The following is a 60,948-nucleotide window of genomic DNA, read 5'->3' as shown; positions in this document are numbered from 1 at the left end:
AAGAGGGTATGTTATGGAGTGCTACCTACGTGTCTATATATACATATATATATATATATATATATATATATATATATATATATATATATATATATATATAATTTCAAGCATGTACGACAACATTGTATACACAATCCATAGGAAACTGAACAATTCTAAATTGTCTACGATGTCTACCTGCAGTAGGTTTTATGAGGGTGGTGTTGTTTTCTTTGATCCTGAGAACAAGAAGCACAAGGTAGCCAGCTGAGTTGTCTTTCACATGTTTTAATTGTGTTTTGGACTAGCTAGTAAACTGCACACAAAACTTTTTATTTATTATCATGTTAGGTACTATACAATAACCGAGAAATAGAAATCCTTAATCTTAAAAACGAGAGATGGAAATTATTTGTCAAAGATGGAACAAAGGAAAGTTAGCCTCAAAGAGCAAAAGCAAAACACGGCGAGGTGAAAGCAAAAGTGATGGCAAGGGGACAAAGAGATCTTGAGGCTTTGATGTATTGTAGTATTTGTGTAGCCAGCCATTAATGTATTTGGTTTGGCAAGGCCATTTGCTGTTACTCATATATAATCAGAACTTAATTGGCATTGTTAGTGTAGTAGTTTACATGAATGATATTAGTTATGAGTAGATCAAGCAGAGTCACCGGAGATTTATAGGGCTATTTGATTCCATGAAGATGCAACTTATGCAGATCAGATTTTTATTCATGATTGAATTCTTTGTGTATTTAAGATAAATAGAAGCAGAACAATAATTATTTTTTAGATAAAAAAACAGATTCATCTGAATTTTTTTTAAAACAGATTCACCTCTTCAGAAATTGGACCATAATATTTTCATATACAAAGATAAAAAGTAGCTTTTTACCATTAACAAACAAAAGGTATACTAATATTTTTCATGTATTTTGTTTTTCCCACCTTGTAGTTAGTTTTATTTAGTACTTTTATTTCGTTGAACTGGTATAGTTTCCTGAAAATTAGTGAAGTGTGAAATTTTAACGTATATCAAGATTCACCAAGTAACTAGGAGTCCATGTTGAAAAGATCAATATATGGCTTCATATACGTAACAACACTTAATACATATTTAGACGCAGCGAGAGAGATGAACCTCGCTCTATAGGGTTACATGCATCCAGATCGAGCTGCTTATTGTAAGAAATACAATGTTTACAACACTACAGTAATTAACCACCGGACAACGAAAGCTGTGGCTGGCATTACATTTTATGGTTACAAATATTGAAACAGACGCGCACAAACAATATGGTCATGGCCATGACTGACATCAGAGTGTAAAATCAGTTGTGACCGCCGGGCAACTTATCCTTGATTTTTTCCATAATCCCTTTCTTCTCGTAAGGCTGCTCTCCGGGAGCAGTAGTTCCATATTCTCCAGTAGCACCATAGGATCCTCCGCTAACTGGAGTACTAGTAGTATGAGTCTGATATTGCTCCTGATCATTGTGACCACCAGGCAGCTTGTCCTTGATCTTTTCCATGATTCCTTTCTTCTCATGAGGCTGCTCTCCAGTACCAGTTGTTCCATACTCTCCAGGAGTACCATATGATTCTCCAGTGACTACTGCTTGTGTCTGATGCTCCTGCTTGTGGCCTCCAGGAAACGTGTCCTTAATCTTTTCCTTGATGCCCTTTTTCCTTCTCCCTCCCTCTCCATCATCCTCAGACTACAATCCCCAATACCAACTTCTCAAAATTAGTCCATTTGATGTACTTATATATATTTTCTTTTTTGACACTTCTTGTTCAAGGCTCTTAGTAGAGGAGATAGAGACTAGCGAGGCATTAGACTAGGGGCGGATCTAGGAAGAGTCATGGGCCGGGGACACGTGTCCCCCCTAAATCTTTTCCTACAATTTTATTTTACCATTCTAAATTTTGCAAAATTACAAAAGTGTTCCGACAAAATTTAAAATTATATAGGTGTTTCCGAAAATTTGTTTGGTGTCCCCACAATTTGGATCTTAGATCCGCCCCTGATTAGACCCACTAGAACTACAAAGAAAAACTGTGCAGAAAATAAATGTGAAAGCTTGGTACTTACAGAGCTGGAACTGGAGCTACCAGAGCGCTGGAGCTGGTGTGCACCTGTTGCAGCACCGGTGCCAGTGGACAAGCCGACGCCGTGTGCAGAGCCGCCAGTAGTGTGCTGAGTAGGGTTTTGGTAGTCGTCTGTCTGACCAACTGGATTGCCGTATGCATCATCACTTCCATGGTGGTTCTGTCCCTCATATCCTCCTTCTCCATAGCTTGCCATTTTCAAATCTTTAAACAACTGAGTTTCTAGTATTATATGTAAGTGATTGTTTGATATTTGCAGTTGAGTTGCAATGGTTTATAAAGGCTTGGGAATGTGGTATAGGCCAACAAGGTTGTGACACGTGCCGGCTTGGCTGGGATATTGTGCGGTCACTAGAGCAAGACACGTATGGACTAGTCCATGTCGGTATACTATGTCGGCCTGGATGAGATTTGCAATATTTTGTGGTAGATAAGATATTGATTGTCCTGACAGATGTATCTCCATAGCTATCATACTGAATAATACAGTGTTGAGCAAGCAGATATTACGTAAAATATCAACTTCTCCACTCACTAAGTTGTCGACATCTAAAAAGCAAAGGAACGCGTATGTGGCATTTCCATATCGTCATTCTAGATGATTTCTGTGAAGTCTATCTACAGATGATCTCTCTTCAATATGCGTGGCCTCTTTCAAAATTAGTAGGCCTCATCTATGTTACTTAAAGCACAACTTTCAGCTAGTTATCTTGTCATCATGAGTTTGGACTTTCTTCAGTTTAGTCTTGGCTGGTGGGCTAAACGTCGAGTTAGCTTAATTAGATAAAATAAAGGATCTGGTCCTTTGGGTTTTCTCCTTATTGTGTCATATCTATTGAATTCACTTACACTTATCATATCACAAGTTAGTCAAGAAATGTGGGGAAATCAGAAAAATTTTACTAGAAAGCATGCAGATGCAGACGCTTAAATAATGTAACCAATCAAATCATGTGCACAAGTAAAATTGGAGTAGGAGATAAACTTCAATAAAAAAAGAGAATCCATAATTACACAATATGTATCGTGGAACGTGAGTAAGATGAGCTTAATTTTGTTGGGTGTTTGAATAAGGAAGAGAAGGAGGCTAGCATGGAGGAGAAGAGTGTGTGAGATTAGCCAAGCTGACCGGCCTGGAAACTCATGCTAAATTAAGGGTCTCAGGCTGGCCTGGACATAAAAAGCCTTGTGCATGCATGAGAGCAGGCAAGTCATCCTTGGCTACCAAACACTACTAGCTCACTCTTCTCTTCATGTAAGCCCTATCTTCCTCTTCTTACTCTACTCAACTAGCTACACTTTTAGTTGGTAATTATGCATATTTTCTTCTGAAACTTGGCTATTTATAGCCACTTCCACTAGATTACTAGTGTAGAATAATTTCTACAAGTGTCATGAGATGCCATGGCATATTGTTTTAGCATAATATCAATTCTGTACACTTCCATTCAATTTCATTGTGTAATCAACATAAAGGGTATCAGTGTTTTGATCCTACATCATACGTGATGTTTATTTCCAGATATGTGGTGCTTGACGAAAATAATTTTCCATGCAAGAAGGATGCAAATTCACCATCTTCACCAAGTTACTTTTCAGATTTTTTAGATCTTCCAATGCCCACTACTACAAGCTCCGGTTCTGTTCCAGACTTGGATGTACACTCACATGTTCCATTGTCTAGTGATAGCTCGATCACAACTAAAAATCATGGCCAAATTGACGAAGTGGTTCCAGTGATTCGTCAAACAGAACCCAAGACTTTGCTTAACAAGAACATGAACAATTGCTGGAGACAGTATCTTCAAAAGTAGTGTAATTGATTTCTAAATATAATATGAAATATAAAACTCCTAACAACTTATTGTTGTACCATGTCCAAGGACTAGACACTCGGAACTTAGGATACAAAAGAAAAGTTTGAAGAAATAAAAGGTCAGCTGCCTCAGTATTGATACAAGATATGTATTGGTGACGGAAATTCAATATTAAAGTTGTGAAGTGCCTAGTAGTTGTATATGTGATTTGGAATTTAGAACCGGAGACGTGAGATGTACATGAAACTTTTATAAGCTGATGTTATACCAGATTGAATCACCTTGATCTACAGCGGTTTAGATATTATGTCTTTCATATCACACCCTGCTGCAGCTGATTTAATTTTTACAAAATTACTATGATCCACATACCAAATGAATGTTGTAATTGTGGTAGTATCTCCAAGTTCTGTCACACAGGCCAGGAGTAAGTATATGAATCTTCGCAAAGCCTGGTCGATCAATCATTAATACTCCATCAAAATATTTACAATTGCGTATATTGTGTGGTGGATGCTGCAGATATGTATCTACTAGGAACAACGGTGCTAATATCCGGGACAGGATTGCATGTAACGTTGGTAGAAACACCAAATTTAAAAGGAAAAGGAGCATCTGTTCTTCCAAGATGGAGCCTGTTTCGCAGGAGCTCTTTTCATTTCCTCTGCTTTGATCTTTCTTCTTCTGTTATTGCTTCTGCTGCTGCATCAAATCAACAAGTAGCCCAGAGATCTATTTTACTATAGGATGGACCAATCACCCAAATATAGTAACTAAGAACAAATTTATATGTAATTTATTGTTACCACATTCTTTCAATATATTTTTTGTCATACACTATCAGCATGTTTATAGCATTAGAGAAGAGTCTTTGTAAAGTACTTGAGCCCCTTTCTTTTGTAAGGAAGGCAATTTGGCCGTCGAGACCTCTCTCATCCAATGTCTTTGAATAAACATTGTAACATATGGCGAAAATGGCGCTTGAGTAAGTACAAAACGCAACTCCTTGTATGCTTTGCTTCTGGATAATACCTACAGCCCATGGCATTGGCATGGGTGCATCATATATCAAGTCCGATAAATGCAAATCCAGTACCAGAACACTCAGTCCTCGTTAAGCAGGCATGTGGTACTGCATCCTTTAGGGAGAGGCACTTAAGTTTGCTGATAAACGCTAATGACCACGCTTGTAGTCCAGTCAAATGTACTATCTGTTATGTGCCAACTCATCAAAGAAATACACATCATTGTCCAGCACAGCACTTCCGTGAAAAGATTAACAGAAAGTTAACGAACTGGTATATATTATTATTTTAGTATTTTAAACGAGTAGTCATGGAGATCGGGTAGGTACTTGATACATTTTAACGAGTCAAAAAAATCTTGCTCCCGAATTATCTCCCAAATTGTGAAAATAAAGGACAGAATCTCCATTCTTTCAAAATATTTGCGTACACAGAGAAACGGATGGCATAGAGCAGCGGACGCACAGATGTTCTTAATTTTTGTTCCTGAAGTGGTAATATTTTTGTACAATTGTAATAATCCTTGTAGTACTTCATACAGGCATTCATAGAAGTAACCATCTCAATTAAAAGGAGTTCGCAATTTTTAAAGGCCAGTGACCAAGAATTCAAGAAAGTACCATAAATAAGCTCATCCAGTTTGAAGATCATACTTGCCTCAACTGGTTTATTTCTGCGCGCTTCTAAATCTTCAAAACTTGAACAGCCTTACAATCGACGTATTATAGCATAATGTGTTTTCATCTGCTACATTGAGTAATAGATAAAGGAAGGCACCTTCTGAATTATTATAAGTGCATGGCCAATGAAGGTGTATAAACAGCTTCAGGATGATAGTGAAGCATTTCCTTCAACATCATTTCCCTAATCATCTGTTCTCCCATATTCTCATTGATGTCGAGGTCCATCGGGATTTGTGCAGGAGGATTACGACTTGAATCATAAAGGCTTGACATAAAAGGATGTCGAAGAGCTTCTGTGACTGTTATTCTCTTGGATGGATCGAATACTAGCATCCGCTGCAATAAGTCCAATGCTAATGGATCAGCCTGGGGATATAGAGAAGGAAACCGAATTCCTCTGGTGTAGGGTAGTGATCTGATGAACCTCCTAGCCTTAGGATTATCAATGAATTCAAGATCAGCATCAACCTGGCTTCCAAGAATGCTGATGATTAGTTTAAGCTGGTTGAGGGCTTCGGTCCCAGGAAAGAGGGGTTTTCGCCCAAGGATTTCTGCAAAGATGCATCCTACAGACCAGACGTCAATTGAGGTCCCATAGTTGTCACAGCAGAGGAGGAGCTCAGGTGCACGGTACCAACGAGTGACAACATACTCAGTCATAAACTGTCCGTTGTCCCTACCTTTACGTGCCAATCCGAAATCACATATCTTTAATTCACAATTGGCATTGACGAGGAGATTACCAGGCTTTAAATCACGGTGAAGAACATTTGCTGAGTGAAGATACTTTAAACCACAAAGTAACTGGAAGCACAAATGTCATCAGTCAAGCGAAACATATATGCAATGAAAATATATAGTATAATTCAGGGAGTTCCTATACCATATAGTATAGAGATACCATTCCACTCATTGCATTTGCTTATACTACTAGTTTATCCCAAGCAGTTGTCACTAGCAAACCCATCGAATTTTAAGGAGATCAATTTAAACCAGGTTTTCAACTTCATATAATTGAAAGTCCATGAAGATAGAAAATTGTATTGGAAGAGACGAGGTTGTACCTGATATAAGAAATACTTGCAGTGATCAGTTGATAGCGGTTGAGGGGACTTTATAATATGATGAAGATCAGTATCCATCAATTCATAAACCAAGTAGACATCCTGAAAACTCGTTTTGTAAACAGGCATCATCACATCTTTGAGAGCAATCACATTCTCGTGCCTGATATGGCGGAGTAGCTTCAACTCCCTCAGAGTTCTCAACGCGTCAATCCTATTCCCAAACACGTTATTAATCTTCTTGATCGCCACTTTCTCATTAGTCTCTTTGTTAACCGAAGAACACACTACACCATACGCTCCCCTGCCTATGGACTTGATCGGAACATACTTAGTATCGATCTCAAACACAGTGTGGGATATAGTGTAGTAATGTTTCCGTCCTATCACATTACTGTACGGTGCCTCCACACGTCTCGCCATCTCGCTGCAAATCAATCTAGAGATTAAGCACTAATGACACGAATAATGAAGAAATTTCGCGGAATCAGGTGAAACATCAAACAATTCACTTACGGGCTGCAGCAGGATGATCTCCTGGAGATTTTATTAGTTGATGAACGATAACGTATTACTAAGAAACACGGAGAGTTTTTCTTCGAGTTGAATTCGCCGCAACTAGTTAGCAACTTTAATTAGACATAAAGCATGATAAATGAAACTCAAAAGCAAGGAAATTCAGTAAACAAAAGATTTAGTGCAAAAATGGATATGATGAGGGTGGTAAGGGAATTCAAAGAAAAGAAGGGAATTGTAAAGCAAGCAAAAGGGCGGTGGCAGAGAAGGCCCCGTGACTCACAAGTCTTTGTTTGCACTCTACAAACACTACTGCTGCTATGTTTATGGCTGCTACCCAATTCTCCTCTGCTCCACATTATATTTCTTCTTCTGCTCAATTATTATTTTACTTGCTACTTTTCTTTATTCTTTCTTGCTCTCTTGAACACTTCAACTTTGATTTATTTATGCATGCAGTGCAGAGTTTTCTGCCAACTTGGACCGCTGATGGCTTTTCACTCTGTTGGTTCATTTCGTCTTTTTCTCATCCACCTGTTTCTAAATATTTTAATCTAAATTCTTAACTTAACATAGGGGTGGCAATATCAGACACGACCCGAAACCCGACACGAACCCGACCCAACCCGAAACCCGATTTACTGAGACAGAAACCCGAAAGTGACCCGAAAATCACCCGATTGACCCGAAATGGACCCGAAATGACCCGAAATTAGAATTTCATTTCTAATAACTTCAATTTTAAGTTTTATTCGATTTCAAGTGATTTTAGCTTGACCCGAAATCGACCCGATTGCTGACACGAACACGACCCGTTACCCGAAATTGCCACCCCTAACTTAACATGACATGAATTTTGTGCTTGGTTCTGTGGATACAATTGCAGCACCATGGAATAAAATTACTTATTTCCAGGAAATGATTGTTTCTAAATGGTTCTATTATTATTATTATTATCATCATTATTATTATTATTGTTGGTGTTATTATGTAATAAGACTCTATTACGTAAATTCGAAAACATTTATTGCGTAAATTTTTTAAAATATATATATAAAAAAATTCAGACAAAAACAAATAAGATAGTTGAGGGTATTAATTTGTGCGGCCGGAGGATGTGACAACCGGGTTTAGGCAGAAAAGTTGGATTAAAGTCGAAGGCCACAATAAATTTACGACAAGTGTAGTATAGCTGTAGTGGCTTGCGTCCAGTCAAAGTGCGAAACATTCCAAATACATTCCGGTGCAAATAAGTAATCGAGCAACGGAATTATTGCATTTTCGTGAAATATAAGCACCACCACGTGGAAAGTACAAGCAAAGCTAAAGCCGCCGGCTCTCTTTCTCTTTGGTATCCTCAACAGTTTTCATCCTGTTATTTCCTGCATTGTGCACATACATTATACATCCATACTTGCCTGTATTATCATTCAGGAAGGCCACCTAACTTGAGATATCTTCTAGTTGGCCTAACTTGTCAATCTCCACAACATGATTTCATGACATATCTGAAATCCATTCTACAGATGGGATCTTAAGCAAATATCACAAACTATTCAACAAGAACCACATATTCACTACCAAACTATTAGGGTGCCCCTAACGCAATATTCGACATGATCATGCTTGATATCTCAATGCGCTTCATGGCCACGGTTGTTGTTGACATCTGCAAGATAAGAATATCAGTGACTTCACTCAACACCAGTTTTCGACAGATATGTGAATAGCAAATAAGCACGTGAATATCGCGCTAAGCATGAACTTAAATGTTTCTGTTACCTGGTCATTTTTGCTCTAGAAATTAATGTAAGATTAGGAAAACACTTGCTAAATTGTTCTAGTTCCTCTTTCAGATAATCTTGTGTGGTTCTTGGAGATTAAGCACATGTTAAGTCTATTAATCAAGCGCCTTTGTGATTGTGACCATAATATAAAGCAGACTGAAAATCAAGTGGTCAACAAACGACATAATCATTCAGGTTTAAAACACAACAGTAACTAGCATATGGCAAAACATAAAGAATTAGGTGCCCACTGCTATGACAATAACAACTTTGGTCGCTCCGGAAACGAAACTCATTTAATTAAAACATATACATCCCAGATCACAAACCAACTAGCACTGATCCATGCAATAGACACACAAATTTCAAAAAAAAAAATAAAAAAATATCTCAGTTGAGGCCCAAACAAGTTCCTTATTAAGTTAAAATTGCTGTGCATATCTAAATGGAGCATGCTCACAAGTAACACGAGTATCTGTTATATCATATTGCATCCTTTGGTTTACAAGCCCAATTATTGGCTGAGGTTGCATAAAAGAGTTTGCTTAATGGTTCATTAACCATTGGTAAAAACGATCATCATCTCCCTGAAGAGACGACCTCGTTTGTTTCATGATATTTGCAGGTACTTAAAATCTAAAAGTATTTCAACTTTCATGCAGTCGAGTTACAACTCACAATTCCAAGGAAATACAAAATCACTGCTTGGTTCATCACTAGTTAAGTAGTAGTTACATAGTTTTGGTACATTGAATATAATGATTACATAAATATGTAACATGGATTGACCATGGGTTAGCTAAGTCCCATGTTCTGATGCAACTACAAGTACCTTGAAACTAGAAGTTCCTTTGTCTGACTTCAAAAAAACTAAAATAAAACAACTTAATTAAGTTCCAAGGAACTTGCTCTTACACAACTGTGTTACATCCAAACAAACAAGGCTGGAAGTTAACAAGTTTTTATTTGTGTTTTCCTGAACATTGTGAATTTCTTTTTCTTCTCATACAAGACTGTTGGAATTTCGATATGAAATTGAAACTGAATACTAATTAATTAGCTTGATTGTGTTTTTATATTGTTTGATTGTGTTTTAATATTACATGATTGTGAAAAGAATTATAATTCAAGGCTACAGGGTGGCACTAATCATGCAAATTTGTTTGAGACCGAACTCTATATAAAGAGTACTATGACGAATAAATTTATAAGCTTCCACAAATATTCTATCTCTTGCATCCCTGTATAAAAAAGCCAACAAACACAAAGAAAGAAAGATTAATATGAGAAGTGATGATGAACATACATATGGCAATCTTCTCAGAGAATATGTTTGGAAAAATTCAATTCATGGAAATTGCTTTGTATCTCTGAACAGTGGTTTTTATAGCTTGTTCAACTGGTAGCCTCTCCAAACTTGATGCACCATAAAACCCATGAACTCCAGTGGTTCTTTTCAGTATGAATTCTGCTTCTTCAGGACCAGATATAGGACCTGTAAACCACACACCAGTTTCTTTTAAGCTAAGCTACATGAACCAACAAAAATATAGAATACATATGCTCTTAATAATAATGCTCGTACACTTCTCATGTACCAATGCACCAATGGAATCTGACATAAATTTAACCCAAATATACACATAAAACGCTTATACATTGATCATGGCTGATATATATGATTAATAAAATACAGTTTATTATGACCTTACTGGTTCCGATGGCTGATATATGTAATTAATAAAACACAGTTCATAGATGTAACCGGTTCCAAGGACAAACCTCCATGACAGAGCACGATAGTGCCAGGATTGATTCTATGAGCAGCATCAGCAATCGCTTGTACACGAGATACACTTTCCTCTAGCGAGACTGACGTTTTTGCACCAATTGACCCAGATGTTGTTAAACCCATATGAGCAACTATGATAGAAGCCCCAGCTTTAGCCATTGCATCAGATTCTTCTTTGTTAAAAGCATAAGGGGTCGTCAAGAATCCCATTTTATGAGCTTTTCCAATCATCTCAACCTCCAGGCTGAACGAATCAAGGGGAAAAGTGAAAACGATAGTGTTACGTACACATAAAAGTACTATATGCCAAACTTGATACAAATCTCTGGTAAACTGTAAACACATTTTTACAAGTTACCTATAACCCATTCCAGTTTCTTCCAGATTCTGTCTAAAGTTACCATCAAAAAGACCAACAGTTGGAAAATTCTGCACTCCAGAAAACCCAATGGACTCTAGCTGCTTCAGGAAGTAATCCATCCTACGGAAAGGATCAGTTCCACATACTCCAGCCAGCACTGGTACTTCTTTTACCACCTGGACATGAATTTTATCAAGGGGTCATGTTCTCAAACAAATCATGTCCGACTTCTAACTACACAAAGCAGATTTTCATATGAGAATTACTAGCCATACCATCATGAAATAACAGATAAACTATGCATAAAACATATTACGACAGTCATGATAGTTATGATTATGTTGCCTTAAAATTTTGATAGTTTTATTTTCCAGACATTTCAAATTTTAAGTTAAAAAAGTAGTCAAACATCAGTCAAACCCATCCTACAGAAGTTATCTGACTGGAGTTTGACTCTTTAAGTCTGTATATATGTTCACTCAAATTCCAGATAATTTCACAAAAAGCTTTATAAGCAGTTTGCATAAAGAACCCGACACAATCCTGCAAATAGTACATACAGGTAAAACTTCATTAGCCATGTCAAGCACTATAGCGTTTGCATCAGCGAAAGGTAATAATCCAGCTAGAGAACCCCTTCCTGCCATACGAAAGCGCCCAGAGTTGTACAAGACTATCAGATCCACGCCACCAGCTTCCTCAAACTTTGCAGATATGCCAGTCCCAGCACCGGCCCCTATGATAGGTTTCCCTGCCTTTATTTGATTTTTAAGTTGCTGAAGTATTGTCTGTGTTCTTTGCAAGGTTTCTACAACATAAATCAGAAGATGATTAAATAACAACTTCATAAGTTTGAGTCTTGATTACCTTCTTAAGATAATATAAAAGTGATATATGATAATAATGTAAAGTTACAGACAAATATATGTGAGTATGAGACATGACCAATAGTCAGATGTTTAATAGTTATATATTCATGTATTTATTTTCTGCATGAGAAACTGCAAAATTATTAACTACACAATTTGGACCACAAAACTGCAGGCACCATGTATCCTGCAGATATCTTCAAGAGAGGGGTAGCTTCCGTAACAAGTGCTCCACTGGGACAGGGTGGGCTTTTTTTATAATTTTCCCCACTTAATCTGGGCAACTGACCAACGATGCTCTTTTAAATTGAAACTCAGACATCATAAAAAGAACAGATCCAGTTATATTAATGGGATGCAGAAAAGGTGCTCAATTTTGTGCATATTGGGACAAAGTTGATACTTTAAGGGGCCTTGTGACTTTAGGTTTAAAAAATTTAATAATAATTATGAGTAGCATACTCATACAAGAAAGGAAAACATAGCAACCTGGTTTTGCATTAGGAAAGTCACTCAAGCTGTAAGAAATAACTCCACTGTCCTGGGGCTTCGTTCCGGAACCAGAGTTACCTATCTTAAGGTCTTCATCAGGTTTGGAAACAGCTTGATGATGATTATGGCCTTTGACACACTTAAAAATCTTCAAGAACGAGTCCACTAATTCATTTGCAAATTCGGGATCATTTATATGGTAAGGTAGAATCTTGATCTGTCATTAGTTTCAAATTGAGCAAACATATAGATAGACATAATACATAAAATCACAAGTACAATTCGCGAGAAAAGTATATTTGATAACTGCAAATATGCCACATGATTAATAATGCAGTACCTGCCTATCTTCATTCACTTTGATTAGACTCTTTAGTTCATTGATGAGGATGTGTGTCGTATCAGGATCAAAAAAAGGCTTTCCTGCTGCATCTAAAGCAGATATACCTTTCTCTGGTAAGCAAACACAAATCTTGGATGATGAATTATTCAATCTGTCTGCTATAAAACTAGCAATTTTTTTGTTTTCCTCATCGGTCGTTCTCATCAATGTGACCTGGAAAAAACAGCAGCTAGCCCTGTTAGCTATTAGTACTTATCATATTAAACTTCTAAATATGAAGGCATATCTTACTATCAACTGCAATATACAGTACCGTCATTAACTCTACCTAGAAATAGTTTCTGAACTAAGCAACTCACTTCGAGAAACCAAAGGGTACTATCCTACCATATTCAAATCACGTTATCTGTTTGTTTCGGTCACTCTTTGTATGTCAAATATTGTCAATCACCTCCATTAACCGACCATAGTCATGATATTACGTAATCTAGGAGATTTAAAGTTTAGACTCAACATCAATTGAAAACAAAAAATACATTATGAAAAATAACATGACGTTTGAAATGGGGGGAAAACACTTCACCGGCAGATATCCACACATATGCAATACGGAGTTTAGACTGACATTTTTTGACCTGATTGAACCATAAAATTATTAAAAAAGCAACAAAGAAATATTTTACCTGTTCATTATGTTCATAAGTCTTTCTTTGCTGAAACTCACTAGGAACAGTACCTTTAGCTCCAAAATTCACCATATCCAAGGCTCCCACACTTAAAACAAGCGGTACCTTATTCTCTAAAGTGGCAACAAAGCGAGAACTATCACAAGCCATAACACCTCCAACCACATAGTCTGCGACCTCTGTTGTTGTGATGTCCAAAACACCCTTAAAAAAGAAAACAATGATTAATAGATACATGAAGCATATGTTTCAAAAAATCATTAATCTCTTTCTAAGTTCTAGCTAGTTTCCCCTGACAGAGAGGAGAGTCATTATCATCAGCCTTCAGCTCCCATAACGATTCTAAATTTTTCGGATATTTGACATTTTTTTAAGTGAATTAAATCTGGACCATTTATAGCACTAGATGCAGCTTTGCCACTGGGCCATCGCTGATTCTTCATAATTGGACTTTTTTAAGGACAAGCGCAGACAGAATACCTAAATACTACCTCTGTTCCACTTCATATTTCACACAAGTTACAACAATCATTTTAAAGAGCAGAGAATTTCACAAGGAAGATACTCTTAGTTTATATGTATCGCCATCAAGCCTTTAGGAACAAAATGTTTTACACAAGGCATTCATTATAATAGTCGGCCCCGAGTATAACTACTTGAGCTTGAGGCCGCTTACAAGGTGACGCAGAACAGAAACAAAAAAATTATAAAGATCAAACTCTTGAGAGAGTAAAATTAAGTAAATGAGTATCTATTCATTCTTCAATATTTTTGTTTGCTTGCTCTTGTGTCTTCTATATACCCTCCACCATTTTATTAGCAGAATTGTTAGGCTTCTCTGGTCAGTCACCCAGATCTACCACATGCTTTGGAATGTAGGTATATACATTGGAGAAAGGAGAGGTGCCAGTTGAGATGTGAACAGCACTATTGTACGAAACTCTGCCTGTGCCAAGGCTATATCCCACTGTTTGTGTTTTTCTTGCAAATGCAACGAATCAGATTTCGTAATGTTTTATTTACCACCTCAGTTTGCCCATCCATCTGAGGATGAGCTGTGCTAAGCTTTGACCCAAAAAGCTTCCATAAAATTACCCAAAATTGAGCAAAAAGTTTACTATCACGATCAGATGTCATTGTTTTTTTTTTGTCGCAAGATACTTTCTCGTATGATGAATGGTATCAGAATACAATAGCCGCTGCCAGGAGTTCCCAGATGTCATTGTTTTAAAGGTGAAAGAAATATTCTATAACGTTATCAGAAGTCCAAGTTCAAGAAATATTTCTGTTATTGATTAGATTTGATTTTGCCGGGGAGGTGAACTTTAGGATTTGATCTTATATCGGAATTTTCTAGATTTCATGAATGATCTTGTACGATCAAAGGCCAGAACCAGACAGCAGAAGCATCTGGTGAATTTCTAATGATGAGAACATATTTGATGAAAGAAATTTGCCTCGAAAGTAACTAATGAATTTTTTGAATACTTTGAACTACCACTAAGCAGTAATGTTTATTGTTGTCGTATCTGTGGTGATAACATATGTGGATTATCACAACACAGAGAAAAAAAAAACATTCATGCAGATCATTTATGTTCCAGTATGACTTGTGACAAAATAGTTTTTTCTGCTATAGAAACACACAGATAAATTCATCAGATAGTACAATGCATCTCTCTAAGACTCTAACCAATTAAACTGCTATGGGTATCTATATATAACATCTGATCAACAACCAAGTAGACATGCTAGAATTCTAATAAATTAAGGAAAGAGAAGAAAGTAACTCCCGGTATCAATTTCATTGCTATATTTACCAGACGAAAAATGCTGCACAACAATAGAAGTGCACGCATGTCTATGCAGACGCCGATCTATGTATAAAGAAAGATGGGGATTTGGTGACCCCATTTCTCCAAGCCATATAAGAGTTAATTACATAGAAATTTAAGGTGGACCACTTTAAAGGAATTACATGGAACCCAGTTCATGAATCTAGTTTAAGCAAATCAAGCAAAAAAGTTCTTGCTCTGACAAATTTATAGTAAATTCAAATCCAACAAAATTTGATTATGCCTAATTAATGATATGATCATCATTATATGCACCCCGAATATTTCTTGAATTGGCTACTATCCATATGTGATATGTCTTATGTTTACATTAAGGTATGTGAACGTCTTCAGAATCCACTAGAGCATGTAAATAAATCACAACTGAATATGAAGGAAAGAAGAAATACCTGTATGAATCCTCCCTTGACAAGATCCTCCATCGCTCTGCCCCCTACCCCAGTGGCATGGAAAACCAGGGTTTCAAACCCTTCTTTATTCAGTCTGTCTTTCACAGCAGTCACACATGGAGTTGTTACACCAAACATAGTTATGCCAACAGTGAATTTCTCATCATCACTACAAGCCTCTTTCAATCTTTCAATTTTTCCAATCACCATTCCAGCAAAGGCAGCACCAGCATTCGATAGAACCGCCCGACTAACTTTGTTAATGCCACATATATCAACCACGGAAGGGAACAATATCAAATCCGATGTGCCAACATAAGGTTCGGTCTGACCGCTGGCTACAGTTGATACAATGACCTTTGGTACTCCAATTGGTAGTGACCTGAAAGCAGATGATAGCAAAGAGGTTCCTCCACTTCCACCGAGCCCAATTACTCCGGTAAGATTACAATTCTTATAAGCTTTAGTGAGGAACTTTTGCAATGCATCATTCATCATTGCAATTGCTTTGCCTCGATCATCGGGAAGCTGCAAGTTATATTTCTCTGATCCTTCAGAGTAGCAAGACAATACATCCTTTCTCGATACAAATTTGAAATCACCAAAACTCTCTGTCTCTTTCTGACTGGTCGAAACATCAACTATCGTTACTTGTACCTGTACATAAATTGCATACAACATCAGTTCTAATATGGAGGGAGAGAATGTAAAGACTTGTTTGTATTTGGCGGGGATGAGTGAAATTGGGGGGGAATGGAATCATACTGAACACTACGTCTTAATAGACTTAAAATAAATCAGCATCCATCTGTACATTCAACTTACACCTAGCATAATTTATACTCATATAATTTGTTCGACAACATGTTCGATATCGAAAATGGAAATCTAATTGATTTACTCATCTAACGAGCAAAATTAAACAGTAACGAATAAGTTAAGTGCATATAGACGATGAGATAGTTGCACACAGAATTATCTCTATAATAGTATAGAACAGTAGAGAGAGAAATGCGGAGGTGAGCGACCTTATCGGAAGAAGTAGGTGAAAAGATGGAGAGATGAGAGCGGAGGGAGTTGGTGAGAAAAGCAAGCTCCTCCATCTTCGTATCGGCGGTTCCGATCACGTAAACAACGGCATCGCCTTTTTCTCCCATTGTTTCACGATCTTTGCGATTGATACAACTAGGATTTAAGTTGACTTGAATCGTCCAGTGTCACTGTAAGTATAAGTACAGTGGAAGCTTCAGCGTGTTTACCGCAACTCTCACGTTTGGCGTCCGAGTAGATGCACGCCTTAGAGCAGGGGTGAGAAAAAACAGATTTGAAACCGAACCGTAATCGAAACCGGGACAAACGGGTCAAAATTGAACCGTCAAAAACTGAAACCGAAACCGAAATCAAAAAAATTAAACCCAACCGTTTTAATTGGTTCGGTTCCGGTTATATTGCAAAACCGAACCGGAAAAAACCGAACCGATTATTAAAATAAATAATTAAATATAATTTTTTATTATCAATATTAATATATTATATGAACATTTGTAAATTTTTTTAAAAATATATATGCAAATCAATCTTAAGCTGCCATACAATTTTAGAAATTTAGTAGCTGGGCTTGTAATTTATATGAAATGGACTTGTATTCTTAATACACACTTCGACACTTCCTAATTTAAGGTGTAGGCTATAAGGCTTCGAGCACAACTACACAAAAACACATTTTGGTTTTTGGTCTTTTGCTGCTGTTAATTTGGTTCAGAAATGGCTGAGCCTCTTGCTACTAATTGTTGAGCCTTTTGCTACTAAGTGTACCTTCACTCCCTCAGTACTTAGAGCAGCTACAGCAGAGGTCCATTTCGTGCCTCGAGCCACGTGAAGTGGTCTGTACATGCAAAAGTGAGGGTCACTACCGTTGGAGCAGAAAGAGAAAAAATGGGCAGGCCCTCCAACTTGGTCCCGTCCCACTTGATTACTTTTATGTTTTAAATTAAGAAAGTTGATAAAGCTGCTGTGTTTCTCTGCCCTGCTGGTTTTATATACGTTATAATCTTAACGTAAACATATTAAAACGGTCACATTTTTTTGGTATAAAAACTCAATTCACTCCTCTTAATGTTCACACTTTTTATTTCTACCAAAAAAAATCCTACAAAAAAAAAAGATGAATCCAAATAATCTTCCCTCTTCAAATCAACAAAATTCAAATTCTCAAAATCCAAACCCTCAATTTCCATTTCCATATCCAAGTCCCTATTTTCCAAATCCGCAAAATTTTACTAATTCTCAAAATCCAAATTTTCAGTATCAATTTTCACATTCTCAGAATTCTCAATTTCCATTTTCATATCCTCAAAATTCTCCTTATCAATTTCCATTTCCTCCATTTTCAAATTCACAATTTGAAACCCAACAAACACCAATCAATATCCAAAATTCTCCGGAAACGCAAGTGCCGGCTTTTGGTCACGAAAACATTATTGATCTAAATGATGATTGCGAAGAAACCGAAGATTTTCGAGAAATTACTGGTCAATGGAGGTGGGTTGAAGATAAACTCTTAATAAGTGCATGGTTGAATGTATCAATTGATCCACTTATCGGTACTGATCAAAAAGCCGAAGCATTTTGGGAACGAATTCATCAATATTGTGAAGAAGATAATCCCGGTGTCATTAAAAGAGGTGTTGTGGCAATGAAAAAAAGGTGGCAAAGAATAAACGAAGGTGCTCAGAAATTTGGTTCGTGTTATGATGAGGCTCAACGAAAAATCGGGAGCGGTTCAAACATGGACAACATAATTGAGAAAGCTCACCTAGATCATTTAACTAATTACAAGAAGAAGTCTAACTTTGAGCTTCATTGGCGTGAGCTTCATAGACATCCCAAGTGGAGAACTCCTCCAACTAGTGCAAGTTCCAAAAGAACTAAATTAAGTAGTTCCGGAGCTTACTCATCAGAAGGAAATAACGATACACCAACATCTGATGAAGTTGAACCGGTTCGTCCTAAAGGTACAAAAGCTGCTAAAAGGAAAGGAAAGGGGAAGGCCTCAACTGCAGAAGTTGATGAATGGGAAGCTTTACGAGTTAATCAAGAAAGAAAAATGGACATAATGGATAGATTAAATGAAATTCGGCTAAAGGAGCTTGAGGCGAAACAATCTGAGATGGATTTACAAGTCATTATGGCGGATACAACGAAAATGAATGACGCTCAGCGGAAGGCTCATGCAAAGATGCTTGAGAAAATTATGGCAAAAAACTAGAGTTGTCTTTTCTTGTTTGTTTTTATTTGTTTGTAAACTAGCCGTTGGAAGCTAGTATTTGTTTGTATTTGTTTGTAAATTAGCCGTTGGAAGTTAGTATTTGTTTGTATTTGTTTGTAAACTAGCCGTTGGAAGCTAGTATTTGTTTTTATTGGTTTGTAAACTAGCCGTTAGAATATATTCGGTTTTCTTTCTATATAAACAAGATGCATCAATTCATTCAATACACATCAACATGAATCAAACACCTACACCAGAAAGCTTCACTAAAGAATTTACTGAAGAATTCATTGAAGAGTTTTGCAATGACACTGAAGACAATCGTCAAGTCGAGCTCTTTCGTAAAATTTATGGTCAGAGTTCAACATCTACGCCTCGAAAATGTATTTACAGAGATCGTGAAGCAGGTCATCAACGTCTGGTGAATGATTATTTTTCACCTAATCCAGTCTATCCAGAAAATATATTTCGACGAAGATTCCGTATGGGAAGACATGTCTTTCTGCGTATTGTGGATGTTGTGACAAATTTTGATCCATACTTTTAACAAAAGCTTGATGCAGCGGGAAGAAAAGGTTTATCACCTTTACAAAAATGCACTGCGGCAATGCGTATGTTGTCATACGGTGTATCTGCTGACGCTATTGATGATTACGTCCGTATTGGAGAAAGTACCGCGGTTGAATGCTTGAAAAAATTCGTCTCCAATGTAATCACGATATTTGAAGGTGAATACTTACGAAAGCCGAACTCAAATGACGTGCAACGCCTATTACAGATGGGTGAGGCTCGTGGTTTTCCTGGTATGATGGGAAGTATTGATTGCATGCACTGGCAATGGAGAAATTGTCCAAAAGCATGGAAGGGGATGTTCATGAGTGGTCACAAAGGAGTTGCAACAATTATATTGGAAGCGGTTGCTTCATCTGATCTATGGATCTGGCATGCATTTATTGGAGTTGCTGGGTCTAATAATGACATAAATGTGTTAGATCGATCACCGGTATTTGATGATGTGCTACAAGGTCGTGCTCCAGAAGTAAATTTCACTATCAATGGAAACAATTATAATATGGGATATTACTTGACCGATGGAATATATCCTGAATGGTCAACATTTGTTAAAACAATACCACATCCACAAAGTGAGAAAAGAAAATTATTTTCAAAATATCAAGAAAGTCAGCGAAAAGACGTTGAACGAGCGTTTGGTGTGTTACAGTCCCGTTTCGCAATTGTACGTGGTCCGGCACGCTTTTGGGACAGAGCAGATCTTGGGAGAATCATGAGAGCGTGCATCATAATACATAATATGATTGTTGAAGACGAGAAGCACACATATGCCACTCAATTTGGTCCACTACCAACTTATGATGATGCAACAAACGGCTTACCGGAACCCAACCTAGGTGAAGAACCTTTTGTCCCGTATGAAACATATATTCAAAATAGTATGCAAATGCGGGATAAACGGATACATCGTCAGCTACAAAATGATTTGGTTGAGCATATCTTTCAGTTTCATAATAATCGTTAATTTTTTTTATTGTAATGTTTAATTTATTATTTCCTTGTGTAATGTTTTTTATTTAATGTTTTTGAATAATTTGGTGCATTTTATTACGGTTCTTTTTCCAATAATATTTTAAAATTTTAATCACTTTAATTTAATTATTATAATTTATATTTTATTTTAGATATTAAAATTAAAATAATTTTATTAATAAACTGCATAAATAAAATTAATTAATGTTACCAGATTCTATCCAAACTGAGTCTAGTAATCTACATAAAAAGACGACATGCACATAATATTAAATGTTTTGAAAATCGTGAAATGGGTCGCACATTGGAGTAGCTTGGCCGTTTCTTTTCCCAGTCCCACTTTTTCTTACGTGGACAGTAAGTGAGGTCTAGAATACCAAAAATTGGTCCGTGCCGCTGTGGATGCTCTTAATGCCTCTGCCACTGATTGCAGTCTATTGTATAAAATTATTGTTTTTGAATTTCGCATTTCAATATATTTTTCGACTTTGTAATTGTTGGTTTTGTAACCGAAACCGAGCCGATTAAAATCGAACCGGGCTTTTAAAACCGAAACCGAATCCGAATCCGAACCGGCGGTTGCGGTTTTCAATTTTAAAAATCGGAGATATATGGTTGCGGTTCCGGTTTTATCCCGAAACCGAGCCGAACCGGCCCATGCTCTCCCCTACCTTAGAGCATCTCCAAGGGGATGCACCTGTTAGCAATAAAATCTAGCTGCATGTTGTATACCTAATAGGTCCAAAAACTGATCACTCCAACGCACAAACCTGTTAGGTATATTTTTACCTACCGAAAAAAAAGCACGCTACATCTGTTGATCGGAGGCTCATCATCTATATTACATCCATGTCAGATTTTTCTCAAACTAACACATATACTCTCATATTTAATAATTATATTATATATATAACTAGTTTAGTTTTATATTAAAATTTTATTTTAATTTTAAATGTTCATTATAATAAATTTAGTTACTAAGTTAATAAAGTTTAATATAATTATAACTTCTTAAAAGTTAAACTAAATTACAAACTCAAAATATTTAAATTTTGAGTTATATGGAAAATATATTTCTTGATATGAAAATAATTTCATATGTTAATTTATCTAAAAAATAGAAAATTTGATTTTAAAAGAAGAATAAAAGGTGAAAAACGTATAAGTTGGTTATATAATAACATGTGATTTTGAAAAAATTATTATCCGATTCTTAAAATATTTAAATAAATTTGAGAATGAAAGTAATATTAAATAACATATATTCATGTATAAAATTTTCATTATTGAATTTCGAAAAAAATTATTCATGAATTTAATTTACAATTGATAACTACTATTTATAAATATAGCCGTTGAAATTTGAAAAATAGTTAGACATATTATTAAATGATAATAATACTTTTAATTAATTATAATAACAAATATGATTTATTTATGATTTTTATATACAATACATATGTGAATTTAGCAATTAAAATTTGAAAATAAAAAATAATAGATTTTAAATAAAAATATCATTTTAATTAATTAGAATAAAATATATGTTTATATAAAATGTTTAATTGACTGAATTTTTTAAATTTTTTTATCAAAACTTATTCACAATAAGTAATTATTATTTGAAAATATAATTGTTAAAATTTAAAAATAATAAAATAACAAAATTTTAAAATATAGCTAGTCACTATAGCTAATACCGCTGCAGAAAAAAACTTACAGGTTCAGCAAATTTTTATCTAATCATATATATTTACACTTTTAGCTAACAGTTATTGCACTCTCCCTTGGATATGCTCTTAGTATACTGCTTTTTCTTCTCGTTTTTGTAAGTTAATACCAATAATTTTATTTTATCATATACTCCCTCCATCCTGTATTAAGTGAGCTTGTTTGACTTATGGAGATTAAAAAAAAGTAAAATGGGTAAAGTGATGAGACCTATCTATATGTTAATAATATATATGAGATAATGGAGGAAGGTAGTATATGTAATAGTGTTTGTTTAACAAAAAGAGTATAAAATAGAGAAGTTGAAAGGCATATGTTCAGCCTATTTGTATTTAAAGAGGTACAACTCAACTCAGATAAGAAAGCTCAGTAAATAGCAAGTCAACGGAATCCGTACGAAGAACGTCAAATGATTTATGGGAATTGTATGTCAGATAAATTCCAGGATGCTGCTGCACACCACTGAAAGAAGTTCATTAATATGTTCAAGCCTCAGTGCACAAATAATCTTTTGTGGCACGTCCAGGAGTTCAGAAGATATAAAGTTTCTATACTTTATTTTATCAGAAGATTCCATTTAATGAAGATGTACTTACAAGACGAAGACTCGACGAACAAATCAATTTCTTAAATGTTTATTTGACAAAGAATATTTGATTTAACTAGATACAGATGAACCAGACAGTACATCTGTGTATCAGTTATTCAAATTGAATATTTGAAGTCAAGCAGAGTTGGTGGTTCGTTCGTTCGACTGATCAAGACGGAGTTTTTAATGTTTAAAGAAGACGGGAAGCAATTCTGCTGATGAATGGGTGATTAAATATTTAATAGATTATTATTTCACTTCTCAAATAATTAAATTAATTATGTAATTTATTTGTTAAATTAATTCACTCTCGAATTAATTTAATTTATGAATTTATATGATTAAATTAATTAAGTGGATAATTTTCTATTTAAATATAATCTACAAATCACATTCAATCATCCACTTAAGCTCAGCAAGACAATCTGAGATTGTCTTACCGAATTTTCCAACTGCCAAGACAATACAGATTGTCTGACCGAAGCTAAGCCTGCAAGACAATCCTGATTGTCTGACTGAAGCTTACAAGACAATTCTCAATTGTCTGACCGAATGGTTCTCAGCAAGACATTCTTGATTGTCTGACCGAGGCAATGCTTACAAGACAATTCTCAATTGTCTGACCGAATGGTTCTCAGCAAGACATCCTTGATTGTCTGACCGAGGCAATGCTTACAAGACAATTCTCAATTGTCTGACCGAATGGTTCTCAGCAAGACATTCTTGATTGTCTGACCGAGGCAATGCTTACAAGACAATTCTCAATTGTCTGACCGAATGGAGATTGTCTGACCGAGTGTTAAATTGTCTTACTAGCCTTAAAATTGTCTTTCTGCTGTGTCTTGTGCTTGCAAGGCAATCTGAAATTGTCTTGCCCTTGCTACTTTGTCTTTGCTACTCACAATTGTCTTGTCTTTCAATTGTCTTACAAGTACAAATGCTTTGCCTATAAATATGGCATTGCATCCTTCATTTTTAGTGTTCATTCACTTTGTATTCAAAGCATTTGTAAAGCTTTCAAGTTGTTTGTAACTTGCTTGATCGTTATATCCACAGTTTTCTGTGCTTTGATAACCCGGTTGTTTTAATCACTAAATCTAGAATATACCCTGTCGAATTTATTCTACGAACTTTAGTGGACATTAAAACTGAACCATTTTAATTATATAACGACGTCAAACATTGTTATATTAATTAACTATAATCTGATTAACAAATCATATTCAATCAGATTCACTTCCGCGACGATTTGGTACTGATTGTATTCAACCCCCCCCTTCTACAATCATATCTGGACCTAACAGAAGTAGTGGGTGTAATAGTGAAAGGTAGTGTCCAAAAATAGCAAGTATGATAGTTTAATTCTTTTTGGGACATCCCAAAAAGGAATAGAGGTCACAAAAAAAGGGACGGAGGGAGTATATCTTTATATATTTATATTTTATATCTATAAAGAATCAATATCAATATACTTATATAAAGGAGAAGCGAGGGGCTTATATGTGGCGCCTCTTAGATCGCTCCGTTCTATTTTTTTTAATTTTCTGGATTTTTTAGATGAAAAATATCAAAAATAAAAACCACTTTTTCTGTTTCTATCTTGACATAAATCAATCTAATTAGATTATTTATGGAATATAGTAGCTTGCAAGTTTTTTAATCTGGTTTTGTTTCAGATTATTTAATTATGGATCTATTTTTCTAATTTTCTGGAATTTTTGGATGAAAAATATCAAAAATAAAAACTACTTTTTTTTTGTTTCAGATTAATTGATATGGTATATATCTTGACATAAATTAATCTGATTCTTTTTCAGATTATTTATGAAATATAGTAGCTTGCAAGTTTTTTAATGTGTTTTTGTTTCAGATTATTTAATTATGAAAAATAGTAGCACACAAGTCTCTTACACCTATAAATATCCATATAGGTCGTAGGGTTTTGGATCATGTAAACACAACCTACTCTCCTTCAATACCACAACCCTACTAGCTGGTGACGGCACCGTAACCCGTTTTATTCAGGAAAAGCTATCGTTCTACACATACAGTGAGGTGACGAATTCGCTTTATAAACAAATTTTCGAGAGCAAGAGTTTGTCGGATGTGGGAGTTGACAAATCCAAACACGGGAGAGGAATATACTCCTGACGTGATATTGATGGATGAAAAGGTCAATAAATTAATTGTTAGTGATATATATTGTTGTTTATTCTTTTATAATATTTGTTTTATGGGTTAATTATCAAATTGGGCACTCACTTCACACTGATATATCATCCGGGGCACTCTCGAATTTTAGGTCTCATTTGAAACACTGTTTTCAGAAATTGTATCAGTCTTAAAAATAAAATGTTAAATTCGAAAACAAATCGACAGTTTAAGAAGTGTTACTCATGGGGCTTTAACACGGTAGGCTATAGAGATTATGCAGGTACAATTAATTGAATTTCCGCATCCAAAAAATGGGTAAAATTGATGGTGGAAGAGATGGGTTATGAAGAACTCTAATAATACATATATAGCCATTTTTTGAACGCAGAAATTCAATTAATCGTACCTACATATTCTCTATAGCCTACTGTGTTAAATCCCCATGAGTAACACATCTCAAACTGTCAATTTGTTTTCGAACTTAACTTTTTACTTTTAAGACTGATACAATTTCTGAAAATAGTGTTTCAAATGAGACCGAAAATTCGAGAGTGCTCCGGATGATATATTGATGTGAAGTGAGTGCCCAATTTGATAATTAACCCTTTGTTTTATTCATCGGACGTATTTGTTGTTGTTGCAAGCTTACTGTTTCTTTTATTGGGCGATCAATGTATATGGCTAGATGTCATCAATCAGCTCTATTAAAAAGCCGCAGACTTTTTATACGCAGGGAGTGATGTATGTGTCTAAGAAGTAATGTTTGAAAAAGTTCATGAATATGTTAGTCAAGAACATGATTACATTTAAAAAAAAACACAATTGAAATTAAGATTCGTCGTGCTTTAAATCGTTAACTAATTACATGAAGAAATTTATTATCATTTTTTCACTCATGAATTATAATCCAATTTTGTAATTTTAAATATTAATATTGGTATTGCATCGAGATGTATATAATATAAAATTTATTTTATTCTACAAGTATTAATTTTGAATTATTAATATAATTTTTATAAGTCACCTCAAATTTATTTTATTCTATAAATATTAATTTTGAATCATTAATATAATTTTTATCGGTCACCGCAACGCGCGACTTCTCAACTAGTTTTTATAAATGAAAAGTATGTCAAATCGCTCCTTGCAGAAGTTAGACCAACTCGCAAACACTTTTCAATCATTTAATTTTTATTTTATTATATATATTTTATCATTTAATTATATTACGAAGATAAAATTATAAGATACACCCTTCTTCCCATGAATTGTATTACTTGACACACACTTTAATGCTCCTTTAATATATAAGTTTTTTAATTTATTTTCAAGATTATTTAATTATGAGAAAGAGTAGCACACAAGTCTCTATTCACCTATATATACCTCTATAAGTTGTAGGGTTTTGGATCATCTAAACACAACCTACTCTCTCAATACCACAACCCTACCTCTCTCTGGTGATAGTTCTCTTGCTCGATTTCTAACTCGGTGGTGTCGTTCTTCTGCAACGATAAGTGAAGGATGTTTATACGGTATTAAAAAAAAAATAAAGGTTGTTGCAAACAAAGGTAGTTATAGACCGCTATGTGGGAGTCGACAAATCCAAACACGGGAGAAGAATATAATCTTGACATGATATTGATGGAAGATATCAACAAATTAACTATTAGTGATGTATGTTTGGTGGTTATTCACTTATAATATTTGTTTTATTCATCGAACATGTTTGTTGTTGATTTTTATATGATTTACTTTGTACACTGGAAAACTATTCATGCATTATCTGTTTGCTCCGTTCAAGCAACTTTTAAGTGAAGACTATTCATACAATATTAAAAAATAAAGGTCGTTACAAGTAAGTGTAGTTATAGACCGCTATCCCACGGATTTAAGTTAGATGTTTTTGTGCACAATCAATCCAAAAAAATTGGAGGAAGGTGACAATTTAAGAACATGATTACTTTTCAAAAAACACACAAATAAAATTAAGATTTGTCATGCTTTAAATTGTTAATTACGTGTAGAAATTTATTTTTATTTTTTCACCATGAATTAATATACCATAAATTTAGTTGTTTTTTTTAAAAAGAAATATATATGATGTTGAAATAAATAAATAGATATATATTATTATTTTGTTTTTATGTATAATATATGCATGTGTGTGTTGAAGGACTAAATCTAGTTGAGGTACAAAATTTATTTATTATATGTTAATGTTTGTAGTTTACAATATCTGTATTATATTTTTACGTGTCATGTGGTGTTGAAGATAAACCTATTCAAATTTATTTTTTAAACTCTCCAACAGAGATATAAGCGGAGATAATGGGCTGTTTTAAAAGTAGTGATTTTATCTTTAGCTATTGTCCCGGTGTACGTGAGACAACCTCTACATATAAATATTAGTTAATGGTGTCATTTACCTTTTGTACAGGACACTACTCTTCAGGTACCTCTTAGGTCTTCTTCTTGTTTCTTGACTTGTATACAACTGATACTTGTTTAGATAGTATTCATATATACATACATGTGTAATTAGTCTGTCAATAATTTACACATGTTTGTATGCAGTGTGTTAACGTGCTTTTATATATATGTAAACAATTATGTATATGTGAAATCTCTTTCGGCAGAAAACATATATTTTTGTGTGAGTTTCCATCATCAATTTGTTTGTAGATTTGTTTTATATATATAATGTTTGGACTAGTTTAGTTTAAATAATTTATATGTTTGTTTTCTTATGAATATATTACTTAATGATTTTTTTTAGTTTTTTTAAAAGAAAAGTATGATATATTGTTTATTCATATATAAATTTTTCAAATTGTAGCATTAAATAAATTGATTAAAGCATATGTTTTTATTTAAATTTGATTTGAGTTTATATTGTTAAAAGATATACATCTTGTGATTTGTGTGTGTGTACTATTTTGTTCGACTATTTTTATTTTTCATGATCAAATTGATTACAGTGGCTATATGTTTATATTATGATATTATATTTATTATTACAAATGTGTATGTTAGGTCCAATCAGACGTAGAAGGGGGGGGTTGAATACGTCTGACCAATTTCTTCGATTTAATTTAATTGCGGATAATCTTTGTTTCAGTCCATGTTAAATCAATCGTAAATAAATAACTCCAGCAAGTCGGGGAATATTCTTGTATTAGAAATAATCCTCGGGTGCTACAAATTCCAACACAAGTGTCGGCTGCAGAGACTACAATCACTCTAATACAAACTCTCGATAAAGACGATCTTCTAATTTTAACTCTCGAGAATGTGTATAGTGTGTGCACTTACAAAGTGTGTAGTTGTTTTCAAATGAAAACATTAACCTCTATTTATAGGCTTTCCAACAACTAACCATGGTTAACGAGTTCGTCCTGGACGACTTGAGTTCGTCCTGGACGGATTCGATTAATTAAAAATAAACTAACTCCACAAGAATAATGAAAGTGGCGCCACTTACATATATAAATATATGTATATCAAAGTTGCGCCACAATTGCTACTAGTAGTATTCTCTTTACTCAGAAAATTCTAAGTAAATTGTGTGAAGGTGACTATATATACAGGAGGCGCAACATTTGACTTTCTGGTCAAATGTTGCGCTACATTCATGTTCAGTGAGGGCTTTGAGTTAGTCATATTTCCAAAGAAGGAACCAAGCGCAAGTTTTGACTTTTAGTCAAACTTGGCGCCTGATTCTTTCTTCACACAGGGCATACAGAGGTGGAGTACTTAGAATTATTCTAAGTGGCTTGAGTGGCGCAAGTGTTGACAAGTCAAAGGTTGCGCCTTTGACTTGTCAAAGGTTGCGCTTCACTCACAGTGAAGTCATGTAAATGCCTTAGACAAATTTACAAGTACTCTCCCTTTTTTTTTGCACCATTATATATATATATTATTAATTGTTTATTTAATTACTTGAATTAATTATATTCAGGTAATTCACAATTAATATATATATATATATATATATATATATAATAATGAGTTCTTTGGCAGCAAATCCTGGAGTAGCTCGATTGACTTGATCAATTAATTCGTTGATCGAATTCACTGAATACATTCGTATGTCCTGACGTCCTGTGCACTGGTCTGGTTCACGAACGACTCGAACTGAAATAATTCTTTGAATTCTTTGCTTGATAATCTACTTGATCAGTCATTCCAGGTTAGATGTTGCTTCGATAAATTTGATTATAAATAATCAAATTAAATATACTAGATTCTTCTGGTCTTTGATACTTGATCTTCAGGCAATCTTGATAGCAGACACATTGAACTTTATTCTTCACTGAGGCTTGAACATATTAATGAACTTCTTTCAGTAGACGGATGCTCGTCTCAGATATCTTGATTGTCTTTGTCTGTTCGTATCGAATCTCCAACCTGTAGATTCCTGTATTATACTTACGTATTGTTTCATGTCTTTTATTGTGTTGAGTTATCGTAATTACAGTTACGTTACATTATGCTTTACAATCTCCCCCTATTTGATTGTTAGAGTTCGACAAGCAAATCCTTTAAGAGGATAACTCACCTGACACTATGAAAAAGCATACTAATTTAAACAGGAAATAATACTAAGTACAGTCTGGATTATATCTTACATTTTCCATAAATCAAAAGTAAATACAAGCAGCCATTGTTCCTCTAGCCTGAACTAATCTCTCCTTGGTTTCTTGGCTCTTGCATTAATCAGCTTTTGCTCTGCTTTTCTCTTTGCAGCTTCCTCCTCTTTCTTCTGAGTGAGCTTGTTCTCAATTTCTTCAATCCTTGCAGTGATGGTACTCAGTGCCACTTGCTCCAGTGTGTTCTCAGGTGGAGGTTGCTCTAGATTCTTCTTCATCTTCTCTAGTGTTTGGACATGAACCATTTTCTTCAACTTCTTAAAGGTGACATTCATCTCCATTCCTTCAATTTTCATGATGATTCTTGATGGATGTGCACGAACCCTAGAAGTGTTATGGACAGTCTCTACAGCCTTTCTTATCTCCAGAAGATCAATCAAATCTTTGAGCACACTCTTGTCTTCTTTTACAACTGACCACTTAACAGCTGCAACTGCACGAATAATTATTTTGGAAGAGAATTTTCCAATCTCTGTGAGTGGTATAGCAGTGAGCTCAGAGTCTTTCTTCTTTTTGAATATGACAGATGTAGGATTGTAAGTGACAACAGGTGCTTTTGGATTTTCAGGAATTTCAGGATTGAGTGGAGGCAGTGGATATGGTGGTTGACGATTGATTGCTGATAAGTCTAAGTCTCTCAGAGCAGCAAAGTTCAGACGATAGGCATATAACAGTTCTGCAGTTAGTCTTCCCTTGCTAGTCCTTGAGCACTTCTCCCTGACTTGAGTTTCCAGATATTTCAGTATACGAGGATTGTATGTTGACAATGCTTCATCAGTGAGTCCAATACTCTGAATCATACCATCCTTGAAATACTTGATAACTGAAGGTTTGTCATGAATTTCAACTCCAATATCAGTGATCCATTCTTCCACCATATCTCTGAATACTTCATTATGCTTTCTGCCGGTTGAGATGATCTTATTTCTTACCACAAACAGCTCAGTTAAAGATAGATCTCTGAGGAACTGACTTGACACATGCTTGAGTCCATGGCCTTCTCTTTGTATCTCAAATGACATGTTTACCATCCATCCTCTTCTGGGAAGCACAGCAACAGACACAGTAGAAATGATATCATTTAACACCTCGTGATAATCATGTAAATCCTTGTAATTGTTCCTGAAGGAGTCAAAGATATCTTTCACTTCGTCATCATTGTTTTCTTGAGTGACCTCTGGAAAATCAAACACAGATCTAGCAATGTCCCATTCAGCTCCATCTTTATGTAAGTTGGCAAGTCTCCTTTCCCTTCGAATTCGTCTTTGATTTTCTAACTTCTCCCTTGCTCTCCTTTACTCAGCATAATCCTTAGAAACATCAGCAATGTCTTGTGGATTTGCAATTTCAAATTCTTGAGGAGGGAAGATGTCATTGTGATATGCTAGTTCATCAGCAAAGACTTCATTGTCTGGGATTTCTCCTTCTTCCAGATCATCATTCTCAGCACCAACCATCCTTATTATTCTATCATCCACAAACTCAGGGATGTATTCATCATGACTGTAACTGAATTGATGTTTATGAGCAGAATCAATCAGTTCTTCAGACACCCCTGTGATCACCCTTTTTCCCTTTGCTTTTTCTGCTGCTCTCTCCCCCTCAGTTGAGTAATCCTCTCTAGAAAGTTGAGATGCCAGCAATTTAGCTTCAAGAGCAGCCAACCTTTGTTCCATTGTTGATTTGATTTCCACTAACTCCTCCCGTAGAACAAGATTCTCAGCTTCAAGATGTTGAACTTTGAATTTCAGAGCTTCAAATTCTGTCATAGATACAGTTGGAATAGCAGATTCAAGTGTAGGCGGGGCTGTTGGGTTCTCACTTGTTCGTTCTGTAGGTGTTTCTCTCGTTTCACTCAAAGCTAGAACACTCAGTGGGTCAGAGGGTTTCTGTATATCAAGTTCTGTTGGTGTTTCCCTCTCACTTAAAGAAGTTCCAGCAGCCTTAGATGTACCTGCAGAAGAAATCTTCTTAGCCTCTTCTAGAGAGGTCACAGAAGGTGCAATGAAGGTTCGTAAGCCTTCGTCCTCGGTTTCCTCGTCAGATGAATCTGAGTCATTAGAAACAAGTTGCCAACTACTCGAAGGTAGTGAGTCCTTTGATGGATCCTGAGTTGGAATCTCAGGGTGGGTAGACACAGGGCTCGAAAGATGTGATCCTTGAATAAGCGAAGCACCCTGGTTTCCCACAACTGCCTTTGACGGCGAATGACTTTGTGACAAGTCCTCTATAACTGGCACACTTCCTGATATGAAGGGCTCAGAAACAGATTGCCGTTCACCTTCGAGAGGTGAAGAGTCCCTTAAGGGATCTGGGAATGTTCCTCCTAGGGGGGTAGACAAGGATGGAGAATTTGGCAAATCATCCAAGTTTCCCCCAGAAGCCTGTGAAGGCACTTGACCCTGAAAAGGATCAGAAACAACAGTGTCTATCCCTGACATGGACGACAAAGTGTTAGCAACCGTCAATTCTTCAACTGTGTGTGCAACCTCACTGTGCATTGTAATATCATGTGGCTGAGGTGGTGAAGAAATAGACATATCTGCAGTTGTCTCAGGTTCTATTCTCCTTTCCTGACTAGGAGACAGAGCTGCAGTTTCAGAAACAATCTCCTTATGTGGTGCACTTAAGGCACTTTCTCCCTCTCTCTCAGAAATATGAAGTGGTTGGCTGAGGGGTTGAGAAGTTTCTGCTACAAGTGTTTGTGAAGTGGTGCCTTGGTTATGAACTTGGGGGATTTCAAATTCATTGGCACTTGTGATAGGTGGTGAAAGCTGATTGGAATTCAAAAGATTCTGAACCCAATCAGGTGCACTGAAGGACAAGTTGTCAGAGTCAGAAGGGATACCTGACTGCAGCAGTGGATTGTAGGTGTTGGTGAAGAGTTCATCAATATCCACCATCACATCATTTGAAGGTGCAGCTGCAGTGGTTTGAGCAGGGCTATCCACTTCATCTTCAGAATCAGTGGAATTGTCCTGTAATGAATCCTCTCCTTCAGATTGAGCATGGTCATCTGAGGATGTCTGTGCATCTTCCACTATCACTTCCTCTTCCATTTGTGAAGTTTGAGTCTCAGGGATATTAGCTTGATGAGATGACTCAGTGACTTCTTCAGCTTGTGTTTCAGGGGCCTCCTCTTCCTGAACTACTGGATCAGCAACATTATGATTATGTGGTGGAGGCAGGTTCTGGTTGTTTAAGAATTCTTGCATTGCCTCTGTAAGAACCACATCCTCATTATTGGTGTAGTTCTGATGGTTCTCCAGCATAGATATCACCCTTGTAGTCATGAAAGAGCATATGACATTGTCTATATTAGGATAGACAGCTCTTTCAGCAGGAGTCAGTAGTTGGTTCAGCACTATCTGGAAGAACCGAGGATAGAGAAGCACATTCCTGTTCTTCCTTAAGGAGTCCTGAAATGCTCCCATGATTAGATGTCCCAGATTTATCCTTGTATTCTGTGCTATTGCAATCCCAATTTCCTGATTGAAATTAGTAATCCCATGGAACCCTCCAGTTTTTGGTGCAAATACATGAGAAATAGAATTAAAGAAGAAATTCCATTCTCGAGGTAAATGCTTGACGTACATCTTTCCTGGAAGATCACCATTCTCCCTCTGGCAGTGAATAGCAAAGAAAAAATTTGTTCTTTCAGCCCTGTCTGGAACAGCTTCAAAGTTCTCTGTTGGAAGCTGGAGTGCATTGTTCAGGGTGTGTTCGGTTATCATGAGTGTTCGTCCCTGAATAACACACTTGAGTCCAAATACCTGTCCTTCATTTACAACAGAAACAGAAGACAGAAAATCTCGAAGTAGAGATTTGTTAAGATAAACTGACTCTGTCATAGCAAAACGGGCAAATGAAAATTCAGACATATATCGAACCCAGCGTCGATAATTCGCTTGTGTAATTAAATTATTATTCTCAACAATTGTGAAATTTGTTTTCGGAATCTCAAAATTTGCAGCCATTTTTAATTAGAATTAAAAATGATTATAAATTTCGTTTCACGAAAAATAACGAACAAATTTCAACTTATGTCACGAAAATAATTAATTAATAACGCTCCGTAAAACCCTAAATTCAAGAATTTCAGATTTCAATGAAATTAGTGTATGTTATACTTCTTGAAATTCTAAGAATAATGGTATCGGTCTCGCAAATTATTGATGCCAAAAACACGTACAAATCAGTTCTAGAATGTGAAGGGTTTCGAAAAACCTTTTCGAAAAACAGTCATGGATCGTGATGAAACTGGTATGTATAGAAAGCTCTTGACTTAAGGATTCCAAAACTGGTTTCAAATAACAAAATGGGCAAGAGATCGTTTGTGTTTTGTGAGTTTGAGTAACTCGAGTTCGTGAATTTGAATGTGGTAGTGGAGAGTTTCTCGTCTGTGTGTGTATATGCGTGTGTATTGTGTTGATGAAGAGTGGAAAAACTCTAAGTGCAGCATATATATGGACACTGTATACTGAGGCGCAAGTTGGTTAATGACCAACTTGCCCTCCATTGTATACCCAAGACAGAGGATTAAGCGCCACTTCTGAAAAGACAATCCTGCCCTCCATAGTAAACACTGTGGAGGCGCAAGTTTGTTTTGACAGGAAATAATCTAAGTTACACACAACTGTATAAGAGAAACACGAGCCGTGGCGCAACCTTTGACTGAAGAAAAGTCAAACGTTGCGCTGGGCGTGTAAATACATAGAATGACTTTACTACTTAGAAAACTAAGTCGAAAAACCAGTGTATATGTATATCAACAGGGGCGCAACATTTGACTAAAGTCAAATGTTGCGCTTAGTTGTCACTATACAGTGACTGTATGTGCACTTAGAAACATTTTGGGGAAAGCTCACCTAAACACATTATCAATTTCGTCGAACATATTTTGATTAAATTCAAAATACTCCAACGAATTGATATCACAATTAAATTAAATAAGTTTTAACTAAATTAAAATTTAGTCAACAAATATTTAATAAATTGTGCTGCATTTATTTTAATTAAGATCTAATTAATGGAAAACTTAATATCATTTGAATTGCTTCAAATCCATTAATCAAATATAATTAAAATATGAATTAAATAACTACTAATATTCATTAATTGAATATAAGCACTTAAATAATTCAAGAAAATTAATTCTAAATATCTACCACTTAGCAATTAATCACATAATCACATAAAGTCATGCAAATCATATAGATCAAGGCAAATAATTAAAACTAATTAACAACTAATTATGTAAAATACTGGATGCACTTTGTAAATTCACAAGTCCTGAAAATATGTACATTTTAAAACTTGTGAGCTTACGAACAAATTGCAGTTAATTCTTGTCTAATTAATTAGACATATTTAACATCCCAAGTTCACCAACCAATCTAGAGAAAGTGGATTCGTCTAGTGGTTTAGTGAAGATGTCTGCAATTTGTTGATCAGTAGGTACAAAGTGAAATTCTACTGTTCCATTCATGACATGCTCGCGAAGGAAATGATACCTGATATCAATATGCTTTGTCCTGGAGTGTTGAACAGGATTGTTGGCAATGGCAATGGCACTCGTGTTATCACACAGAATCGGAATTTTATCCAACATGAGTCCATAATCTTGTAGTTGATTCCTCATCCACAAGATTTGAGCACAGCAACTCCCAGCAGCTATGTATTCAGCTTCAGCTGTAGACGTAGATACAGAGTGTTGCTTCTTGTTGTACCATGACACTAACCTTCGTCCAAGAAACTGACAGCTTCCTGAAGTACTTTTCCTATCAATCTTACATCCTGCAAAGTCAGAATCTGTATAGCCAATCAGATTAAAACCTGTATCTTTAGGGTACCAAATCCCTAGATTGGGGGTTCCCTTAAGATACCTAAAAATACGCTTAACAGCTATAAGATGTGACTCTTTAGGATCAGCCTGGAATCTAGCACATAAACAAGTTGCGAACATGATATCTGGTCTACTAGCAGTTAAATATAAGAGAGAGCCAATCATACCTCGATACTTCGTGATGTCAACTGACTTACCAGATTTGTCCTGATCAAGTTTGACAGCAGTTGGCATAGGAGTTTTGGCAGGAGATGCTTCTTCCATTCCATATTTCTTCAGAAGATCCTTGATGTATTTAGATTGGCAGATAAAAATACCGTCAGGCTTCTGAATGACTTGAAGTCCTAGGAAGAAGGACAATTCTCCCATCATGCTCATCTCCTACTTGCTCTGCATTAACTTAGCAAATCTCTCGCACAAAAGATCATTAGTAGAACCAAATATAATGTCATCGACATATACTTGTACAAGAATTATATCATCCTTATGCTTTTTATGGAAAAGAGTTTTATCGATGATACCTCTGGTGAAACCATTTTCAAGTAAGAACTTGGAAAGAGTGTCATACCAAGTTCGAGGGGCTTGCTTCAGGCCATAGAGTGCTTTGAAGAGAAAGTATACGAAGTCTTCAAATTCTTTGTCTTCAAACCCAGGGGGTTGTTCAACATAGACTTCCTCTTCCAGATCACCATTCAGGAATGCACTTTTCACATCCATCTGATATACTTTGAAGTTGGAGTGTGCAGCAAATGCTAAGAACATCCTGATTGCTTCAAGCCTAGCAACTGGAGCATAGGTTTCATCATAATCAATTCCTTCTTCTTGTGAATAACCCTTTGCAACCAGTCTTGCCTTATTCCTCGTAACAATACCATCTTCATCCAGTTTGTTTCTAAAAACCCATCTAGTGCCAACTATAGATTTTCCTTTAGGTCTTGGCACTAGCTTCCAAACTTTCTGCCTTTCGAATTGATTGAGTTCTTCCTGCATTGCAGATACCCAATCTGGATCACTTAGAGCCTCTTCAACTTTCTTTGGTTCTGTCTGAGACAAGAATCCAGCAAAGTTGCATTCATTCTGAGTTGCTCTTCTAGTCTGCACTCCTGTGTCTGGATCACCAATGATTTGTTCAACAGGATGGTCTCTACTCCATACCCTTTGTCTTGGCAGATTCAATCTTGATGATTCACCATAATCATAGTTGTGTTGAGTGTGTTGACTAGTAGATCCACTTTGACTTACTCCCCCTGAGCTGATATAGATTCTATTTGATGATCCTCCACTTTGACCACTATGACCATGATGATCATTTGTATTGTTGCCAATACTTCCTCCAGATGGTTCAGGATCAGCATTTTCTCCATTTGCATTAGGATCTCTTATATCAGCTTCAGGTTGTTCTTCTCCTAAGTAGATGTCTTCCAAATTCTCAAATTCCAGAGAATCAGATTCATTTTCCTTTTGGAGACTTGGGAGTTTGGTATCATCAAATCTTACATTGATGCTTTCAATCAGCTTGTCGTCATTAATCAGATAAACCCTGTAGGCCTTAGACTCCAAAGAATAACCCAGAAATATGCCTTCTTCAGCTTTGGCATCAAACTTTCCCAAATGCTCTTCTTTTAACACAAAGCATTTTGCACCAAACACATGAAAGTAACTCAGTGATGGTTTTTTGTTGGCCATTACTTCATAAGGAGTCTTATCCAAATCCTTGTTAATCAGGGTACGATTTTGAGTGTAGCAAGCAGTGCTTACAGCTTCAGCCCAGAAATAGATTGGAAGTCTTGATTGACTAATCATAGTCCTTGCTGCTTCAATCAAGGTTCTGTTCTTCCTTTCTACGACACCATTTTGTTGTGGAGTCCTTGGAGCTGAATACTGACGAGAGATGCCCTTATCAGTACAGAAGTCATTAAGAACAGCATTACGAAATTCTGTTCCATTATCTGATCTGATTGCCCTTACTGGCAGATTTGCTTCCTTTTCAATCTTCTTGATATGATCAATGATGACGAGTGCTGCTTCATCCTTTGAATGTAAGAATAATACCCATGTGTATTTTGAGTATTCATCGACGATCACAAGAGCATATCTTTTCCTTGATATAGAAGGAATGTTGACTGGTCCAAACAGATCCATATGAATCAGTTGAAGGGGTGAACCAATATCAGTCATGCCTTTGCTCCTGTGTGATGCTTTCTTTGACTTCCCTTTTTCACATGCATCACAGAGTCCTTCTTGACAGAATTCTTTCTGTGGCAATCCTCTCACAAGTTCCCTTTTGACTAAAGAGTTCATAGTCTTAAAGTTCAAGTGTGAGAGCTTCCGATGCCATAACCAACTATCATCAGCAGAGGCCTTGGTGTAGAAACACTTGACCTCCCCCTTACTTGCTGAGTCTATGTCGGCTATAAACAAACTTGATTTTCTTACACCACGGAGTGTAAGATCCTTGTTCTTCCGGTTTTGGATTAAGCAAACTTCCTTCTGAAAGATTACGTCGTATCCTTTGTCACAGAACTGACTGATACTCAGTAAGTTGTGCTTGAGTCCTTCCACCAGAGAGATATCTTCAATGATGACATTTCCAACTTTCAGCTTACCATATCCCGTTGTAAATCCTTTGCTGTCATCTCCAAAGATTACAATTGGGCCGGTTCTCATCACCACATCTGTGAGCAGGGACTTTTCTCCCGTCATGTGTCTTGAACAACCACTATCAAAAACCCACACAACTTTACCTTTCCTTCCTGTGCCCTGCATTCACAAATGGATTAAACTTTCTTTGGTACCCAGACATTCTTGGGTCCAGGTGGTTTAGTAGAAACAGGATTATCAACAGAAACTGGTTTAGCATGTGCTTGTTCAGGGGTGACTGGACTCTTCTCCTTTTTAGTCTTAGCAGAAGTGCTTTTAGACTTGGAGTTGGGAGTTTCCTTCTTCTTAGAAGGACTAGCAGTCTTTGCCTCAGTGGCAACCGAAGGTGCAGGCATATTCATATTCATTGCAGATGGTGCAGAAAAAGATGCATTCAACATGGTAAAGCATGCAGACATCATATTCATAGCACATAGCATGCAACCTACTCTACCACATGGCAAATGAACAGCATTCATGTTAACAGTATTAGGCATGCTAGAAACAGAATTATCTACTTTAATCACTTTACATGCATGAGTAAGATGATTAGTAGAATTGCAATTATTACAAACCTTTCTAGCATAAGAATTCCTAGAATTGATGTTCTTAGGATCTAACTTGCCATTCCTGTTGTTCTTCTTTTTGTTGGAACTAGTACTTCCTAATCCAGTTTTATCTGAGTCATCTCTGACTTGGGAATTAGAAGGTACATCATGTGATTCCTGTTTTACTTGAGGCTTAACAACTTCCTCATTTTTCAACTCTTCCTTGATGACAAGGTCTTCTTCTATCAGAGGTTCTGTTTGTGCCTTTCTAAAGATAGGGGTCTTGGTGTTCTTTAGAATTTTAGGTACATTTGTTCCTTCAGGAGCAATCTCAGTTCCCGCTGAAACAAATATGCCTTCATTCTCTTTTCTCTTCTTTCTTTTAGCACTTTCCAAAGAACTATAGTCAAGGCCAATAGCAACCTTCTTATCAACCCTTTGACTATCCAAGATCTCTTTCTGTAGAAAAGCAGAATTCTGATAGGCCCTAAGCTTAGTTTCTAAGTCATCAACCTGAGACCTAAGGGACTCCTCAATTTCTGCACTACACTTCTCCTTATTCTCTAGATATGCAATTCTATCTTTAAGGTTAGTGTACATGAGTTTCTCTAAAGCTAATTCATCTACTCTTTCTTCAAGTTTAGCTATCTTTAGAGAAAGACTACAGTTATCTGATTCTGAAGCTAATAAACTAGTGTGCAAGTTATACATCTCTTGACCTAGTTCATTTATAGTCTTTTTATAATCAGCAGTAGTCATGTCATCAACAGAAATTTCAGGAGATACCTGAGATGGAGATTCCTCGACAGTGTCAGCCATTAATGCAAATGCATAATTGCTCTGGACAGGTTCATCATCAGAATCTGTGTCATCCCAGCTTTTTCCCTCAGCAATGTAAGCCCTTCCTTTGTGCTTGGCCACCATTGCTTCCAACTTAGCCTTTAGCTTCTCATTCTCTTTCTTCAGATCCTCATAAGAATTCTTCTTATCATAAGAGTTGCTTCTTTCTCTGACAGGAGCCGCTTTGGGTTTCCTGCACTCTGTTGCAAAGTGCCCTAAGTCATTGCAGTTGTAGCACCTGACCTTGCTCTTGTCATACATGTTTGGTTTGAAACTGCCAGTACTCTTTGACCCTGACCCTGAGTATCCTCCTTTACCCTGAAACTTGTTCCCTGAAGCTTTCTTGTACCGGGGGTTCTTTCTGAACTTGATATGCTTGAACCTTGCAGCCATATAAGCCATTGACTTATCTTCCAGCTGCTCCAGCTCTTCTTGAGTGTAGAACTCATCCTCTAGTTCATCAGAAGCTTCATCAACTTCAGCTTCTACAATCTCAGTAATGGTAGAAGGATAATCAGCTTTGATGGATGAACAATCACTCTGTGCAACAGTGTGATCATTGATACCATATTCCACTAATTGTTGATAACCAAAGTATGGTTGATCAACAATAAGTGCAGTGGTCTTCTGTAAGGCCATACTCTTGGATTCTGTTGATCCACCACCATATATGATCTTCCTCTGTTCAAGTTTCATCTCAAACGTCTTCAGTTTTCCAAACAGCTTTTCCAAAGTCATAGTTCTGAAGTCGCTTCTTTCCCGGATGGTCTCTGTCTTTACAACTAGATGGGGTGGCATCACAAATGAGAACTTTCTGTTAATCTCTTTCTGTGGATAAGTCTTTCCATGCAGGGTGAGTTCATTCAACAACAACATGAACCTCTCATAGATTTGAGAAATGTTCTCTCCAGGTATTGCCTGAAATGCTTCATATCTGGCAATTAGCATATCGTATCTGTTTTCCCTGACTTCTTCAGATCCCTCCATCAATGCCTCTATAGTGTCCCACATCTGCTTTGAAGTTTTCAGACTTAGTATCAGATGTGTCATAGTCTTGGTCATTGATTCAACAATTATGAGTTGCAGATTATGGTCATGTGCAATATACTCCTTATCAGTCTCAGTGTATTCGCTTTTCTCTTTGGGAACAGACTTCTGTGGTATACGAACACCATTTTCAACAGATTCAAGAATAATCTTCATAGGCAAAAATGGACCATTTTCCAGAATCCCAATGTACATGGGATTAGCAACTCTGATGTACAGCAACATCTTCATCTTCCAGTTGTTGTAGTCATCCTTGTCAAATGGAGGTACTTTGATTCCTAACTTGTGTGTCGACATTGTTATCAGATAAAATTACGATTGTACGGACAGCTAGCTTTTCAGATTGGTTACGGATCTCAGATCTGTATATCGATCAGCTAAGCTCTGATACCAATTGTTAGGTCCAATCAGACGTAGAAGGGGGGGTTGAATACGTCTGACCAATTTCTTCGATTTAATTTAATTGCGGATAATCTTTGTTTCAGTCCATGTTAAATCAATCGTAAATAAATAACTCCAGCAAGTCGGGGAATATTCTTGTATTAGAAATAATCCTCGGGTGCTACAAATTCCAACACAAGTGTCGGCTGCAGAGACTACAATCACTCTAATACAAACTCTCGATAAAGACGATCTTCTAATTTTAACTCTCGAGAATGTGTATAGTGTGTGCACTTACAAAGTGTGTAGTTGTTTTCAAATGAAAACATTAACCTCTATTTATAGGCTTTCCAACAACTAACCATGGTTAACGAGTTCGTCCTGGACGACTTGAGTTCGTCCTGGACGGATTAGATTAATTAAAAATAAACTAACTCCACAAGAATAATGAAAGTGGCGCCACTTACATATATAAATATATGTATATCAAAGTTGCGCCACAATTGCTACTAGCAGTATTCTCTTTACTGAGAAAATTCTAAGTAAATTGTGTGAAGGTGACTATATATACAGGAGGCGCAACATTTGACTTTCTGGTCAAATGTTGCGCTCCATTCATGTTCAGTGAGGGCTTTGAGTTAGTCATATTTCCAAAGAAGGAACCAAGCGCAAGTTTTGACTTTTAGTCAAACTTGGCGCCTGATTCTTTCTTCACACAGGGCATACAGAGGTGGAGTACTTAGAATTATTCTAAGTGGCTTGAGTGGCGCAAGTGTTGACAAGTCAAAGGTTGCGCTTTTGACTTGTCAAAGGTTGCGCTTCACTGCAGTGAAGTCATGTAAATGCCTTAGACAAATTTACAAGTACTCTCCCTTTTTTTTTTGCACCATTATATATATATATTATTAATTGTTTATTTAATTACTTGAATTAATTATATTCAGGTAATTCACAATTAATATATATATATATATATATATATATATATATATATATAATGAGTTCTTTGGCAGCAAATCCTGGAGTAGCTCGATTGACTTGATCAATTAATTCGTTGATCGAATTCACTGAATACTTTCGTATGTCCTGACGTCCTGTGCACTGGTCTGGTTCACGAACGACTCGAACTGAAATTATTCTTTGAATTCTTTGCTTGATAATCTACTTGATCAGTCATTCCGGGTTAGATGTTGCTTCGATAAATTTGATTATAAATAATCAAATTAAATATACTGGAATCTTCTGGTCTTTGATACTTGATCTTCAGGCAATCTTGATAGCAGACACATTGAACTTTATTCTTCACTGAGCCTTGAACATATTAATGAACTTCTTTCAGTAGACGGATGCTCGTCTCAGATATCTTGATTGTCTTTGTCTGTTCGTATCGAATCTTCAACCTGTAGATTCCTGTATTATACTTACGTATTGTTTCCTGTCTTTTATTGTGTTGAGTTATCGTAATTACAGTTACGTTACATTATGCTTTACAGTGTAACTTATATATAAATATATATATATTAGTTTGATATTATATGTGAAATATTTATTTAATACTTGACTTGTAAATTAATGTTTGATGTATGTGGATATGTAGCTGTATTTATGTGTAGATGTAGATATGATTAATAATTAATAATATATTTTAGTTTTGATTTTGTAATTATACTATGTGTTCCAAGTATTCTGGTAGTACTGGGTGTTAGCCTACTTGCAAATGTTAGGGTTTTATATGCTGGTTGTGTGTCAGGCTAATTGTAAAATGAGGTTGTGTGCGAGGCTACTGGTAAACTAGGGTTGTATGTCAGGCTACTGTATACTGGGGTTGTTGAAGCATGTGATGAATACTTTGAACTTTTTAAATTTGATTTTTTATTATAAATGGACTATATTTTAAACTGTGATTTTGCTAAAGCGGGATATTAATTGTTTGTATGAAGTTATATCTTTATCATGTGTATTATATATTATTATTATTATTATTATTATTATTATTATTATTATTATTATTATTATTATTATTATTATTATTATTATTATTATTATATTTTGGTGTTTATATATGATTTCAAAAAGTCATGTATATGTTAATTGTTTTCCATGTTTTCTATTTTTTTTTAAAGATGGTTGTTATGTGCTAATATAATAAATAATCATCATATATCTTATTATAATTTTTGTGCCTAAGATTTATTGTTCGGATATTAATATAATATTCTTGTTAAATACATGTCTAGGTTGAGCTTATATCGTGTATCTGAATCTTTGCGGATAAAAGGTAAGTTAACTTTTCAGTCTTGCTATTGTATTTATTTGAAACTTTGTTTTGTTTAAATATTTGGTTCAAGTTAAATATTTTAGATATAAGAATTCTTAGTTAACTCTGACCTAAGAAACCGTTAGCATCTGCGTATAGTTCCGAAACTAGCCTATGATACCTTACTAGGGGGTGCCTGTTGTGATACTTTCAGGATTGCACACTTTATGATACCTTAGTAAGGGGTGCATTACTGACAAAGTTATGAACTTATGATACCGCGTCACCGTGTATTTGTGACCTTAGCGAGCTGGGGAATTATCTTATATAATGATTCTGGATTTATGAAACTTATGAAGTTATGCACAATACTTGATCCATTAGCTTGTGTGATTGGTTATCTTGCTGGGCTTGTATAGCTCATTACTTACAACTTTTCTGGTGCCTAGCTTTTGGGATCGGGAAAGAATGGGCTTAGTTTGCTCCAAAGATTTGAACTTGCAGATTTTTAGTATAGAGTTGTGTCACTTTATTCGAGATTATATCAGATTATGATTTTCTTGATTTTAATTGTAATGTCGATGCATTTGGATTTTATTATATTAAATGACATTTGAGATTTGAGATTTAGCATTTGAGTATTAATTATTGGCTTTAAGAATTGGGTCGTTACAATTATAGTCCAATTTTGCAATTTTATATATTAGTATTGGTATTACATCAAGATTTTTATGATATAAAATTTATTTTATCCTACAAATATTAATTTTAATCATTAATATACTTTTTATAAACAGCCACAAAATTATTGCATTCGACAAATATTAATATTGAATTATTAATATAATTTTTATAGGCCGTCACAACTAGTTATATACACCCTCTGTCTCATTTTGGTTGTCAAATTTGGTTTTGTGCCGGTCAAATTGACTGAAATTTACTAATATTTTATTAATTGATAAAATTAAAAAAAATATATCATCGGAAATTACTTTTAATCTACTTTAGAAATGTAATTTTCAATTTTTTAAAATAATGAAAGAGTGATTCATAATCTTTGGTCAAAATTTAGTCAATTTGACTAACAAAAATAGAAATGTGACAACTAAAATGGTACTCCCTCCGTCCCATTTTATGTGACCTCATTTTCTTTTTGGACGTCCCAAAAAGAATGAACCTAGAATACTTACTATTTTTGAACACTACTTTTTACTATTACACCCACTAACTCTATATTTTATACTCTCTTATTATTAAATAAACACTATTACACCCACTACTTTTCTCCACTATCCCAAATCTATTATTAAATATTGATAGATCCCACCACTTTACCCACTTTTCAACTACATTTACTACTTTTTTCTTAATCTCCGTGAAAGTCAAACCCATTCATATAAAATGGGACGGAGGTAGTACGAAATATAATACTAAACAGCCGGGGTTCTACCGCCCCAGGTGATATGCTCCGATACCGACCGTGAATAAGAATATACCAGCAGGCAGCAGTTATAGATACTTATCCGCTGTTTCCTTACGAAGATAGTGGAAAATAATTTAACGTTAAATAAAACAAACAGATTCTCCCTCTTTAGGCTAAAAACCAGGGCCGGTTTTGAGGGAGTGCAACAAGTGCAACAGCACAGGGCCCATGAAAATTTAGGGCCCCCAATTTATGACTACTTTCTATCTTTTGGTATACTCATGATAAATATAATATAATATTAATATCTCTCTAATTTTTATCATTATTTTATTTAAACACTAATCAATTCTCAACTCCCTCTCTCTCCCCGCAAACTAGTACACTGTACAAGCAATAAATCTCACACGCCCACACACATATTTAAGTCTAACTACTCAAAAAACAAACAATTTTTCAGTTGTAGTAGTCTAATTTTGTTTATGATATTTTGTTATTTTAAATATATTAAAATTTTGTTTTGTCATTTGGAAGGGACTCATTCTTAAAGTCAGCACAGGGCCTCAAAAAAGTCCCAAACGGCCCTGCTAAAAACAATAATAAAAAAATCAATATACTTTGGCATTCACGTACGGAATCCTAATAATCTTATTATTCAACCCTTTATAGATCGAGTGACTCGAGTCGAGTTGCGTGTACAGGAAAGTAAACGATAACAAATGTCGTACATTTGCAAGAGGCTTATAACTCCCCCTTTTCTTCATCAATTCAAACCTCCTAGTCACGAGTGGAGCAATTTATATGTCCGCAACAACCTCAATACCTCGTCCCAGAATAGACACAAGTTGTTTTATACGTGTAATAACAGCTTTGGGCAGCGTCGAATGAGCATGATTGAGTCAGCTACAACTCGCGTGTCTACGGACAGGGATGACGTGGAACAACGACAACAAAGTGTCGGAGCTCTTGAGCAAGAAGCTCTTGTTGCCGACGGGTTGACTCGGTTGAACTCGAATCCACTCGAAGCCACTCTCAATCATCTGGTTTGTTTCTACTTCTTTTGCTGATAATAACTTATGTTCTTTTGTTAATAATTCATGTTTAAGAGAGATTTGTGTTAATAGACATTTGAAATTAGAGAAAGTCAACTAGTGGTTGTATGTACAAACTACAAGAATGAGTGGGTAGTTTGGTTGAGCCAGATACAAATTGAACATTCCTATTTATAGAAAGTATGGGAGCAGATATGTTTACCGAAAATTGTTTACATTTTAATTCTGGCGTAACAGCAAGAGAAAAAACCTAATAAACTAATTTTCCTATGTAATTAATTGCGGTGTCGAGAGCTATGCATTGTTATTAGAGTCAGAGATGTAAATTCACGAGCTCTGATGTTGCTTCCCTGCTACATTCTGTTTTTTCTGGAGAACGGAAAGGACTCGGTAGTTTTTTTATTTTATGCAATTGCTTAACTTTTAATTTTGAAAGTATGACAGCAAGTAATGAGCATCAGTTTGTTGGTTGAATTGGATGAACTTTACTAAAAACTTTTGGAATTGGATGAAAATTATTGACAGAAGTCCACAAAATAGATTAAAAAGTTTTATCTAGTTCTTAACTCATTCTAAAACTTTTAAGTAGAAGGAATGTAATTGCAGTTTCTGTTGTTGAAGTGCTGATGTATATATCAGCTCGTTATTGATTTTATATATTTCTCGGGATTCCGTTTATCTTGTTGAGCAACGTACAACACCCCTACTTGGAATTTTGTTTTGCTAATCTGTGTGATTACACAGCTGTTTTATATACTGTCAGATTGTCAGTAGTTTATGATATGATTTTCTTGTAAATGAAAATTAAAGGATTTGTCCAGTATGATTTCCTACTAATTGAACATTTCATTCCAGAGCAAGTGGCTTATGGTAGCACTCTTTTCTCTAGTCCTCATTTTGAGGCATGATGCAAAAGCAATTTGGATTACAATGGGTGCCATCCTAAATGTTGGCCTCTCCATCACCCTAAAGAAGATACTAAACCAGGAGCGACCTTCATCAGCCTCAAAATCGGACCCTGGGATGCCATCCTCGCACGCACAGTCGATATTCTACATTGTCTTTGTAGTGATTCTGTCAAGTAAGTATCTCCCGCCCCTCTACTTTAAGCTCTGCAGTTTGCAAATAATATTTTGGTTTTCTTAATGTCTAAAGTAATAAGAAAGAGAAATGCATGATTGAGTATACTTTGCCAAACAAACAAACAAACAAAAGAATAGCATATAAAATGGCATCTTGTTGATAGGTCATGTGTCATTGGAGTGATGTGTATTAACAAAATCCTATATATATTTGGTTGCTATTGCAGTGATGGACTGGGCCGGAATGAACTTACTTACTGCTCCTTTTGCTGGTGCTGTCTTGGCATTTGGTTCATACTTTGTATGTATACACTGAACTAACTCAATAGCTAGTATACTTAAATACATCCACTCCATATGTGCTTTTGTAGTTCTGTTATATAAGGGAGATAATATTCTGTAGAGTTGCATGTTATTTTTGATGATTTGAACTTTCCCTCTGTATGACATTTAGGGTCTACATGATAGTTTTATTTACATGTATAGTATGACCTTATGACCGGTATGGGTACTGTAATAATTTTATACAACTAAAGTATCACGCCACTAAGCGGTAAGAGCCATCTTAATATCTGATTGGAATAATCTGGGAAGTGTGCTTTTATGCAAGATGAATTTGTGTATTTGTTATTTTAGTGGATCATATTAGCACAATCTGTTCGTGTGATGTTCTTAAGAAATGGTTAATCTGATTATTTCATGCTAACTAGGCATCTGTAATTCTGTATTTGATACAAGATGAAAATCTATATGTTGTTATTTTTGTGTGTATGATAGAAGCACAATCTGTTCGTGTTATATGCTTAAGCAATAGTCATTAGTTCATGCTAACGAACATATGTATTATGACCATTGACCAAGTAACTGTGTACGTCATTGTTGTCACGGCGCTCGACTAGTCGACTAGTCACGACTAGTCGACTAGTCGGGTTGAGAAAATCGACTTGAGAGGTCGACTTGCGAATTGTCGACTAGTGGGTCGACTTGGTCGACTAATTAATCAACTTATCGACTAGTCGGTCGACTTGGTCGACTAATTAATCAACTTATCGACTAGTCGGTCGACTTGGTCTAGGGATGGGCATTCACCCCGCCCCGCTCGACCCCAATCCAATCCCCGCCCCGTTCAGGTCGGGGATTCGGGAAATTTTTCGGGGTCGGGGCGGGGAACGGGAAAATTTTTATAAAAAATTCGGGGATTGGGGCGGGGTGGGGGATTTGCGTCTCCCCGCCCCGATCCCCGACCCCGATTGTATATATATGTAAATAATAATATATTTATATGTAAATAATAATATATTTATATATATTATACTAAATTTATTATTAAAAATAGATACCTTTTATAATATTATTAAAATTTTAAGAAATAATATTTTTATTTTATTGATCGATTATTACTATATTGTAATATAATATATTTAATAATTTTAAAATTATCGTTTATTTATATTATAAATCAAGTTTAATATGATTTGATGTTAAAAATATGAGATAATATCATTTTATTAGTATACTATGAGTTAGTAGTTTGTTTTTTATTGAAAAAGTATATTATATATTATAAAAATATTTTTTTAATTAAAAACTAAAATTCCCCGAATCCCCGCGGGGATTCCCGTTCGGGGTTCGGGGCGGGGTCGGGGATGGGTATTGAATTCGGGGATCGGGGGTAGGGATAGCACTCCCCGGCCCCGAATTATCCCCGTGCCCATCCCTAAGTCTTGGTCGACTAGTCGGCCTACAAGTGTAAAATTCAATCAAAAATTAAAATGAAAAAAATATAAATTCTAAGAACATGCACAAAATCAGCAATGATCAACATGTTAATATAAGTTTATGTATACATAAGTTGATTAAAACTATACATGTAGTATAATCTATTTATATATTGGTAGTGTTTATATGTTGGTAGAGTCAATGTGTTAATGTGTGTAGTGTGTACATGAAAGGGGAAAAAAGATATGTTTGTAGTCAACATATCTATTTTGTGATTGATATACATATGATTAGTTATAGGAAACCACGTACATAATATGTATATTAATATATATTATTTAATTAATTATTAATTAACTTTTCGACTAGTCAGCGGCTAGTCTACGACTAGTCGACAAGCTGGACCTCTATCGACTCGACTTATCGAGGTGACAACCATGGTGTACATTTCCCAAACTTTCAGTCCTGTTGCTTGTTGTATGAAGAGGAAATGATAAAGACTCACCGTCTCAGCTGTGAATCTGATACTAGCATAGAGATTTTTAAATATATATTTGCATTTTTGTAGGCTTGGTTACGAGTTTCCCAGGGATTTCACACCATCAGCCAAGTAGTCGTTGGTGCTGTGGCTGGATCAGTATTCTCTGGGCTGTGGTTTTGGCTGTGGGATGCAATTGTTCTTGAGGCATTTATCTCCAATTTTTGGATTAGAGTTCTTGTAGTAGTTGGAGGAGTTGGATGCATTTTGCGCTTTGCTTTATTCGTCATTCAAGACTGGATTATGGCTGAACATTGACATGTATATCCAGCTTAAACACTTTTAAAATTGTATTTTATCCATAGCCAATATAAATGGATGTAGTTTTAGTATAATTCTTTGGTGCGATTCAAACTGGATGGATCATGGGGTTGACTCTGTCATATCAGCTTCAAAATTATGAGTTGTTTGACAAAGGCTTCGGTGCCATCTTTCAATTGATACTCTTTTCAGTTTGTAACTTGCAAATAAAACATCTGAGATATATGAAATTTTTTGAACAATCTGAAGATAGTTTAACATTTATCTTTGTTTTCCTTCTTGCATTAAATTGCAAAGAGCCAAAGACCAAACTGTGTATATAATAGTTGAATATTTTGAATATGTTGATCTTTTGGTGAAGATTGCGCTGTTAACGTGATGCTTACATTTCATAATAAAAGATCAAAACTATGCATCTTCTGACAGTGTATTAGTAAGAACTCTGTTTGAGCATTTGGCTTAAACTTCGTAGACCGATACCTTAGTGGTGTCCAATATGCTTGCCCTTGTTCCTAGCCAACCACTGAGCCCTCCTAGCTGCCCTTGCCCTCTTCCACCTTTCAATATTCGCCATTCGTGCGTATATTTTGCGGATTTGATGAAGTTTGTGACACTGGTAGGTAATTATGTTTGTTGTTGAGGGAGTCTGGCTCAAAACAACCTCATATCCGTCTCGAAAGGAGTCCATTCCTTCAGTTAGTAGTTGCCAGAAAAGGCCTCCAGCAGCAGCACCGCCGCGCTTGGCTGATGCATATACCTTGTAATAAACAGTTTGGAACTGAAGTTCCCTCTGACGAGGGCCGGACCCAGAATTCTTCAAAGATTTTCCGAATTCTGTGATGAGCAATGGCTTCCGAAGAAGATATTGTGCATCTTGGATGTGAGTGTTTAGCCAGTTGTTCATAAAATCAAGTTGGTTTTGGTCATTTGAGCCTGGTAGCCTTGAAGTTGGCAGAGAATAGCATAACACAAACAAATTAAACTGTCAGCTTTTGTATCAATTCAGCAGAACTTATTAGTTTCACCTTGCTATAAGCCTATAAAGTTGATAATTACCATTGATCAGGATAGGCATGAGCTGTAGCAAAATCAATTCCAGGAATTCGATTATTTGCAATGAAATCAGTTCCAATTTCATAAGCAGGGTTAAGGGCCTTCCTCTGAGGCGTCGAGGGTCCATAAAAACCTTCTAAACCAGCTTCAAGCAAGTGGTTTCTGTCAATAGACTTCACATGAGAAGCCATTTCCGATATCCAGGCCTGCCAACAAAAAACTATCACAACACTGACAGCAATTAAACAAAAACTCTAAGCTCAGTATAACTTATCGAATATGAAACCAAATAGGAGGCTGCTTTAATCCAGAACGGTTCAGCGCCGCTTGTTTGCCTCTATATATGTTAGGAATCTTTACATGCCCTGTTATTCATAGATCTGGAGCAGGTTAAACCAGAATTTAAATGTCGTAAAAACCTGAATAGTCCTGCCTGATGGATCTGATGTGCATCTTGGCTCATTCATAAGCTCCCAAGCCATAATTGTTGGTTCATTCTTGTAAACAACTCCAGTGATGGTGTTGTATCTGTTAAGCACAGTCTGCGCAAAATGTAGAAAATCACATAAATAAAGATAACATCCAAGCACATCTTGCCATCCCCAGACCCTACTCACGAGTCGTGTAAATTCAGTCCGGTTCACCCTTTTCAGTTCAGTAAGCACCAAACTTCAGAAATCAAAAAACAATGAAAACCCAAGTATACCTACCTTTATATGATTCTTGTAGTATCCTTTGACAACAGGGTTTCGAAAAAATTCATCATCAGATGCTATGTACTGGCCTTGATTTTTAGCCCAGTTGACATACTGCATCTTTCCCCCAAAGCTCCCATAATTATTCACTAAGCTCAGTACAAGCTTAATCCCATATCTTCTTGCCTCAGCCACAACAAAATCCAGCCCCTTCGCAGTTTCGACAACAATATAAGCAAACAAGAACCCTCTATACACATGTGCAGAAACACATGATGAGACTAGTTACAACCAGGGGCGGATCTAGCACACATATGTTAGTGGGCATCAAGCAAAATTTCGGAAAACACCTATGTATTGTTAAATTTTGTGAGGCCACATTTATAATTTTTCAAAATTTAGAATGGCGAAAACATGTAAAAAAAAATATTTAAGGGAGACACGTGTCCCCCGTACCTCTTCCTAGATCCGCCCTGGTTACAACAAAATATGATACCTGAAACATTTGCTCATTGTAAGAGCCAGGAGAGAACTGCAGGGGTCTGTATCCACCATCACTAAAAGCCCAGGTTCTGGCAACTGATAAGCCGTGGCTAGAAGCCTCTCTGAATGCAGCTGAGACTTTGTATCTTTGAGATGGATCAGAAGCCACGTACATTAACCAGTAGGCATTGAATCCATTGGCGTAGTAAGGGCTGCCATTTAGCATGAAATGCACTCCTCTGGTAGTGATGAAGCCATTCCCAGCTCCAACATTGATTATGAAAGAGTGTTGGTTGATTAACAGAGCAAGAAAGAGTATGACAGTGAAGTGTTTAGTACTAGTCATGATCAGTTGAGCAAGAAGAAGAAGAGAAGTGAAGGTTTTAAAAGCAGAGTGGGAGAGACAGGTGGGGCAGGTGGACAAGGTTTTCATTTAAGATGGGAAACTTTTGATTTGAGAATGCTTGCCATGGTTATTGTTCTGTTCTTTAAATTTGTTAAAAGAAGAGCCAAGGACCATGTTGTGGTCAAGGATATTACAACTCGAAAATGTATACTACTACTACTCCCTCCGTCCATTTTTTTACACGTATTTTAAAATGTTAAAAAAATCACATCTAAACATAATTATTTATAATAAAACTTATATCAAATAAAAATTTAGATTCTAAACTTTTATTTGATATAAGAATTGAATTTTTTTATTGAGCGTAAATATTACTTTTTATCATCTCAATATACGTGTTAAAAAGTCAAACATCAGTTAAAATGGGACAGAGGGAGTACTGTTTTTATTAAAAGATCTTCACAATATTAAGTGAAATTCACGTATTAACTGCAAATTTGATTTCTCATTCTTGGGATCTGATCTATATTACGATACTATGTTTAACTCTTTTCCAACAGAGTACTCTCTCCGTTTCAAAATATATGACGCTTTAATTTTTTACACATATTTCAAAGTGTTTTGACCAAGCATCTAAAATCATCATTTTTTTTAAAAAAAAATTATACTTTAAAATTTTGACTATATATTTTTATTTAAAAAAATAAAATTTTAAAAATAATAAATATAAATACATGATCAAAAGATTTTAAACTACGTGCAAAAAGTCAAAGCGTCATGCATTTTGAAATGGAGGGAGTATTATTTTGAAGGGAGGTATTGGATTGAAATTCAGGTTTATTCAATTTGGATTTAAAAGATATATTAGAATATTGTGGCATTCAATTATGTTATAAAATTCGATGATATTCAATTAAGATTTTACATTATCCTTAAAATCTGATAATATTTGATTGTGATTATTTAAAAATCATTAAAACTTTGATGACATTTTATTATGATGATGGATTTTGTGAGATTATTCGATATATTTTGTACTTTTTAAAATCCTATCATAATCATGGGATCTTAACCGTATTATAATTGATTCTAAAGACTCTACATCAACTCTTTATCACAGAGAAATAAATATAAGTGGATGATCATGAAGTTAAGTTATTGTACTATTTATCGTCCAAAATTAAATTAGTCAAGGTGCGCGAAGACAACCAGATATTCGAATAATTAAAAGATAACATTTTACATTGATAGCTAAACTAATACATCTGACCTTTATCATCTAAACATCAGTGGCCTCCCTCCTCTCCTCCTCTCATCTAGGGTTTGTGCATTTTCAAGTAAATCAAGGGGCTTCCACTGGTTTTCTCCGGTGGAAAGCCCCAACCCCTTCATTTTTTCTTTATTCTCGTTAATTTCTTTTCAATAAAATCCAATCTTTTGGGTGTTTGTGTGTCTCTCCTCTTGGAGTGTGTGTCTTGTCTCTCCTTTTGGAGTGTTTTGTTATGTTTTTGTCTGGTTGTGATTGGGTTCATTTGGTGTTGGATCTATTGAAAACGAGTTTGTTGATATTTTTGGTGATCTGCAAAGACTGTATTGATTCTGAGACGGTGGTGATTATTGCAAGAGCTCACCTTTCACAATCAAAGATACTTTCGGCATGTCTATAGCTGGTATCCGGCATGTAGATAGCTGGGGTGCCTTCGGCATGTCTATAGCTGGTGTCCGGCATGTAGATAGCTGTGGTGCCGTTTCTCCAATCTCAATTCATACGATTGTTGTTTTTGAACATTGGGCTAACAATGGGTTTTACGTGATACGGTCAATTGCGATGGTACTATTTCCAGAGATGTTGGTGCAGTTTGGATCATTTGGGATGTCTTTGATTTCGTTTTTAGTTTCAAGAATTTTTAAATTCTATGTGTTAAACGATCAGGAAACAAATCATCTAATTGTTTTTAGTATGTTATTTATTTTACCACCTGGTTGTATCGGCAGTTGGGGATTTGTCCCGGCTGTATTATATTCAAGTTAATGAAATCTTCTTGCATTTGTCAAAAAAAAAAAAAGATAACATTTTACATTGAAGTTGTGATTTTCAAACACGTCGGGTTTGGAGTAATTTGATGCCATCTCAGAAAATGTACATTAGCTCTGTCAAGCTTTTTCCAGGTGGGGGTTCTAGTGCATGGATGGATCACAATTCACAAATCCATCTAGTCATGAAAAATAGTACTACTCCTTATGGAGTAGTATTTGAATTTTGAAGTCTAGATGACATGAAATTAAATTCAGTTTAGACAATAACCCATGTGTAAGAACTTTAAAACAAGCTGTGGTAGAATGGTAGCAAAGCAAAAAATTGCAAGCACCCATTGAGGCGCAAATATCATACCAAGTTATCGACTATCTAAAATCTGAAGTTATCACTTAAACAGCTTATAAATACCAAGTACAAAATTACTTATCACTTAAACAGCTTATAAGTACAAAATTACTTATCACTTTTAATCAAGAAATCACTTAAAAGCAATAAGTAATTTCTTTTAAGTTAAGGCAAACGGCCCCTTAGAGTTTAGAGTCCCATGTGAAGAGTGAAGTAAACAAATGAATCTGCCTCTTCCCTCTCTTTACGCTCCCCCACACAGTGGACAGTGGCGAGCATGCTCCTAGATACAGTTAAGAGGGCTTCTTATTTATTTTCATTTTTTACGATATAAGTTTATATGCTTTATAAATTAATATTTGTTCTAATAATTTTCGAGTGAGCCAGAATCGGAACCAGGTGTCCCGGAATAACAGAGGATAAACCCAACATTTGGTTTTTCAATCGTGCTCATTGAGGGGCTTCTTATTTCTTAATTGCTGCCATCAATTGCAGTGCCTATGTTTTGAGAATGAGAAACGAGTGATATGTAGTAACTTATGTGACTAGCGTCGTAAATTGAGCTATATGACGGTCTAATGCTTAATTTCCAGGCTGTTCAATTTGTAATGTGTTCACTCGTGGATGAGATTTTAATTTGTATATATAACTATTATATTTTTTTATTTTTATACGGGTAACTATTATTGATGAATATAAATTATACTCTCTCCGTCTCATTCCATTGTATAGGTTACTTTTTGAAACATTTTTTAAGACTCTTCCAAAATATAATTATATAATATAATTTTTAATTTTAATTTTAATTTATTATCCAGAATAAAAGTTTGATGTATAAACTTTTATACAAATAAAACATTATAAAACTAGTATATTTTATGAGTCTCGAAATAAGTGTAAACTGCGAACGTATACGGGACGGGGGTACTATATGATCCATAATTTTAAATAATAAATATATTTTTTATTTCAACTAGTCAAATGATTTTTAAGAGTTAAATATTTGATTTCAATGTTAAAACACAAAAAAATGATAGCAGAAAAATGAATTACAAGAATGTGTGGTTAAAATAATTTTAAATATACATTATAAATAAAAAGTTCATTTTACTTTGTAACGTCCCAAAAAGAAAAAGTGATTCAGATAAAATAGGATGGTGGGAAGTACTTTAAACTGATAGACACATATTGCTCGGTCTGGATTATATAAGAAGATACGGCTCCTTCAAATTTCGAACCACCTTCAACACAATCTTTACAAAATTAACCACCCAAAATTTTGTTTTACAAAACTAGCCACCCAGAAGGAAGTACACGTCCCTCATTCGGGCGGACAGAACTATGCAACCATAGTCTGTTCACCCCAAGCTCGGGCGGACACAATATGAAGCCAGTGACGTGTCCGACCCAATCAGGGGTGGCCACGTGTGCAAAAGCTCCTTCTTTCGTGCTATTTTTTACATTTGTACGGCTGTGTTGCCATAACGAGCCGACAGGGACTAATATTTGATGCACTACAATTATTTCAGGCATCGTCTGATTTGAGACTAAGGACAAACTACGGCGAGTATTGGAAGAAAGTTCGGACCCACATACCGCATCAAAGGATCATGGATGCCATCAGGGACTTAAGTTTTGATTGCATATTTAGGCTAGGACAGTTGAGGCATGACAGGGGGTTGCTTACAGCCTTGATCGAGAGATGGCGTGGAGAGACGCACACTTTCCACCTACCGTTCGGAGAGGCCACTGTCACTCTCGAGGATGTTCATCACATTCTCGGGTTACCCACTGAGGGTGATCCACTCATCCTCCGTGGAGAAAGTACCACCGTAGAGGATAGGCGCGACCTGGTAGGCGAGTTTCTTGGACTATTACCAGCAGATGATGATGATGTTAACAGATCTGGTTTAAAGATCAAATGGCTGGTGCATAACTTCGGGTCCTGTGAGTGGTTGGATCCAGCGGATATAGGTTATGGTGCACAGGTTTCCTTTCATGTTTGGGCGCACCTACTATGCGTTATTGGATCATTGTTCCCCGATAGCAGCAGGAACCGCGTGCAGCTTGACCTTCTCTGGTTACTAAGGGACATGGGCAAGCTGCGTCAGTATAGCTGGGGCAGTGCTGTTCTTGCCTTCCTATACAGAAAGCTATGTTATTCTAGTTGGGCAGGCAAATCTGATTTCTACGGCTACGCCACATTGCTACAGGTAATACTAAACCAACCACAGCTTTCTTGTCTTTATTGTTGCATGATTTATGTTTGTCAGTTATTCATGATGTGCACTTGTACTAACCTTGGCCCTAGGTGTGGATTTACGAGCGCTTTCCATCACTAGCGCCTAGACACGCGGCTGAACCCTTGTTCGAGTACCCACTTACGCTGAGGTATGTTATCACTCCTTCTGTTGATTAATGCATTCATATTTTACACATGTATAACCTCTGACCACTTATGCCAACTTCCACTGTAGGTGGAAGGCGCCACTTAGCCATGGTGATGTGCCGTGATCGCAGAGCCGCATCACACGATACGAGTTAGATGCGATGACTGTCCAGCAGTTTCGATGGAGGCCATATGTTGATTTACCTACGGAGCATCACCCGGAGCCCACTATGTACTTGCGTTGGACGGCTCCCGCCCCCATGATGTACATGTCCTACATTGAGTGGTGCAACACAGACAGGGTCACGAGGCAGTTCACGTTTATGCAGGGCGTACCATTTTCCTCTCCCTACCAAAATCATCAGCGGCTGCACGACCACTACAACAAGTCCGTTGATTGGATGTACGCGAGGCAGCCATTCGTTGATCTTTGGGATACGCGTATCACTTGGGCCCTCGCATCTCCTCCACTGATGCATGGCGAGGGTTGCACTGCCTCATACCTACCATGGTTCCACAAGGTCACACGTCGATACGTTATTGTTGGGAATCAATAATTTTGATGATAACGTAAACACTCTGTAACATGTTTTATTTAGAATCTTTATCAAAATTCAGTTGTAATTGTTCTACTTCTTGTCCTTGAGAATTATCAATGGATGGATAGAATAGGATGGCTAATTGTAAATATCCAATGCCATGTAATGTTAGGAATCAATAATTTTGATGCTAACATAAACACTCTATAACATGTTTTGTTTAGAATCTTTATCAAAATTTCAGTTGTAATTGTTATATTTCTTGTCCTTGAGAATTATCAACGGATGGATAGAATAGGATGGCTAATTGTAAATATTCAATGCCATGTAATTTTATCTAAGTGAAGGATATTCAACTGATAAGATGTAACTATTCAACTGATGAAGACTGGATCATGTTTCAACTGATGAAGTCCAAGCATTCAACTAAAGACAAAGTGTTCAACTGATGATGCTAAGGAATTCAACTGATGAGACTGGAACAACATTCAACTGATGAAGTCTGTAATTCGTTCAACTGATGAAGGTACTTTCAACTGATGAAGCAAAGAGCAGTTGAAAGTGACTAGAGCTTAAGTCTGACAAATAACATGGATCGAATTACACTAAAATAGACAGGGAAGCCTGATTAGGACAATAAAGAAGAACCAGAAACATTCTTGTCTCATGCAATGCAATCTGGATCAAATCAAGATGATGGTCAAAGATGAAGACAACACAGAAAGCATGCATAAGACAAAGATGTGCAGCATAGTTTAGATTAGAGTGCACAATTTGTATTCTAGTTAAAAGCTTTGTAAAACTTGGAGTATATAACCAAGTTAGTAGCATCAGTTGAATGTGTTCGAATACTTGAGAGAAAATCTGAGAGTTAGAAACTGTTCAAGTGATGAACCTACAGCTGTGCGAATTGTAATCAATCCACAGATTCTTCAATATAAAATCTCACGAGTGGATCATTCAATCCACCCGTATTTTTAATACTTGGTGCTTTTCTATTTTGTTGTTTTAAGTGTTCTTGTTCTTGAATCTTTTAATTTGTAAAAGATTGTATTAAACCCCCCCTTCTACAATCTTTCTCATAGTTGGTGTAAAATAACATGTAATTTTATCTAAGTGAAGGATATTCAACTGATGAGTTGTAACAATTCAACTGATGAAGACAAAATATTCAACTGATGAAGCTAAAGTATTCAACTGATGAGACTAGAACAGGACTCAACTGATGAAGTCTGTAATTCGTTCAACTGATGAAGCCACTTTCAACTGATGAAGCAAATAGCAGTTGAAAGTGACTAGAGCTTAATTCTGACAAGTCACATGGATCGAATTACACCAAAATAGACATGGAAGCCTGATTAGGACAATAAAGAAGAACCAGAAATATTCTTATCTCATGCAAGGCAATCTGGATCAAATCAAGATGATGGTCAAAGATGAAGACATCACGGAAAGCTTGCATAAGACAAAGATGTGCAACATAGTTTAGATTAGAGTGCATAATTTGTATTCTAGTTAAAAGCTTTGTAAAACTTGGAGTATATAACCAAGTTAGTAGCATCAGTTGAACTTGTTCGAATATTTGAGAGTAAATCTGAGAGTTAGAAACAGTTCAAGTGATGAACCTGCAGCTGTGAGAATTGTAATCAATCCACAGATTCTTCAATATAAAATCTCACGGGTGGATCATTCAATCCACCCGTATTTTTAATACTTGGTGTTTTTTCTGATTTATTGTTTTAAGTGTTCTTGTACTTGAATCTTTTAATTTGTAAAAGATTGTATTCAACCCCCCTTCTACAATCTTTCTCGTAGTTGGTGTAAAATAACAACTATTAACCCCGACTACTGGTCAGAGGAGCATGCCTTTCAGGGAACACAGCTTTCCACACAAAAACTGGTAAACATCCGCTCCCTTTACTTGTTGTTCTCATTGTATTTCGTACAATGTCTGATTTAAGTATACATGTCTATAAACAGGCGGAGCAGTTATCAGCTATGCAGCATGCCATTGACCCTTCTGCTCCTGATTGGGGTCAGGCAAACCATATTTTACAGGATCTGATTTCTCGTGCAGAGTGTCGACCTAGGGGACGGGCCCCTGCCAGACCTAGGGGACGGCCCCCTACCAGACCTAGGGGACGACCACCAGTCAGACCGGTAGTGCCCGAAGAGGGCACTTACTACACCCATGTGGGTAGATCACACCTTGGAGGCACCTCACATTCTACGGAAACTGAGGGATCAGGTACTTCTGAGGTTGGTGGATGGTCTCCATTCATTCAGCCCTCTACATATGAGGCAGATACTTCTGAGGGGGCACTACTAGAAATTTGTCAATAGACATCGGTATATAGACATCGGTTGTAGTTGCACCCGATGTTAAAAGATCCTTTAACATCGTCCAAAAATTAACTAATGTCTAATAATTCCAGGACATCGGTGTTTTTCGTAAACGATGTCTAATGACCTATCTTAAAAAATTTAAAACACAGGCGGTTTTCCTTCCACTCCTTGTTTCCTTGAACAAGTTGCAAATATTTCACACGGCACGACACCCCATATACTCTCCCCAAATAACCATATATTTCCCCTGTGTACACCCAGGTATTCCCGCTTAGTAATTTCCATTCCCCCCATTTTTGTAACCTAAAAATTAAACAAACAAACAAATACTCACAAATTAAAAAAAACTCTTTCACTCCTCTCTTACTTTCTTCCCATTTTTCTCTCATTTCTCGCCTACTTCAAACCCTAGATACTCCCAGTCCTAATCACTATCCTTTGAGACTCTTGCTGCTCGGCGTCACGGCATCTCTTGCTGCTGCTCGCCTCTCTTGCTGATTGATGTCTCCATTCGAAGAAATATTAGCTCTCTCCACTGGTAATTAGCTCGCACACACATGTGATTTTGGATAATGATTTTGTTGTTTTTTTATATGAATGCCAAATTAGCTCTATTTTGGTTAATTAGATTCTGATTTCGGTTAATTAGCTCTATTTTGGTTTGATTTGTTTATATATACATACCCATCTGATTTTGATGATTTTGGTTGATGGTGTTGTGTTTATGCCAGATTAGCTCTATTTTGGTTAATTAGTTTCTGATTTTGGTTGATTAACTCTATTTAGGTTTGATTTGTTTATATATACATCTAATTTGTTTATATACACATCTGGTTTACTTGGGTTAGAACTATATTTTGTTTGTATGTATGTTGAATTATCTCTAAGAAACTCTATGTACCTCTGTTTGTATATTTGGGCTCTGCTAAAGAGAAATTACAATATTTACTGCTCTGTTTAGTCATTACATATACATGTGCGTGTGTGTTTAAATCTGTACATTTGTATCTAATGTAATTAATGGGAATTAATGGGCAGAAGAAAGCAGAGAACATAGTGGATGTTTTAAATAACAAAAAAGGTACAAGAAGTAAGAGATAAAGCCTCTGCAGGTGATATGACTAGGGTGTAAATAAGTTGATACGCTCGATAACCGCTCGGTGTTCGGTTCGAAAAAAACTCGGTTCGAGCTCAGTTCGATTCATAAACGAGTCGATCTTGAGCACAATTTTAAGGTTCGTTTTATAAATGAGCTGAACTTGAGCACGGTAGAGTTCGACTCGATTGTTCGCGAACAAGTTCGAATTATGAGTTCGTGAACTTGGCTCGTGAGCGTAGTTCGTGAACTAGCTCGTGAACATGGTTCGTCAA

At 36.0% G+C, this 60,948-nt stretch overlaps 7 protein-coding genes and 1 pseudogene across 8 annotated transcripts; 4 read left to right on the top strand and 4 right to left on the bottom strand.

The window, feature by feature from the left end:
• Positions 1-1,045: 1,045 nt before the first annotated feature.
• Positions 1,046-2,353, bottom strand: LOC108223291 (cold-shock protein CS120). Its single transcript, XM_017397462.2, has 2 exons — positions 2,075-2,353; positions 1,046-1,697 (listed from the first exon to the last, which is right to left on the bottom strand). The coding sequence occupies exons 1-2, from the start codon at positions 2,285-2,287 to the stop codon at positions 1,311-1,313; spliced, it is 600 nt and encodes a 199-aa protein (XP_017252951.1). The 5' UTR covers positions 2,288-2,353; the 3' UTR covers positions 1,046-1,310.
• Positions 2,354-5,314: 2,961 nt separating this feature from the next.
• Positions 5,315-7,649, bottom strand: LOC108223290 (mitogen-activated protein kinase 4). Its single transcript, XM_017397460.2, has 3 exons — positions 7,197-7,649; positions 6,681-7,107; positions 5,315-6,420 (listed from the first exon to the last, which is right to left on the bottom strand). Exons 2-3 carry the CDS (start codon positions 7,101-7,103, stop codon positions 5,722-5,724), a joined length of 1,122 nt encoding a protein of 373 aa, XP_017252949.1. The 5' UTR covers positions 7,104-7,107; positions 7,197-7,649; the 3' UTR covers positions 5,315-5,721.
• A 703-nt stretch (positions 7,650-8,352) lies between these two features.
• LOC108223136 (toMV susceptible protein tm-1(GCR26)) lies at positions 8,353-17,120 on the bottom strand. 2 transcript variants are annotated; one of them, XM_017397236.2, is made up of 10 exons: positions 16,800-17,120; positions 15,772-16,428; positions 13,524-13,730; positions 12,838-13,053; positions 12,495-12,714; positions 11,697-11,944; positions 11,134-11,312; positions 10,766-11,019; positions 10,290-10,478; positions 8,353-8,865 (listed from the first exon to the last, which is right to left on the bottom strand). In XM_017397236.2, exons 1-9 carry the CDS (start codon positions 16,926-16,928, stop codon positions 10,327-10,329), a joined length of 2,262 nt encoding a protein of 753 aa, XP_017252725.1. In that variant the 5' UTR covers positions 16,929-17,120; the 3' UTR covers positions 8,353-8,865; positions 10,290-10,326. The 2 variants fall into 2 exon arrangements, with proteins under 2 accessions (XP_017252725.1, XP_063949826.1); XM_064093756.1 differs by having other exon boundaries at positions 8,509-8,865; positions 12,576-12,714; positions 16,800-17,072.
• An 815-nt stretch (positions 17,121-17,935) lies between these two features.
• Positions 17,936-19,039, top strand: LOC108221383 (glutathione S-transferase T3-like). The gene has a single exon (XM_017395265.1). It carries the CDS (start codon positions 17,936-17,938, stop codon positions 19,037-19,039), a length of 1,104 nt encoding a protein of 367 aa, XP_017250754.1.
• Positions 19,040-19,274: 235 nt separating this feature from the next.
• LOC108221382 (uncharacterized) lies at positions 19,275-20,576 on the top strand (annotated as a pseudogene).
• Positions 20,577-45,348: 24,772 nt separating this feature from the next.
• LOC108224087 (lipid phosphate phosphatase epsilon 2, chloroplastic) lies at positions 45,349-49,585 on the top strand. The gene is made up of 4 exons (XM_017398638.2): positions 45,349-45,734; positions 46,599-46,824; positions 47,053-47,126; positions 49,113-49,585. The coding sequence occupies exons 1-4, from the start codon at positions 45,411-45,413 to the stop codon at positions 49,338-49,340; spliced, it is 852 nt and encodes a 283-aa protein (XP_017254127.1). The 5' UTR covers positions 45,349-45,410; the 3' UTR covers positions 49,341-49,585.
• A 47-nt stretch (positions 49,586-49,632) lies between these two features.
• LOC108224086 (mannan endo-1,4-beta-mannosidase 7) lies at positions 49,633-52,043 on the bottom strand. The gene is made up of 5 exons (XM_064094248.1): positions 51,588-52,043; positions 51,107-51,301; positions 50,816-50,938; positions 50,400-50,602; positions 49,633-50,284 (listed from the first exon to the last, which is right to left on the bottom strand). Exons 1-5 carry the CDS (start codon positions 52,005-52,007, stop codon positions 49,825-49,827), a joined length of 1,401 nt encoding a protein of 466 aa, XP_063950318.1. The 5' UTR covers positions 52,008-52,043; the 3' UTR covers positions 49,633-49,824.
• A 3,870-nt stretch (positions 52,044-55,913) lies between these two features.
• LOC108221381 (protein MAIN-LIKE 1-like) lies at positions 55,914-56,817 on the top strand. Its single transcript, XM_017395264.1, has 3 exons — positions 55,914-56,516; positions 56,615-56,694; positions 56,781-56,817. The coding sequence occupies exons 1-3, from the start codon at positions 55,914-55,916 to the stop codon at positions 56,815-56,817; spliced, it is 720 nt and encodes a 239-aa protein (XP_017250753.1).
• The last annotated feature ends 4,131 nt before the right edge of the window (positions 56,818-60,948 follow it).

Source organism: Daucus carota, chromosome 5 (genome assembly GCF_001625215.2).
Source record: "Daucus carota subsp. sativus chromosome 5, DH1 v3.0, whole genome shotgun sequence".
Lineage (NCBI taxonomy): Eukaryota > Viridiplantae > Streptophyta > Magnoliopsida > Apiales > Apiaceae > Daucus > Daucus carota.
Note: the sequence above shows the minus strand (reverse complement) of the source record. Positions and strands in the feature narration are given on the sequence as shown.

Excerpts from the sequence above, each read along its gene's own strand:
- LOC108223291 (XM_017397462.2), bottom strand. The coding sequence starts at position 2,287 with ATGGCAAGCTATGGAGAAGGAGGATATGAGGGACAGAACCACCATGGA. Across the intron at positions 1,698-2,074 it reads GTAGCTCCAGTTCCAGCTCT|TCTGAGGATGATGGAGAGGG; the intron begins GTAAGTACCAAG and ends TGGGGATTGTAG.
- LOC108223290 (XM_017397460.2), bottom strand. The coding sequence starts at position 7,103 with ATGGCGAGACGTGTGGAGGCACCGTACAGTAATGTGATAGGACGGAAA. Across the intron at positions 6,421-6,680 it reads GCAAGTATTTCTTATATCAG|TTACTTTGTGGTTTAAAGTA; the intron begins GTACAACCTCGT and ends TTGTGCTTCCAG.
- LOC108223136 (XM_017397236.2), bottom strand. The coding sequence starts at position 16,928 with ATGGGAGAAAAAGGCGATGCCGTTGTTTACGTGATCGGAACCGCCGAT. Across the intron at positions 13,731-15,771 it reads TCAAGGGAGGATTCATACAG|GGTGTTTTGGACATCACAAC; the intron begins GTATTTCTTCTT and ends TTCTTTTTTAAG. Across the intron at positions 11,945-12,494 it reads CTTTCCTAATGCAAAACCAG|AAACCTTGCAAAGAACACAG; the intron begins GTTGCTATGTTT and ends TTTATGTTGTAG.
- LOC108221383 (XM_017395265.1), top strand. The coding sequence starts at position 17,936 with ATGAATCCAAATAATCTTCCCTCTTCAAATCAACAAAATTCAAATTCT.
- LOC108224087 (XM_017398638.2), top strand. The coding sequence starts at position 45,411 with ATGTCGTACATTTGCAAGAGGCTTATAACTCCCCCTTTTCTTCATCAA. Across the intron at positions 45,735-46,598 it reads AAGCCACTCTCAATCATCTG|AGCAAGTGGCTTATGGTAGC; the intron begins GTTTGTTTCTAC and ends ATTTCATTCCAG. Across the intron at positions 47,127-49,112 it reads TGGCATTTGGTTCATACTTT|GCTTGGTTACGAGTTTCCCA; the intron begins GTATGTATACAC and ends GCATTTTTGTAG.
- LOC108224086 (XM_064094248.1), bottom strand. The coding sequence starts at position 52,007 with ATGAAAACCTTGTCCACCTGCCCCACCTGTCTCTCCCACTCTGCTTTT. Across the intron at positions 51,302-51,587 it reads ACAATGAGCAAATGTTTCAG|GGGCTGGATTTTGTTGTGGC; the intron begins GTATCATATTTT and ends GAAACTGCGAAG. Across the intron at positions 50,285-50,399 it reads CATGCCTATCCTGATCAATG|GCTACCAGGCTCAAATGACC; the intron begins GTAATTATCAAC and ends GCCAACTTCAAG.
- LOC108221381 (XM_017395264.1), top strand. The coding sequence starts at position 55,914 with ATGGATGCCATCAGGGACTTAAGTTTTGATTGCATATTTAGGCTAGGA. Across the intron at positions 56,517-56,614 it reads GCTACGCCACATTGCTACAG|GTGTGGATTTACGAGCGCTT; the intron begins GTAATACTAAAC and ends CCTTGGCCCTAG. Across the intron at positions 56,695-56,780 it reads GAGTACCCACTTACGCTGAG|GTGGAAGGCGCCACTTAGCC; the intron begins GTATGTTATCAC and ends CTTCCACTGTAG.